This window comes from Arvicola amphibius, chromosome 12, assembly GCF_903992535.2.
Source record: "Arvicola amphibius chromosome 12, mArvAmp1.2, whole genome shotgun sequence".
NCBI classification, from domain to species: domain Eukaryota; kingdom Metazoa; phylum Chordata; class Mammalia; order Rodentia; family Cricetidae; genus Arvicola; species Arvicola amphibius.
In genome coordinates, this window is record NC_052058.2 from 56,632,696 (window position 1) to 56,704,784 (window position 72,089).

Genomic DNA, 72,089 nt, shown 5'->3' on the forward strand with positions numbered 1-72,089 from the left:
CACACACACACACACACTACCACCACCACCACCACCACCACACAAATGCACACACACACACACACACACACACACACACACACACACCACCAGAGTAAAAAAATTAGAATATTCATAGACTTTGAGATGATCTGAAATTTGAAATCAAAGTGTGAAAGATCTGAAGACAGACAGCTTTGTTGTTTAACATACATCTTGATAAAGTCCAGAAGCCATGCTTATTGGTCATCTTAGACAAGATCAGTTCTACACTGCAGGAGGTCAGTATATCTATTTTTAGTATATCTATCTTTAATTCTCTGAGAGGCATTTAACTGTATCCCCTGAGTTATAAAGTATAAGGGTCTTGATTTCATAGGGCATTCAGGAGAACAATAGTGCACACTTCTATTTGGGATGTCCAGGTTAACTCAGTGGCCATTGCTTTCCTTTGCCATCTTGACTTCTTTTACCAGTCAAGAAAACTTTGATTTGATTCAAGTGCTTGCTAGATTTAGGAGACTGCCTCTCCTGGTCCGTGCTTCCATCATAACTGGTTTTCATTTGTTTGTGTTCTTTTATTGGACTGTGCAGTGCACCCTGCTGCCTACTTTCTGAACACAGTTGTATATGTTCTTCATATACAACAGTATAGTCTTTTGGATTTCTCTTTTGGAGTTGTCCAGTTGGTGATGGTACTGATGCTATTGCTATTCTTATATTCATTGTCTAAACAGCTAGGATACATGATTATAATAGTCAGAATCTAAAAAAATTAAAGTGGCATTATCTTAATAAGACACTGTAGTTAATCTGCAGGCCATGTGAGAATAGGATGCTAATGTTCAAGTTGATGGTGCATTTATTTTGTGTGTTTATATATTACTATTTACAAGAACACATCTGTTATTGTGAACTGCATTTAATGGTTGTTAATATCAGCTAGATTATCAGTATACTGGAAAATGGTTGAAGATAAAGTCTTCCCTCATAATAAGTAACTTATAAAATCAGAAAATAAAACTGTGGGACTTTGATTATATGAGACAAGAGAATGGAATCTAGGTCCTATTTCTAGCCCTGGGTAGACATGCAGCATTTTAACAAAGATCATGCAATTACTATCTAGCAGGAAGATTTATGACAAAGGACAAAGACATACTACAATGTTCTCCCCTAAGGCATAATCCAAATGGGGTATCAATAGGAAAATATTGAGGGCCTTTGGGGTCCAGCCCCAAGGTCCTTTTTGGGGTTCAGATTGGATACTACAAAATCAAAAGAAACTTTTTCTTAGGGAATCTGAGGGTAAATGCATTCTCTCATGCCCTGCTTTTCTGAACAAGTCTCATTATTCTTCTGCCTCTATTTTAATTCTTCCTAGTTTTTTTCTCCTAGCTTCCCTGCCCCTCACCTAAAAACTCTATTTTCTAATAGGAGCCTTGAAGCAATGAAAAAAATTACAAGAGTTGTTTCTCATTTGTTAAAAGCACATTCCTAGGGTAAGCAATAAAGAGCTGAGACATTTACCATGGGAACACAAGGGTTTCAAGGTTTTAGGAGTGAGATCAGACAGTGGGCAGGGGGCAGTGCCCAGCGACAAACTTTGAGAGATAGGTCTATTGTTAGCAAACTTGGCAAGTGAAGTTTTGGCATGCTTTTCTTAGGGTTCTTTGTGTAGTAACCTTGGTTAGACAACTGTGACTCTGATCTTTTACATAGTTGTAAAGTTTTAAGCTTGTGGTTTATTTATAGAAGGCCTTTAAGTTAGTTAGAACTTTCTCGGAGGTAAAAGTAAGCTGATTGTGTGCAGTTAGAGCAAAAGGAACAAGGCAGGCAATTAAGTGTCTACAGTCCTTGTGGGACAAATAGATCTTGTTATGAAGGATGTGTTAGCATATTTCCTACTTATCAAAACTATGCAGATAAATGAGAAGTTATCTTCCTGACAACCCACAGATATATGTGACCATAAGATTGAGATATAATCATAAGATTATATATACACATCATATGAGATTACACACTACAATGCAGGTATTGGGGTGATACCAAGCTGCTTTAGCAAATGGAAGCAACAGTTTCCAGAGCTGATGGTCCTGCAGGCTTTGCCTGGACAGGATTAACCTCCATCAGAGAATCACCCCTCTGGTGGGTTAATATCTGAACACTAGTTGTCACCTGCTGTAACTCTTACTGCCTCTGACATGAAAATACTCCCTTCCCAAAAGCTATCTGTTCTACAAATGCTAAAAAACAGTGCAAAGGCCACCTGGACATGTGGGTTGGCACAGTGGCCTTTCTGGCCATCTTCTACTCTCGTCCTTAGAGTGTTTTCCTTTGTTCTATTCTCTCTCTCGAGCTTAGGAGTTCTTTAACCATTTCTACAATGAGCTCTGCCTATTCTATGCTATTCTCTGTGTGTCTTGTTTTATATCATTTGACAGAAATCATAGAGACAAGAGAACAGAGATAGAGCAGGAGTAAGATCTCAGTGACAATGGGACTAACACAGACCTCAATGACCATTACAGAGAACAGGTAACCTATGTCCACTTAATTGACACTAAAAAGTAGTTTTATTTTCTGTCATTAAAAAAAAAACTGCTTTAAGTGTATTGTAACTTTTCCCTAATGTTGCATACCTATTATTATAAGACTTTCTGGATCCAAGGGAAGAATTCTGTAGAAGTAAAAGTTTCAGTGCCTAAATGAAAAAGAAAAAAACAAGTAAATTGAGATGATTGGTCATCTGGCATTAAAAAGAAGATCTTGTACTTCAAGGGAATTTGTTCCATTTCTTGATAGATGAGTTGTGCTTTGAGAAACAGCCCTGAATTCTTAGTCACCAGTCTTGTATAACTATCCTTACTCATGAAGATTCTGCAATGGAATCCTAGGGGAAAACTTTCTCTGTCCCTTCATTCTGTTCCTCCCTTCGCCTCTCTACAGCCTTCCCTCCCCACCTCACCAGGGCATATGTAAGCCTGGTTTTTCATCCTAGAAAAAAAAAATAAAAAAACATGTTTTCTGGTCCCCAGTTTCACAGCACAGAGGCAGACAGCGAGTGTCATCTGAACAGCCTACGCAAAGATGTCCACTGTCACTGTCAATTTGACTATAAAGAAGACATATGTGGGTTGTGGCTAACTTGCTCATCACCTCCTTCCACACATGAAGATACCTGCATAAAAAGGTGATGACTTTGTGAGCCACCAGACTCTGGAAAATGCACCAATAGAGGCCAACAAAGAAGACAGACATTTTCTCAAATCCAGCTGTCTCCCTCTGAAGTGTTCAAAGGTAAGAGGCAAGAAGGAGGAGGAGGAGGAGGAGAAAGAGGAAGAAGAAGAAGGAGAAAGAGGAAGAAGAAGAAGAAGAAGAAGAAGAAGAAGAAGAAGAAGAAGAAGAAGAAGAAGAAGAAGAAGAAGAAGAAGAAGAAGAAGAAGAAGAAGAAGAAGAAGAATTTGTTAAGGAATTTCTTATTTCTCAAAGATTTCCCAAAGAGTGCGCATCTATGCTTGAACTCCCCTTTACTTTGTTAATGATGACTTAAATATCCTCTCCCTCCACAGGGTCAGACTCTGAGTATCAGTTTGAGCATGGTACATGGTTTGCCTACACTGCTATTACACTTGCTTCACCAGCTCCTTCCACCTTTCCCTCGGTCTATATCTGCTTATTTTACCTGCAGTGATTGCCACCCTTCTCCACTTGTCACCTCCACTCTTGTCACAGGCACATAATTGGCGAGTGACATTACAGCATAACATCTCTCCACCCAGTTGAGTGACAGTTTAAATTTTTCCCAACAGGCTCATTTTCCTAGGGCCATCTCCATCTGACAGGCCTTACCTACCAACACAGAAGCAAGAAGACTAAATGAAGACTTTTGTGAATGATAATTTTCTCTAGGATATATATATATATATATATATATATATATATATATATATATATCCACTAGTCTCACAGAGGAAAATGACTTTGCCCCCATGTCTGTCTATCTGTATGACCCCAATTGCTCACATACAATTATATTCATTAGCAAAACCAAAAGGTTTGGCAAAGTTTCAAATCCTCACACCAGCAGAAAGCAAACCTAAACAGTGTGCTCATACTTTCTTGACTTATACTGCAGCCATACTTCAGTGCGCCATAACCTGTGGGGAGTGAAAAAGAGTCTGGGTCAAGTCGAGAGAAAAGGCCATGTAGCAGGCTCAAGTGTCATAACATCCTCGGTTAGACAGGCTGCCCAGCTAATTCAGTCTGTACACAGCCTTCTGAAAGAGGAAGAGGCTGCTGTGGGAAGGCCTTGGGATACTCTCAGTTTGGTGGTAAAACCAGGGGCAGGAATATCTTGAGCTGTCAGCTGGAACTCTGGGAAATTTTAAAATCTTTTATTTGTGTAAGTTTAGGATTGTTAAAGCCACATTTTATCCATATGTCTTTGATAGTGGCAAGACTTACAAAACCAACCATCCTTGGTGTTATCTAGGATTCCAGCTCTTGGTATTGCCGAATACTGGAGAAAGTCGTTCAATTTACTGCCCGCAATGTTCTCTGAAGCAAACAAGGGTCCTTGCCTCTTTCTTGCTTCACGTTTTTTATTTGTTTAGCTGTGGTTTGCAAATCAAGTTCTGCAGAGCAATGTTCCATGCTCCATAACTAGAATGTTTAGTGCTAACATGTTCCACAGCTATAACAGAATAATGAGAGTTAAATTCCAATTCACAGAGAAAACACGATTACAAAGTGAAGTAGTTAGAGATTCCAGATGCTTTCATAAATGTTTGCAGCTCATCAACCTCCAAGTGAATGATTAGCTCATAATAATAATAAAAACGTGAAATATTAATTAAGATGATTGAAAATTTGCCTTTTAGACTGCTAAAACTGCTACTTACATGGGCAATTTAATCCATTGCTGTCTGACTCCAGGTTTATCGTTCATAAGATGTGTATATAAAAGTGTTTAGCATGGTGGTGGTGGCACAGACCTTTAATCAGGAGGCAGAGGCAATTAGACCTAGGAATTCAAGGACAGTCTTGTCTACAGAGCGAGTCTCAGACAGTTGGACCTACACAGAGAAATGCTGCCTTGAAAAACCAACAAAACAAAATAAAAACAGTACTTAACATTGAATAGTTTTATTGAATAATATAATCTGTGTAAATACTGTAGTAGTAATTTACACGTTACACACTCAAAAAGTACATCATTTTAAACAGTAGAGATACTTCAAGGCATAAGGCAAGAGAAAGAAATAAAAGGGATCCAAATAGAACAGAGTCAAATTATCTGTTTGCAGACAAAAACAATCCTGTGCTTAGGCTCTAAAGACTCCATTAGGACACTCTTAGATCTGAGAAACACACTCATCGAAGTATCAGGATATAAAAATCAGCACATAAAAGTCAGTAGTGGGTCAACAAGATGGCTTAGCTTGTAAAAGTGCTTACCACCAAGACTAATCACCTAAATTTGATTCCTATTCTCATAGAGAGGAAGGAAAGAATTAGCTCCTGACCTCCACATGTGTCCTGGAATGGCTCAGTAAGTTAATAATAAATATATGAACAAACAAGTAAATGGTAATTCTTTTTTTTTTTTTTTTGATTTTTTGAGACAGGGTTTCTCTGTGGCTTTGGAGCCTGTCCTGGAACTAGCTCTTGTAGACCAGGCTGGCCTCGAACTCACAGAGATCCACCTGCCTCTCTGCCTCCCGAGTGCTGGGATTAAAGGCGCGTGCCACCACTGCCCGGCTAAATGGTAATTCTTAAAAGCAGGTAGCTTTCTACATACCATTAACGATGTGCTGTGAGAGAGATCATGGGGTAAGAAGTCTCACACATGATAGCCACAAAGTAAAACAAGCAAGGAAAGAAAAACCTTCAAGAAGAAATCTGATGAAGGAGGTAAAGGATCTCTACAAAGAAAGATGTCAACATAGAAAGACTTACCACGTTTATGAAGCAGAAGAATTAACATTGTGGAATGACTATCCCCCACCAAAATTCCAACAGCATGCTTCATGGAAATAGAAAAATAAAAGTTCACGTGGATGCACAAAAAAACTCCAAAGGAGAAAAGCACTCTTGAGCAAAAAAAAAAAAAAAAAAAAAAGCTAACCAATTAACCAACCAACAAATAAACAAATAAAACCAGTGTTGGAGATATTATAATACCTGATTTCAAATTATACTGCCAATCTGTATAACAAAAGCATTATGGTATTGATAGAAAAAAAGCAGATGCAGTGGTTTGAATGCAATTGGCCCCCTTGAGCTTATAGGGAGTGGCACTATTAGGAGGTCTGACCTTGTTGAAGTAGGTGTGACCTTGTTGGAGTGTGTGTGTCACTGTGGGGGAGGTCTCTGAGGTCTCCTATGCTCAAGCTATGCCTAGTTCAGACCACTTCCTGTTGCCTGCCATGTCTGCCTACATGACACCATGTTTCAGCATCATAATAATGGAGTAACCCTCTGAAAATGTAATCCACCCCAATTAAAAGTTTTTCCTTTATAAGAGTTACAGTGGTCATGGTGTTTCTTCATAGCAATAGAAACTCTAACTAGACATCAGACGTGAATCATTTAGCAATCTGATTTTCAACAAAGGGGTCAAAAATCTGTGCTGGGAAAAAAAAAAAGCAGACTCTTCCACAAATGGTACAGGGAAACTAGCTATCCACTTAGAGAAGAACAAAATTAGATCCCTGTCTCTTACTCACACAAAAATGTATCAAAGACTTAATGCAACGCCCAAAGTCTTGGACTGAGAGCCAGTTGTGGGCAGCAACCCAATGCTGGGCATGTGGGAGGAGGAGTCTTTCTGCCCTGCCTGGGCAAGTGAATCAGTTCTCATGAGCAGGCTGAGAAATAAAGGTAACTATGACCATTTCTCCACACCCCACTGAGCTGTTGAGGGGCACGTGGCTATGATAAAGTGTGGTATCAGTGCCATGCTTGTTGTTGGTATTAACTCCATGTTCTTACTTGCCATTTTGATGGCCTCTGTAAAGCCCAAGTTTCTTCAGCTTTGATCTCTAAGGAGTTTGTAAGCAAGTGTTCACTGCACACTGAGTGTGCAGGAGCTTTGAAAGTTGGCTATAAATGAAGAAAAAAATACATGCGATGGTTCTATCTTTAAAGACATCATAACCTAGCCACACAGAAGATGTTGGTGCAAATTAATCAAATTTTGGGAAAATACAGAACAATGTAAAGAATTTGGGACCAATCAGGGAAAACTATTGTCTGAATTCATACAGATATAAAGGGACACAGACTGCATACATACACTGTTGTTAATAGATGTTAAATAAAGAAAAACACTCATTCCTTATTGGGTCATTACTGTGTTGAGACTGAAAAGGAATGATAAAATAAAATGAAACAAATAAAATGTCTAGATTTAAGTCAATGCAAAAATCCTTTGTAGAAAAAGGCGGAAACGTTGACAAGCCTAAGAGGAAACACTTTAAATTTGACTACAAGATTAGCTAAGAAAACTCCGAGAGTTTTCACTGGATTGCTTCAGAGAAGGACAGCGATGGACTGATACCAACTCAATGAGACATTCACACGTGCAACTCTATCACTCAAATTAGGAGGAGGAATTGGATAAATTAACCAATTTGTTTCTGCAGGTCAAAATTTTCAATTGCAATGATTTCCTATAGTCCAAGCTCAAATTTTTAAGTAGTTTCCTTCTGAGAAAAATCGTTGCAGCTCTCTCTGAAGAGAATCTCTTCCATCACAAAATACACGTTCCTGAAAGAGTGGCTTCGTTTGTTCTTAAGGAGACCATAACGGAAACAGTGATTATGACTGCTGAGATTTCACATCTGCTGTGATGAATGTCCTCGGTTTCCAACCTGAAGCGTGCACAAGATCCTCACTACTTGCCAATCCCTGGTTGCTGTTCTCCCTACACCTCGTTACGTGTTTTGCAATGTGCAGTTCAGTCTGGCTTTACCATTCACTCCGATTCAAGGGCTATGTGTAGTAGCAGTCAGCTCCTTGGTTTCTGGCCTGCTCAGATGAACTACACGATCCTAATGGCAATTTCATGTTACTTCTTGGCATATATATCCAAACATATTAGTGTCCTGGAACAAGCTAGAAGGAAAGGGAGAGACCATGAGAGGAGTCACTGTGACACTCTGAACTCATATCCGACAACACTTTCCATTTCTTTCTACTGTGTGTAGTAGAGCAGTTTCCTATAACTAATTGGAGCTTTGACTTTAGGTGTCAGTGTGATTTGGGACAAATATCCGGGGATATATTCTTCAGCTGAATACATCAGAGAGACAAATACGAATTGTTTACCTTATCCAAAGTCTCTCTCTTTCTCTCTCTCTCTCTCTCTCTCTCTCTCTCTCTCTCTCTCTCTCTCTCTCTCTCTCTCTCTCTCTCCTTTCTTGGAATAACAAAATTTTTATGACTTGTAATCCTAATTAGGGGTAAGCTGTTTGCATTTTAAAATACCAGTAATGCTTTTTTTCATAATATTTGCATTGGGTTGTAACAATTATATCATAAGTCAAGGCTTAGAAGGCAGGTCGAGGTGAAAATCAGCCGGCAGAAGCAAGTGAGCTTTGTGGTAACCACATCCCAGCAATGACCTAAGGACAGAAAACACAATGGCATCTGTGGGTCGCATGCTGGGTGTCATAAGAGGTCCTTCTTGCTGTGATACTTTTAAACTATTCTCATGAACAATATTTTGAGAAACTAAGCTATAGTCCTTGTCTTCTAAGGATACCACAGGAGGCATAGGAACTGAATAAAAGTTGAAGTTTTGCCTCCAACAGCTTCAAGGAGTCTTTGAAAAATTCTCTTCATAGTGATTCAGGTTAGATACAATTAGTGCCGTATGAAAGTGGAGAACTCTAGGGCTATTTAAGGGGCATGATACTCAAATCATAGCAAAAACACTACACCCAGTAATTCAATATAAACAAGAAAAATATTGTATATGAGTATGGACATATAAAGGAAGCTGGAAAAGACTCATGAATATTTTTGAGTCATGTAAATAAATTTCATTAGGACATCTGATGGGCAAAATGCAGTTTTAATGAGGACATAATGTTTGCAATCAGGAATCCAACATTTTAAATATGATAACACCAGGGATGAGGTAATGTAAGCTAAGCTAAGACTGGCTTTGTCTCACTCCTAGTAGCCTAACTAATGTGTTTAAATCCTCTGATTAAATAACTCAGTTACATCATCTGTATCCTTATTGTTCTGATATGTGTGGCTTGATGGAAGAAGTCAGCCATGGCTGGATTGATGGAGCCAGCAGAAACCAGAGAGGGTGGTAGCCTTTTCATATTAGAAGAGGTGCTATGGATTTTCTAGTCAGTGTTCCCAACCAATTGTGTCTTAACTGAGGTAGTCTGTAGAATTCCTGATGGAGGGAATTTAGAAGGGTTAATAGTTTTGGGGAAAGTGATATTGCTTGTTTAAAGGCATTAGGGAGCTTTGGTTTTAGTTCCCAGTGGCTTGAGTTCGAGTCTTGCTCCATTGTCATAAAGCTTTGTAAATCTGAGCACCAGAATTTCCAGGTATCTTGTTTGTAAAGTAGGTTGACAACAGACACCACAGAAGTCTGTGGAAGAATCATATGACTGCTGTGTCTGGGTTCATTGCTAATAATCATATACAGAAACCAAACTGGCTTTTGGAGATGGGGAGAGTTTGCACTAAACTCTTCAATTTTAATTTAATTTAATTTAATTTTTGATTTTTCAAGACAGGATTTCTCTATGTAACAGCTCTGGTTGTCCTGGAACCTCACTCTGTGGATCAGACTGGCCTTAAACTCACAGATATCCCCCTGCCTCTGCTTTCCAAGTGCTGGGATTAACGGAATATGCCACCACTGACTGGCCAAACTCTCAATTTGAATGCATATTTGGCAAACGAGTAAAGTCACCAGTGAACAGAACATATGTTTTCACACAACTCAGTAAAATTCATCTACTGCCAGCTCTTCAAGTCCTTCCCTGAGCCCCACTTTCTCTGTTTACTTTCCTCAGTTTCTGAGTTTTCTATTTAAATATTATCTTTTACTGCCCTTGATTTCCCATTTGCTCTGCCTAAATTGTGAGCTGTTTGAGAGTCAAAAGTCTCATCTCATTATCTCCCTACTGCAGTTAATATTGCAATGTCCTCCCAAGATGAGTTTAATAAACATTATTGATCAGTGGACTGAAGCTTTTCCAGTCAATAGAAGCACTGCATGGTGGCTGATGTATTGGACTGCATTGAGTTGCTGGGTGCTATACTGATAAATGCAATGGTATCAGTGTTGGATATCATTCATTCAGGAAATGTACACTGAGAAATTGCTTTGTGAAATTAGGTGCATCTATGAACTCTTTACGGTTTTTATTATTATCTTTCATGACATCGTCAGATTTTGGGTTATACAAAACAGTGCTGGAATGTCTTCTTCAGCTGAGAACTTCTTTCTGTTTTTCACTCATACAATACATCCCAATCTCAGCTTTCCCTTCCTCCATTCCTCATACTCCCCTACTACCTCCCCTTCCCCCCAGATAAACTCCTTCTCTGTTCCCCTTCAGAAAAGAACAAGCCTCCCAGGGATATCAACCGAACATGGTGTAACAAGTTATAATAAAGCCAGGCACTAAACCCTCATATCAAGGCTGCATGAGGCAACCCTGTAGGAGGAAAAGTTTCCTAAGAGCAGGTGAGACAGAGATAACCCCCCTTCCACTGTTAGGAGTCCCACAAAGACACCAAGCTACACAACCATAACATATATGCAGAGGATATAGCTCAGACCCTTACAGGCTCCAAGATTGTCACTTCTGTCTCTGTGAGCCTCTGTGAGTCCTGCTTAGTTGATTCTATGGGCCATGTTCTCCTAGTGTCCTTGACTCCTCTGGCTCCTACAATCCTTCCTCACTCTCTTCTGCAGGGTTCTCTGAACTCCACCTAATGTTTGGCCATGGGTCTCAGCATCTCTTCCCATCAGTTGCTGGATCACAGGTGGGAACTTCTAAGGAGAAATGGCAAGGCGAGCTAGGTCAGCAAGCCCGATAACTTGAGTGTGATTCTTACAACCTGCGTGGTGGAAGAAGAGACCCAACTCCAATAAGTCTATAGCACACCATGGCATGTACATACATACATGCACACAGACACACAGATATACACACTAACACTGTAAAACAAATAAATACAAAAATAAAATGCTAAGTGCCTTAACATTCTGGAATACATTGAGCCTAAAGTCTGATGAAGGGCTTGAATTTTATCTGAAAGTCTGCTGTTCTTGGCAACACTTCAAAATATTTTTTTTCCTGCCTACCCAGTATTATATTGGGGGATACTATTAGTTCAGTGGGTATTAAGGAGCACTTATTGGGAACTATGTAGACTATCAGGGGTACAAAGGTAAGTCTGACAGGGTATTTCTCCGCAATAAACTCACCATCTGGTGATTAGATTTGAAAGACATTAGCAAGAATGAAGATAGAAGGCTAGACAGAAAGCTGTTGCCATTGTCTGGGGCACAGAGGTGATGGTCCTTACTTGTTATTTTCCATGATGCCGTAGGTGCTCATTGCTAATTCTTTAAATACTTTTTAGTTAATGAGTATCCACTATATTCTGTGCACTGACAAACAAAGAGACTGTCTAATCCCTTTCCAAACAGGAGAACAAAGAGGTGTGACAAGAGCTAGGAAGCTGATATAGCCAGGTGTCCGGCAGCACAGGTGAGGGACTGTGAATTTGCCTCAGGAACCAGGAAGTACAGCCCCGAGAATAATGCCGGAAAGGTGTGAGTGGCGAGGCAGCCAGGCATGCAGAACAAATAGCACATGGTTCTTTCTCCAGCATGTGGCTAGATTTCTTGCAGACGAGAATCGAGGCGCCTGGGCTGCAATGGCAGACAGTGGAAGGCTCCACCGAAGGAATTCCTCAGCAGGTGAGGATGGTAACTCCTGACACCGCAGCACAGGAACACACACAGATACATACAGGATGTACTCCAGAGGGCTCCATGACAAGGCAGGCTTCAGCTCCAGTGAGGAGGTTAAGCACGAGTCTCGAAAAGACGGAAGACGAGTGGCTACTTGTTTTCCTTTGAATCCTGTGATAAAAGTTATAAGAGTTCAGGTGATATCAATGCTTGGGAACATGAGGATGGAAACAACGGTGTAAGGTACAGACTAGAAGAATATAAATAAAGAGAATGAGAAATACTAGATTAGTAAAGTAGTTATACCCTAGAGCCCAATCAGCTAGGTGACTCATTCCTCAACAGGATTGTGTGTGTGTGTGTGTGTGTGTGTGTGCCCAGAGAAGAACTACTAGCTCTCAAGTTTTAAATGAACTTTGAAGCTGAATTGAGTCTACTGAGTGTGCACCTTCTCTAAGCAGAAAGCTTCACAGAGCCCACACTGCAAAGATGAACAGGCCATGAGTCTGCGTGGAGGGCCCCGGAGTCAAGGAAAGGCAATTATTGTCTTGGTTGTCACGGTCGTTCTGCTTGCTTGGGTTATACCCAGTTTCTCAGAAATCCTTTTGGGAGACAAACCATCAGAGCATTGCCACCGAAGAAGTTGAATTGTCTGGGCGTTGCTGTGCTAGGCAAGGTCTGTGTGAATGTGAGAAAATGGGACAGCGTCCCTAGGACTTGCAGGCCATCCAGGTGGCTCTGCAGACCGTCAGCAGCTTCCTCCAGATGACTGCACCACACCAGCTCCTTTTGTTCAGGGGCAACATTTACAATATTACAATAAACAAGTCAGCCATTTCCTCCTGTTGTGCATTTGGCAATAGAAGCACAAAGCAGATGAGACAGTACTTCTCTTTCCTCCCAGAGGAAACCCTCAACTCCAAGTTGGTGCAGCAGAAACAGTTGAACTTTGGGGAACTAAAAGGCTTGAGTTCAAGTCCATGCCTACTGGCATGTGAGCTCGGGCAGTTTACCTCCTGCTTCAAGGAGCTGAGTCCATTTCTAAAGTGGCAGTATGCCTACCTGTCTGCAGAGGCTGTATTAGACAGAGTAGGCTATTTCCCTTCTTTAGGTTAGGCATACAAGTTATTCTGCCAAAAATTTAAAGTAATAAAATTAACTTAACCTGTCTGGAATCTGTTATAACTACTAAATACAAGGGATAGGTCAAGGGCACAAGTACCTACTATGCATGTGGTTTTTTTTTCCCCGCCACTCACTGAACCACCAGATAGGGACTTGATGGGTTATGTTGTCATGTAGGAGGAAGGATCGCTTATTGGTTCCCAGCCACCCGGCTAGCTTAGATCTGAAATAATTACACAGAAACTGTATTAACTAAAACACTGCTTGTCCTAATAGCTCTAACTTCTTATTGGCTAACTCTTACATCTTAATTTAACCCATTTCTAACAATCTGTATATCACCACAAGGTCATGGCCTACCAGCAAAATTTCAGCATATCTATCTCCGGTGGCGGATGCATGGTGTTCCCTGACTCTGCCCTTCTTTCTCCCAGCATTCAGTCCAGTCCTCTCCTCCTACCTAAATTCTGCTTTAGCAACAGGCCAAGGCAGTTCCTTTATTTATTAATGGTAATGACAGCACACAGAGGGGACTCCCACATCATTGTCATGCTCAGATCCTAGAACCACTTATTTATTTGTTTGTTTGTTTGTTTGTTTGTTCGTTCATTCATTCATTCATTCATTCATTTATAAAACAGGGTCTAGGTGCACAACCTACACTGGCTTCAAACTTATAATCCTCTTGTCTCGGCCTCCTGGGTGTGAGATTACAAATGTGTGTTCTCACCTGACATCCTAAATCTGTCACTGTGTTTTTGACCAAGTCATTTCCCTCACTCGTCTCCCACCTGAGAGCTGGAGTCGGGAATCGGGAGGTTCTCCTCGTGAGTGGAAGAGTACCCTCCCTTCCCTAGCTTGCTCAAGCAGCTCAGCTACTGGTACAGCCAATCAGACCCTTCTTCCTTCACCTGTGGTACTGTGTTACCATTTGTTCGCCAGGCTGGGGAGATCCACCCACCTCGGAAACAGCACACGGTCCCCTGTGTTTCATGCCTGTGCACTTGACGGCCCACAGCCTTCTGTCATTCATTAACGTTCCTGGGTTTTAGTTCTTGTCTCCTTGTTGAGATTTTTTTAAAAAAAAAAAAAAATCTCAACGAGAAAAGAAAAAGCGTGCGATGTGCTTTTTGTATTCTTTCGGTTGGAGCCTGAAACATGGACTGGATCAGTGATGTCTTGCTGCTGTTTGCCACATGAAGACACATCCACGTTCGGTTATCAGCTTACAACTAACAATGGGGTCGGGCTGGGAATGGCTGAGTCCACAGTTTCTCTGTCTTTCTTTTCCGCTTTTTTCTGGCCCCTTCTGCAAGGCACTGTGAATTTTCTCAAGGTTTACTCCTTCCTCTTGCGGGGAGAATTAAGAACCCGCCTGCCCCTGGTGAATTCCTGTGCAGATTTTCTCCAGCACAGGCTGTACTGTTTATACCGAGAGGCTTCAGCTTCCTCCTGGAAGCTGTGAGCAGAACCAATCCGCATGACGTGTTCTCTTGTGGCAGGGAACAGACAGGTGTGACACGGGCATGTTTGGCTTCCAAGAACATCTTTCTGTGGGGTACGGGCTAATGAGCTCACCCGTAAGCCTGCCAACGAAAGAGGCCCACAGACACAAAAAAATAATGGGTTGATTAATGTGGCTTTTGTACTGGCTGAAATCTTCAGCCATGAAGCACATCTCAGATGTGGAATGAAGCCAATGCTTAGGAGAGGGGTAACATGCGGTTTTGAGCCAGAGATCCCTCCGAGAACACGGACACCCAACCAAGCACTTCACTCTTTAGATGTGTGAAATCAAGGGACCGTTTCCTTGGAGTCCGCAGAATTAACTTAATTCACATGTAGGCCATACCTAGCAGCTCTGGGCATACAGTATATGCATAGCAATGGTGCCCATTGAGTGCTGATGATTTCAGGAGGGGGGGGGGGGGCTGTGAGTGGTAATTGTTTCCTTTATTTCTCTTCTGTGGAAGGAAGAAGTTGCTCTATAGCAGTCAGGGGTGATGTACCCTTGTAACCCCAGCCTGAAGGAAGTGGGAGCAGGGGAGTCTCAAGTTCAAGGGCAGCTTGAGGGATGAATGAGATCCTGTCTTGACAAACTACACGAAGTGGAACAAAACAGTAATTATAACACCATGAAGTAAACAAAGGAAAAGACCTGGTCTCTCCACAGCAACAGATGGGACCACCCCGGACCAAACAGGACCAGCCGGGACCATCAGGGACCTGCCTGGACCTGCCTGGACCTGCCGGGACCAGCCGGGACCAGCCGGGACCAGCCCCGACCACTGTACCAGTGTTCCCTTCTCTGTAAGCATCCTCTCCGAGTTCCTCCGTCTCTTCCTCCAGTCTCCAGATACACTTTATTCATACTTCTATGGCGTCATCCCCGTCCCACATCCCATGTGAGCGCACACATGCGGTTAATTTTAGAAGTCTTTTCACATGTGTCAATTATTCCTCAACCTGAGCCCCTTTGTCCTTCTGTCTGCAGTCTATTTGGTGATTACTCAATGAGGTTTGATCTCATTTTCACCAAAGGTTGCTTAGATACTCATTTCAATATGACTTTTCATTCATAAAAGAAAAATGGCACTCAGTTATCTAGAATGGTGACATATGCTTTCCAAGTCTGTGACAAACTGACTGTCATGTTTTCCAACTCACCTATCACTAGTGAATAGCTTTTAAAGTGAGGAAATGAGTAATTATCACTATTTAATGATGTTGGGAAAGAGTGAGAGGTGGGCATTGAACTCCCAGAACTACCGCGCCATCACAATGCCTTACCTCTTAATGAAACCTCAGAACTACCAGATCGCTGCGACACCAGTGTTCAGAGACTGTTCAGGACTCCGATAGGTCTCAGAAAACACTGGAAACAACTGCTTTCTGAACGTTGTCATTCACAGAGGCAACTAGGCTCCTTCTGAGAGTCTAGGCTTGCGTTCCAGAGGAAGAGGCAGGAGGTCACACAAAGTCAGAGTCAAGAGCTAACAGGGCTCAGTGGCCTCTCACAAGCACAATTTAAAGTTAAGCATTTTAATTGGATTTCAGTGTTTCGGATTATTTTGTTTGGTGAAAAGAGCTGGGCGCTGTGGAAGCTACTCTGCCTTTGAGGCTCAGGGGCTATCCCAGGTAAAGAGAGGCGGAGAGAGTAGTCCAAAAGGAGAGCCTAGGGAGGGCCCTCAGGTCTGGAAGAGCTAGGAAAGCTTCCTAAGAGAGCTGAGTCTGTGCTTGAGAATTAAACTTGGGCAAAGCAGAGAGCAGATTTCTAGTCACTGCCTTAGATGCTAGTTTCTCATTGGCCACGTGACAGGCTGAGCATGTGTGCCGCTTTCTCGGGGGAGAGTGAGAAACTGGAAAGAGCAGGTAATTCTGCATAATAAATGACAGCCTACGAGGCGGCCATTTAGATGAAAGGATCTGGTTTTTATAATCTCATTCTTTCCATGAAGCAAACAGATGGTCACCTTTCAGCTGGAACACTGGCCTAGGGCTGAACTGCTTGGCAGCCGGCCGCAGCTTTTGTTTCGTGGGGTTTAGAATGACTTTTATTTTGATGGGAAACCCAATGCTAAGTGTTGGAACTGGGGAAGGAGGAAGGTATAAAGAAAAACAAGGCAGGACAGGAAAGCTACGTTCCAAGGAATGTCATAATTTATGCTTTCAATATTGTATGTATGATGTGCACGCATGCATGCATGCATGTTGGCAGATGTGTAGGCTCACATGCGTGTGGAGGCCTCGAATAGATGTTTTCTGTCTTCCTCAACTGTTGACTACTTCACAGCGGCAGGGTCTCTTGCTGAACCTGGACTGTGTCAATGCCAGCTACCGTAGCCAGCTGGTTTTTTCCAGAAATCCCCTTTCTGCCACCCAAGCGCTGGGGTTAAAGGTAGGCAGCCATACTCGCCTAGTATTTACATGGGTTCTAGAAATCTGAGCCCTTGTCCTCCTACTCATTGGACAGGCACTTTATCCACTGGGTCATGCAGCCCTGTATTTTGCGAAATTTCTCTTCAGCTTTGATCACTGGTGGTCAGTCATTCACGTGCATAACTTTCCAAGCTGAGCAGGCAGGCATGTACTTTGATGACCGAAGCAAGGAGGCCCCAAGACGAGTGGTGTGAATAGCTAGCCAGCACAGTGGCGTCTTCTAAGTGCTTTTAAAAATTGATAGAGTTTCGGTTGGTTTTCAGTCCTTTTTAAATAATTTATTTATGCTTTATTTCATATGCATTGGTGTTTTGCCTGTATGTATGTCTGTGTCAGGCCCTGGAGGTACAGACAGTTGTGAGCTGACATGTGGGCGCTGGAAATTGAACCTGGGTCCTCTGGAAAAGCAGTCAGTGCTCTTAATAGCTGAGCTGTCTTTCTAGCCCCTGGTTTTCAGTTTTTAAGATTACAAAAAAACAAACAAACAAAAAACAAAAACAAAACAAAAAAAACTGTAAGTCTCATGACAATCTTGGCTGTGTGAATAGATTATTATTCTTACAATGACATGAACTCATTCAGGGCAGGGACCTGGCGGTAATGCAGAGGCCATGGAGGAGTGAGGTTTATTGGCTTGTTCCCCATGGCTTACTTAGCCTGCTTTCTTAAAGACTACAGGACCACCAGCCCACAATGGGCTGGGCCCCCTCCCATCAATCACTAATTAAGAAAATGCCCTACAGGCTTGCCTACAGCCTGATCTTACTGAGGCGGTTTCTCAGTTGAGGCTCGCTCAGTTTGGGTCAAGCTGACACAAAACTAACCAGGACACACAGGTTCTGCAAATGGCTCCACTTACTCCTCCTCACTGACTGTGGATTCCAGGAAGATACTCAAGTCCTTAACAGTGTGGCTTCCATAAACAAGTCAGCAGAACTAATTTAATTAAAACACAGAGAGGTTTTATAAAGGAAGACAGATACAGCTGATCTTATGGCCGCCGTGATGTGAATAACTGCTTTAGTTTTTGTAACAAGACCATGGTGTGGGTATTATTATTTCTATGAGTAAAGAAATAGAATCAAGAGAGATAGGTAATTTGGCCAAGATTGTGGTGCTGGGGGAATGACAGAATCTGGGGCGATGTCCATAGTCCACAGTGATTCTACTCCTTCAGTGAGGCAGGCCGGATCTGACTCAGTTTCCTCAGCGTCACCTTTCTGCCTCACTCGCCTGCAATGTCTGTTCCTTCCTTAGTACACGCAGGCCCTGACAAATGGGAATCTTTTGCTCTCCTTTTACCCACCTCGTTTTAAGTGGCAGTATCTTGTGAGATTCCTGGGACAGGGATTCTTTCTTCATTGGACATAGGAAGCCAAGGCTTTAAGGATTTGTCTAGTATTATTATATAGGTCTTTCTGCCAGAGCGTGGGGTAGGACCTCTGTCTTCAACCACAGTGCCAGGCTGCTTTACCCAGAAGAAAATGCCTCAGGAATCCCCTTAGCAATCATTTGTAAAAGAGTGCAGAGGATTCTAAAATTTTAAGAAATATAACCTACAGTGGTTTTCAACCTGTGGGTTGTGACCCCTTGAGGAGTCAAATGACTCTCAGGGTCGCCTAAGACCATTGGAAAATACAGAAATTTACATTACAATTCATAACAGTACCAACATTACAGTTATCAAGTAGCAACAAAAATAATTTTGTGATTGGGAGTCACCACGACATAAGGAACTGTGTTAAAGGGTCACAGCATTAGGAAGGCTGAGAACCACTGACCTAGGTAAATGTCCACATTTTAGACATTTGGCCTAGAAAAGGCAGGGCTCGTGCTCAAGACATGTAGAGAAGGGTAGCAGAAAGAAGGGAGCTAGGACACCAAAAACCTCCTCAGCAGATCTGGGACTCGTTCCTGACTTGGGTACTCAGTCCTTGCTGATCGACAGATAATATAAAATGTAAATGATCCATATCCAACTGAGCTGGTAATATCTTCCTGCCCCAGTCCTTGGCTTGTATACAAAGGGTGGTTTTTCTTTTTGTAGAAGTTTCTTTCCTTCAGTTGGCACGGTCTCCTCATACTGGATCGCCTTCTGTTCTTTCCTTGACTGTGTGTTTCCGTCTCCTGACACTTCCTCCCAGCCACAGGCCTCTGCGCCCCACATCCCATCCTCCCACCAGTTCTCTGTTGCCACCACGGATGTGGGTACCGCATACGCCAGTCAGTACTATTAGTCTCCCTTCCCGCTGGGCTCCACACGTACCCAACTAAGGCTATTTCCTGGTTGTCATCCTGCACCAGGACTGCAATTGCTGAAATATTAATGGCACCCTCTGTGAAAAATAACACCAGGAAACTTCTCATTATAAATTAAAACTGCAGAGAAGCAGCAGCAATGAAATAGAGGAACTCGGCAAAAACACATTATTAAAAAGTTCTTAAGAATCAAGACAGAGGAGGGCATCTTTAGTTCTCTCTTGCCCATCCCAACACTGGGGTCTTGCTGCAGGAAATGTAGCCTCTGCTGGCTGAGAGTCATGATCTCCCCACCTAGCTGGGGCATGTAGCCAAGCGTACCTACCCCCTTGGCGCTGCTGTCCTAGTTGCTTTCCTGAGCCTACCCAGAGAGAGGTTGAGGGAAGGGTAGCAGAGGTAAGAAAAGAATAAGCAAGTGGTGTAGGCAAAGGGAATATGAGCTTCTTATGGCTACAGTTTCATGTGACATACTGGGGTATGGACAACTGGGAGACATCAGGAGGAAAGTAGCTTGATTCAGAGTCTGAGAAACGTGGTCCCATCCTTTGTCCGATCCTCACGTGACATGAGAGCTTGACACCCAGTGTCTTAATTGTCTGATTCCTCCAACCGCATCACATCATGGCCATCATTATGTTCTTCGAGCCTTGTCCCAAACCGCAACGTGAGGCTGTATTTTCAGAATGAGCTAATGAATAACCAAAACGGGAGGGGAGAGGACACAAAATGACCTTTGATATTGATAGTAGTGAATATTGATACTTTTATTTATTTATTTTTTATTGTGAGGAAGAAGGTACAAGTGGCTAAGGAAAGAGATGTCACCACAGAGAGAAAGACAGTGTCATCCCCACAAAATTCACTTCCAAGCTACATGGGAAAAGGGGGGTGTGGATCCTTCAGGACCAGTCCAGATAGGTGCCACCAGCTCTCCTGTGGTTTGTGGGGATACGCCAGCCTTCCTAAGAATACTGGGCATGTCCCAAGCTTCTGATGACCCAAGATCCCTCTTCTCCTGGTCACTCTTGTCTTCCCACATTCCTAGTCGGACTCCCATTCTCTCATCTTCCACTGTTTCTGTCTTGAGACTCTCAAAGGTTCTCCCGGTCCTTGTATTCATTTCCATTTTGGGGTGTGTTGACATATGTCTTTAATGGAAGTTCTTTCAGCCTGACGTCTCAGCTCGGTCCTCAAACCCTCCCACCTCCGCCTTTCACCTCCAAGTCCCCTCTCTCCCGGAGCACATGGATCTTCACTTGAACTTCTATGTACGTGTGACCCCCACGGAAGGAGGGAGTGGGTAGTTCCCTTAAGAAAGAGAGTGCTTCTCCACCCCAGGTGAGATCTCTGGGTGTCACTCCAATGGACTTAACTGTAGAGAATCTTTATCTCAACTCCTCCCTTCTCTCTCCCTCCCTCCAAGCTATCTAAGCTGAATTTGACGCTCAGAACAGCAGCAAGGCATTGGCAGGTGCTCTGGGCTGCAGGCAGCAAGAACGCGGGCGCTGTATATGTGGTATGCAAGGAAGCCATCAGCAGCAACTGGAGAGGGTTGTTATGGAAAGTGTGGAAAGTGAGAAACCAGGCTGAATTGTGGGTTTGTTTATATGTGTAATCATGGTGAGAAAGTCCCAGGCAGCTGACACTGTAGCTCCCATCTCAGGGAAGAGAGCCAAAGAAAGAACTGCAGATGTTCTAACCGATATTAGCTTGTGAGACAGGAACCCCTCAGGACGCCTGGCCCCTCGCCCTTCACCCGGGCCTCTGCAGGCGGCAAATCTAAACACTTGCGAATTCGCAGTCGTAGTCAGTCATCCGGCACATTATGAACTTCCACTGGCGATCCCTGTGGGAGGAGAACCAGACGAATGTCAGTAAGAGCAGAAAGAGTCGCTGTGGGCAAACAGCCTTGACGAGGGGCTCAGGCAGGATCTCAGAGATGCAGGGGTGCCTCACCTTGTTCTTGGAAGACTTTGCGATAATGACTCCAGACAACCAAAGGGTTTGTAAGGTTAGTTGGCCCCTTACTGGCTATAGGCCATAGGGAGGCTCTTATTCATGGCCGGAGGTTAGTTCTCCATGGCTGAATCTCCAAGGTGCCTCCAGGAGTTACAAGTTCATGGCTCAGAGTAAAAGCATTTATTAGCAGGGTCTCCATTTCATTGTGAAGAAACTTCCGCCTAAAAGGCCATCTATTGTCCCACCAACCCTTCCTTTCTATCGAGTCAGTACTCTCCACAACATGGGCTACAGGAGATGCACTGTGTTTCCTCTTTGAAGCCACATGTAAGGTGAGTGGCGACAAGGCCAGACACCTTCCAGTGGGAAAGAGAAAGCCTGCTCTTCTCACCTATTGGAAATGGAATGGCCTATTTAAGGGATGGGATGGATTTGAAAGGGTATAGAACCACTCAGTTTTGAAAAACAGGGTGTGGGTACATGTGTTTGCTGAGCTTAGGACCATGATCTTTTTTTCAACTATTTAATGGAAATGCAGGGACTATCTACGCTGCAGAGCACCCCCGCGGTCTGATACTATTTAACCATGGCAGGCACCGTTGTCGTTGTGAAGCCCCTTGTGCTTCCAATGTGCCCAGCCCTGCATCAGATGCTCTACGACTACGTGTTCCTTCAATAATCCCCACAGTGACTCACTGATTTGTGAAGAAACAGGCTCAGTGAACTAAGACTTGCTTTAAAGGATTACAAGTAATAGGTGTTGCTATCAGATTTCAAGTGTGCTGGCCTCAAATCTTGTTCTTTCTCCTAGAGCACTCCGCTTCCCTTGCCAGGTGACTGTAATGCCACCAGAGGACACAGCTGTCATGCGCTTTGCATAATCCCAGTGAAGTGTAGAACTACTTGCTCCATAGCCAACCAAGCAATTTCTTCCAAACACGGTCTTTTCTCCTCCTCCCCTTTCCATCCTCCAGGTGTCTGATTCGGTGTCTCCTAAACACTACAGCAGGTGGTACCCGCATCCAGCTTCTGAATGAGAAGTGTGTGGGGATGACCATACTATTCTGGGTGGGGAATGGGAGCGGTGAGCTAATAGCCCAAGCCGGCTTCCTAATTCTGAGTCTGTTTTTCCAGCTTTTTCCAGCTTTGTCTCTGCAGAGCCATTGGGGATAGTGTTGTTCTCCAGCACACATCTTTGAGGACCTAGGGGAATGAGCTGTATATGTTCTCGTAAAATCATCCACAGAGGATACAGCTTGCTTTAGAAGATTAATAAGCTGGTGCTGTGTGTGTTTTCTAAGCGAATTCAATTATCATAGCTAACACGTGCACATCTATGCAGGAAGAAGATGAGGAAGATCTTGTGGCCCCACATTTGTGTTATTCTTTTAAGAGGCAGTTAACAGATACTGGGAGAAATTTCGACTTTGTCCTAAAAGAATCAAGGGGTCCAGCCAGGTTCTGTTTTTCCTTCCAGACAGTACCTTTCAACTAGGGTCTCAGGGGCTACCATGGTATATTTGTCAATGGCTTCAAAGAGTTTAAGGTGTAGCAGTGGGTTGGCCTAACACCTAGAGACTCACAGGACAGACACCTGCAACAAAGAATCGTCTCTGCCCAGGGTAGAAACTATTCCAGGAGGAGACTTCTATGAGCTGCACAAGAAAAGGAAGCCCTTGCTCTGAAGGTATCTGTCCAGTGGAGGTGGGGGCGAGCATACCATCCTGAACAGAAAGAAAGAAACGAAAACAGTGGACCTTCAAGCTATTGAATGTTAGCAACTGCAGCAAAATTACACGGGCATGCTCCATGCTCGCCCTTCCTTCCTTCCTTCCTTCCTTCCTTCCTTCCTTCCTTCCTTCCTTCCTTCCTTCCTTCTTTCCTTCCTTTCTTTCTTTCTTTTTTTTAAATCTGGAAGGAGGAGAGATTGATTTTAAAACAATCTAGACATACCATATCTCAGTCTTTGGTGAGTCTATACAATTTATGTGACTAATCATTATTTCCAAGCCAGCAAGAACTGGCCGTTTCAACTGCCAAAAAATACTTCACACCAATTTTGGGTGATATTTGTTCTTTACTGTTTTCATTCCCTGCTATATTATTAACCAGAAAACTCAGAACCAGTTTCCCCTTTAACCTGGGGAATCTTTAGGATCACTGGACACTGGTACTATCTTGTGAACTTTGGCAGACGTTTTACTGTTCAATGACATTAGATTTTCACGCTCTTTGAGTTCTTGGGTCTGTATTTAAATATAGTTGCTGTGCAGCACACCACTCAATTGTTTCTCCTCAGTAGGGTGAGTTTATCCTAAGCCCCATTCCTTTTTGAAACTGTAGATGTTAAGAAATGGGTAACTAAATAAGTTAAAATCCTATCTCTAACAAAAACAAGTTGCATATGAGAACTAAGGTGCTCTCCTGTGGGGAAATAAGAATCTTTTGTTTGTGGAGCCTGGAACATACGATGTGCTTTTCCAAAGCTATTTTGTATTTTTAAAAGTTATAATCCACATTAAATAAGTTAACAGCAGTTAACTGAGATGTAACTGCATTTGAATGCATAGACACAAAAGATAAATGGCATTCAAATTGCTCATAGTCTGTTAGCTAATGAGATTTTGCTGTCAGCTCTATTAGGTTTGCAAAATCCGAGTGGGTGATCTTTCTGGAATTCATTTTTGTGTGATATCATTATCACCTGATTAAAAGTAGTCACATCAACTCTTAAGGTTTGAATTTCTTTATACTTTTTCATGTATTAATAGAAAACCAACCACAAAGTCTACATGAAGATCATGTCTACAGGAATTCTGAATTTTGTTTTCTTATGATTTGGGTGTATTTGAGAGAGGACCACAAAAGAATAATGGGAGAAGTGGGAGTGGGAGTAGGCTGGGGGTGCAGGTTGGTGTTGTTTTTCTCGAGTTACTCAAATCTTCTCTTCATTCAAGAAAGATTCCCACTTCATCATGAAATGACTTACTCCTTTTTTCGTTTCTGGATGTGATTAGTTAGATCACATAGTCCACATGTTAATGTCTGCCACAACATCTGTGTGCTGTAAACAAGTGTCCAATGTAGTCATAGTACTAAGTAGTACCAAGAGGCAAGGGTTGTGGGGGCTGGCTATGTCAAAAAGATGCTGCCCTTGTGACTGCTATTAGTGCTTTCATAAATAGGTTCTGTGCAACTGTCTTTGACCATCTGCTGTATGGGGACACAGTGAAAGGTCCCATCTTTGAAGAAAAGAGTAGTCCTTACCATATATCAGTTTCTTCTTTGATCTCCTATTCCCCAGCCTCTGGGACTGTGAGGAATAGATCTCTGGTTTTATAAATGGTCCAGTCTCAGGTGCTCTGCTCTAGCAGACTGAGCATACCAAGAGAATGGATTTTGTGTGTTCTTCCTTGCCAATCCCCTCCTCTTCTTTTCTCTCTCCTGTCCTATAATTCTAAGCGGGGAGCACACAGCGAGGCACAGGACTAGAAAGGGCCCAACTCTTTCAACTGTTCCAACCTGTTCTTGTTGTGCCAAACACTTTCTGAAGCTCAGTACAGGAATTGCTCAGACCATCAAGGGACGCTAATGTCCATCAAGTTCCGGACTCTGCTGTGGAGTAGGCTGGTATCTGTCCTCCTTGGAAAGGTCACTCTGCCTTGTGAGGCAGATCCTGAGGACTCTCACATCTCACTGGCTCCTGCTACCTAACCAAACCCACAGTTAATCCTTGACTAAGTAGGAAACTAGAGTATGGAGGTCAGCGAGTAAAAATACCCACAGTCAGGATCCTGGCAAGAAGCGGATCCTCACATCTCTAGCCCTGAGCCTGCTGGAAAAGGGGTGGCCCTCCTTGACCTTCCTCACCTTTCCACTGCAGAGAAAGTAGTTGTTGCTCCCCGGATGTAGTAGTCATAGTTATAGGAAATCATGTCCATTTCTTCCCCATAGTGGCCTGGGTATTCCGTTGTCAGCCTGTGTGGAGAGAACAAAGGGTTGGAGCAAACAGAGGGCTCACATGAAGGAGAGGGGGAAGAACTTGGGCAATTGGAACTGGAATTAGATGGTTTCCACCAAGCCCAAATGATAGGCGTCTTCTTCCGTTTCTTATCTGCCTTTCCCTAGCCTTTGTCCTGTGCACTAAACCCATTCAGTAGCAGCAAATATAACATATGCAGAAGGCTCCCAGTTTTTGAAGACATGCTGAATTATCTCTATTCTGTGCAAGTCAGCCTGTTTCACATCGGATCATGCCTGACTCATTATTAGATCATAAAATCAGTTGAACTGATTATGGTTAGCTCTCTAATGCTTTATATTGATTGTCAACCTAAAAGGCTCTAGAGCCACCATGAAGACAAATCTCTGGGCTTGTCTGTAAGGGAATTTTCTAGATTGGGTTAACTGGATAGGGAGACAGCCTAAATGTAGATGGTGCCATCCCATGGGCTGGGCTCTTGAACTAAATGAAATAATGGAAGCAATTCATCTGTTTTTGCTTCCTGACTGGATACAATCTGGAGCTGCCTCTACCTCCAGCTGCCATGACTTCTCTGCCATGATGGATTGTACCCCGGCACTGTGAGCAAAAAATAAGCCTTTCCTTCCTTAAGTAGTTTTTGTCAGAACAATGAGAAAAATAACTGATATACTAGCTTCAAAGAGAGTGCGACAGAAGAGAAAGTGTCGGGTCACATGGTGTATTGCCTGCAATAGAGTCTCTGTGTGAAAACTTTACTCAAATGTACATATGCACTTACTATGTGCAGATATTATGTGACAGTTTAACACACATTTGTTTTGTTTTGTTTTGAAGCAGGGTTTCTCTGTAGCTTTGGAGCTAGAACTAGCTCTTTCACACCAGGCTGGGCTTGAACTCACAGAGATCCACCTGCCTCTGCCTCCCGAGTGCTGGGATTAAAGGCGTATGCCACCACTGCCTGGCCAACACATTTTCTTATCATGACTAATAATAGTAATCATGTTTAAAATAGCCGGCTAAAATGTGAGCTTTGCAAAGATACAGCTCTATCCGAGGCCATTGTTTCTCTGGCAGCTCAAAGAGTTTCTGCTACTTGGCAAATATTTTCTGAATAAATAAATGGCTTTTGGAGAGTAATTTAATTGGTTTCTTGGTCTATTAAAAGTGAAAGTTATCTTGTACATTTTCACTGCAGCTAATGAAAGTATGTGCAATATAATTGCATAAGGCAGGTATGGAGTCATTAAATAATATTCTCCTCCACCACCAACATGGGCGCCTCCACTTCCTTTTCTTATTCTTCCTGTTTCATTCTCAAAGACTGAATCAATTCTGGAACAAATTTAGACTCCTCTGGTTCTCATAAAGAAAAAACAAAAACAAAAACGAAAACAAAGACTGCATGTCTTTTTCTGAGACAGGTCTCGTGTAGCCTACCAGGCCTTGAGCTCACTATGTAGCACCTAAGATAGCTCTCAACTCTTCCCACTTCTGCCTTTACCTCTCAAGGGCCAAGATTACACACACGCACTCCCACTCCTGAATTCCGTCTGTATCCCCAGGGCTGCTCAGGAAGCAGCCCATTTGTGAGTGTCAGTAATCCCATTTGATTTGGGTTTGCCAGGCCATTGTGTAGTGAAGATAGAACTATCTTCCTTTCTGCAGTTAATGGCCTTTCTCTCAAGACTGTAAGGATTTTCACAAGATCCCCGGTTACAAATGGGGAAGGTCTACAAAGAGTGCTTAAATGCGGCAAGACCACAGTCAGCCCAGGGGAAGCGGGACTTAGAAACCTAAACTCTCTCTTCGGGTTCTTCTTAGTCATTCCCTGGCCTGCATGGTTCACTCTCTTCTATGCTTTGTCTTTTTTGAAGACAACATCACTAGGCCTCCTTAGATACCAAACTTACCCGGAATGGTTGCATGTATTTTTACTTGATATTTTATGAAGGGAAAAATTTAAATCTTTTTTTGTGCTTGTAAAGAGACCCTGAACCAACACTTCTTTTGTCTAACAACAACAACAACAACAACAACAACAACAAAAATCTAGCTAAGTGCTCATCAAAGAACCTAATGAGGCCTCATTTGGAGCCCACTGGCTTGTGGTCTGAAGATTCGGGGACAGGTATAGGACAGCCTGCCCAGAGACAGAGGGGGCTGTTGAGAACAGGCAGAATAAAGCAGGATTTTGAGAGTGTTTTCTGTATTTCATAGAACATATTCTAGAACTTTAAAGAGAAGCATTTAGACACAATGCATAAAACTTAATTACCAAGCATTTTTATTTCTGCTCTAGCAATATTGCATTAAGCTCTGCCCAATTACCCAAACTGGTTGGCTCTTGTTTCCATTGACCTTTTGGTCTTTTCTCAGATCGTTTGGATAGTTAAAACATTTCGGATAAAGTAGGAAAGAAAAGCTTGCATTTAAAATAAACACCAATGAGTATTAGGTTCCAGAGGGGCAGACAGCTCCCTGATGCTTTTCTGGTGGGGAGTCATTTCACTTTATAGAGACCAGGTGGGGTCTTCTGTTCAGGTGGGCAGGTTTTCCTAGGAAGCCTCTCTATGGTAGCAGAGTCGGCTGTCCTCCAAATGTCTGGAACTTCCCGGGGAGGGTGAGGTGTGTGCTGGTATGTTTCCATCTTGGTCCCAGTTAGGTTTAGCTTTGATTTTCAGTTGTGTTTTATTTTGTTTTTATCATAAAATCAAAAGACTGAGTTTGCACTTTCTTCCAGAACCTTGGATTAGGAGAATGGTAAAGGAGGCTGGGAACCAAAAATGCGGAAGTAGAAAAGGACCCCGTCATTGGTAGAGTGTGAGCCTTCTAGACACCACTGATAGCAAGAATTTCTGTTTCAATTCAGCCTAGCATTCCATATTTTTAGTTCAATAGATATATGCTCATTTATTTCTTAATGGCATCACACATACACACACAACGCCCTAATGAATAAATACCCTAGTAATAGTTCTTTAAACTTACAGAGCTAGAACTGAGACAAAGTGTTCATACTTTTCAGAAAGTTAAAAGAGGACAAAGGAAACAGGATGATCATGTTTCACTGGACATGGTCTTGGCTTCCTTAAGGGCAGGAGAGAATTCAGTGTGGTTTCAGCTTTCTTATGAATTACTGTGTAGCTTCAGACAGCTTTTCGGCAAAGTCCCTCATAGAGAGTACTGTCTCACATTTCTAGCCCAGATAAAATAATCAATTAATCCTGAGGCTTGGTAAGATAAAGGGGAGGACAATATATTAAAAAAATAAGTTTATTTGAAAAGTACTTCTGAGCAATATATGGGAGCATATTTACTTTCTTTCAGTTAAAAAAATCATTATGTGTAGGTATATGCATGTGTGTGCATGTATACATATGCATGTGTGTGTGCATGTGTGTATCCACATGTGTGCATGCTCATTTCCCCTTTCAGTAAATAGTTATTGCTTACTTTTTGTTCCAAAGCTTGGAGAACATGGTATCTTGAGCTTTGTACAACTTCTTGTGTCAGGTAGGGATGAACAAGATGGAGAGAAATTAAATGATGCCTTAATTATGAGCAGCCAAAAATTAGTTTGAACTGAAGGAAGATTGACACAGGACTTTCTCATCCGTGATAGTTGAACCACTGAAATTGTCAACAGGTGCAAACGGACTCAATTAACCACGTCTAACCACATCACAGGGTGACTGGCAGAGAGATCTCTTTAAAGCATCACTGGTACATGACACCACACACATCTTTTATGAGCTAGTTTTCAAGAGGATAGAGGGGACACTCAACAAGTATAGACTTGATGTGTCAAGACTGGCTTACCTTTTACACTTTGATCAAAGAAGATACCAGTTTCTGACAGGAAGCCACTGGAAACATTCCTAAATATCCCAGTCTATTCATGATCAAGCTGCTTGCATAAGGCCTTCCCAGGCAACAATAAGGAAGGAGGATACTCCAGGGTAGTTGACTTTGTTAGTGCCCTAACGTTCTTAATTCATGCTACATTGGAACTTGTTTGGACTATTTTTGCAAAGGCAGAATGATAAAAAACCCACATGGACTTATGTGTAAAAAACAATAAAAATAAAAAGGCACAACATGGAGAGTCCATGTTCTCCGCAGTCACATAAGTGCCCTTCTTGGTGTAGACAGACTGAAATCTGGGGACTTGGGCTGTGACAAACATCCACTGTGCATGCCTATCCTCTGTGGCATTTGGGGGTTTATATTTCAAACAGTTCAGATATGTATCACCACACAGGGGAAGCATAGTTCCCGGGATGGCTGGGACTTAAATTAGAAGAGGAAAGTCCCTGAACTTTTTTCAAATTGCTGTTTTGGAAGTGAGCCTCCAGCTCGTGCTTCCAGGGCTGGTCGGCAGTCACATTCGTTTTGATTACTGTTGACTGTCGTCATCAGCCATATTATCTCCTGGCTACCCTGGCCTGCACATCAGCAAGGACAGCTTCACCTCCAACTTCTCCCTTCCACTAGCCAAGCCCTTCCCCCTACCATTAGCTGTCGATTGTAGCTTTGCCTAGTGTTTGATCTGTGTTCTTACTTTCTTCCTGTGTTGAGAGGCAGGTAGCTGAGCACTATACAAATAACAAGGGATCTGGAGGTTAGCGAGACCTCTTTGAATCAGGCTCACTCCTTTGAAGAAAATGACAGCTTCTGTGCCTCAGTTTCTCCACGAGCACAGGAAAGATATCAATAGATAGAGCAACAGAATCATTCGCTGTTAGGAGCTTATCCTAACTCTATGAATTGAAGTCATTTCACATCCATTCACCTTCAGTAACCAACTGGTTAAATGAATGAAGAAAGGAAAGTGGCTACTAGAATCCTGTCGATGGAAGTGGGCTTATCTGTAATTGCGAGGTTTGCTTTGTCCTAAGTAGTTCACAGCTTGGGTGAACCGACTCCTAGACAATCAGCCACATCCCTGAAACTTCTGATTTTTTGAAGTCTAAACACAAGGGCTGCATCTCCAATATGCAGGCAGCAAACAGACATCGACATCATAAACAGGGGTCAGTGACTGTGCAGCCACTGTGGCTGATGAAAGGGACAAATGATTTTGCTCAAGCTCAGAGGAACTGTGTCTGCCAGAGGGAGTGCATGCAGTGTGAGGAGCCGGTTGTTAGTGAAGTGGAGGAACCTCCAAACTCAGTGTGACTCATTTAAAAGGTAGCTTTCCGGCTAGTTTTCTTAAGATGTGGGTAGCGCCATCTCTGCAATTATAGCTCCTAGCTTGCTCAGGGGATTCAGTGTGGAAACTTCCCCTTCACCAGGCCTCTGGGAAAGGTGCTACAGGAGACCACTCAAGCAGGGTGGGGTGACAGACTCCCAGATGGAGGGCCTAAGAGGTCATTCCTGAACACCACATCGCAGGAATGGTCTTGCCAACAAACCTCGCCTGGCGTTAATATCTGAACAACAGGCTGTGAGTTAAATGTTCTTTTTGACTGGATCATTCACAGTGAAAGGGGAGAGACAAATGCTCTCCTTGACCGAATCTTGTTGTGGGCTAGAGATGTCCATGGATTCAGTAAAGATGTTCTCTGCTTTATGACCTGGATCCAAGGAGGGGTGGGGCAGTGGTGGAGAACACTCAGTCTGACGGCCATGGCAAGCCAGGCTGAAAGGTGATGTGAAGGTCACTGAAACAGGTGACGGTGTCCAAATAGATCATCCAACAAGCCTACTAAGCAGCCTTAGATCCAAAGAAGAAACATTTAGAGAGAAAAATAGTTGCTCAGTTCAAAACCTTCCATTCCCAGGATGCATGGTCCCCACCCAGTTGGCAGACTGCCTGGGTTGTGACCTGCAGCAGCTGGAGCTGCTTGAGGGCAGGGGATGAGCGCAGAAGGTCTCTGGAGGCTTGTGGCTCCTTTGGTGACATGTGTTTGTTGTTTGCAGACCACTGGGCTACGAATTTGGATGCTCTCATCTAAATAAATATGTGCTACATTTATATATTCAACCAGTCCAGTGGGAACCGATTAGTAATGGCATGTCTGTATCTAAGAGGAATGCGCTTTCTTGCCAGGTTTCAGTGATGCTGCAATATCCAAGGAGACTCTTCTCAGGATGAAATCAGAACAGTACCTTGGTTCCCACCAAACAAATAATCCCACAGACATCTAGGAGTTGGTGTTGATTTGTTATTTTTCTAGGCTAGAATATTTCTGAGTCTCTAAACGTTTGGAAGTACAGAGAAGCCAGACATTCACTTGACAAGCTTCACAGGCATGCTGCAGAGAGCGTTCCAGGGTAGAGGAGAGGCTGGCTATAGTGGAACACGCCCGTAATCCCAGCACTCCCAGAACATTAAGGCAGGAAACGTTTGCTGAACATTTGAGGAAATCATGATTTACAAAGTAAGTTCCAGACCAGTCAGGGAGACATAGAGTTTGCATCAAACACGGACCCAGAGACTGGAGAGATGTCTCAATGTTTAAGAACTCCCACTGTTCCTGAAGAGGACCAAAGTTCAATTCCAAGAGCCCATATGGGGTGACTTACAACCTCCTATAACTCCAGATCTAAGGAATCTAATGGTCTCTGGATTTCATAGGTGCCTGGATATTCAAGTGCACAAGCAAGCAAACACACACACACACACACACACACACACACACACACACACACTTAAATTAAATCTTTGAAACAAATAACAATAAAAACAAGACAAAGTAGGAGGAGCGGTCTATCCCTTCCTGTGTCTAGTTCTGCCGTTTAATTCAAGTCTGTTAAAGTGCTGTGAGAGAAGGTTACAGAGCAGAGATTACCAGCATTTTGCTGTGGGGTGGTAGAACATGGTTGTCAATTCACCATGTGGGGCTATTAAGAGGATCGAGCAGAATAATGACCACAAGAAAGGTTTCTTTTTTTTAATCAACTATTAAAAAGCCACTCTGTCAGCATCAGTCTCACGGTGACGACCTCTTAGGGCTTGCAGGATGTAGCTATTCTTTTGACAGCTTTTATATTAAGAGCCAGGCAGTGTGCTGAGATGCTGGGGAAGTGAGAATTTATGACCTTGGGATTTCATTCAATTTAGAAAGGTATAATATAGCACCATGACTCAGGCAATTTAAAGAGCCCGCTGAAGTGTCTAGACACCCTTCGAACACTGAGTCATACGCTGTCTTCTACGGTGTTTAGCGCATGCTCATCCTGCTACTTCTCTGAGGTCTCCCTGGAAAATGCACCACTTCCATAGGCCACAGGGTGAACTCTCAGCTCTGACACTATGCTGTCTGAGGTAGAGTCAGTCACATTGAAGCCCTCATTTGTGGAGTCTGCTTCTGAACTGACTTGTGATGTTGTTCTCCTTACCCTGTGATTCTGACCAATGGTGATACATCTGGACCTGGGGTGGGGTGAGGGAAAATGAGGAGTTGGGGGTTGGGAATGCAGAGTACAAGATCACTGAAGACCGAGGCTTGGGGATAAATTTTATGAAACCTGAATGTTTATGTCAGTTCAAGAAAAGTTACTCATCTCGCCGGGCGGTGGTGGCGCACGCCTTTAATCCCAGCACTCGGGAGGCAGAGGCAGGCGGATCTCTGAGTTCGAGGCCAGCCTGGTCTACAAGAGCTAGTTCCAGGACAGGCTCTAGAAACTACAGGGAAACCCTGTCTCGAAAAACCAAAAAAAAAAAAAAAAGAAAAGAAAAGTTACTCATCTCATTTTGACCATTGTTAACTATCAAGGCTCTCTGTTCCTATGCATATTTTTATAGTCATTACATTCTTAGTATTATAAGTGACGAGCTACATCTAAGGGGGAGTTGTCTAAAGAGAGACAGGACATGTAATATTTATGGGGAAGCAACCCAGATGACAACTGCAGTCCGGGGCATCATTAGATCAATAGCGGAACTTGGCACACAAGGATTTATCTTTATCAGGCCTTGGCACCCAAGTGAACAGGAGAAGCTTCAAGCACCAGTGTCAAAGTGTTGACACACAATACAGGCCTGAGAAGACAGGGCTTTCGCCTTTGTCCCAGCCGTCTCTTCATTCATTCTTAACCTCTGTGGTCAGTCAGATTTCCTAAAGCCAGGGAGCCCCAGGCATTTGTCTGCTCAATGGCTGAAAGCCTGGGGCCCTAAGCCCATTCCCTCTTGTTCTGTTTGTCCAGGACCCCAGGCAGCAGCCATGACTGTCTGGCCACAGCCACTGCGGGCTCTCACTCATCCTGGCAGAGACCTCAAGCTTTCACTGCAGTGGAACTGTGGCTGTCCCAGATCACTCTTCCTCTTCCTGGGGAAGAACGACTCAATGCAACCCCTGCTCCTCTGCACATCCAACTCCTTTCACGTGTTCTGGTTTCTGCAAGGCACACTAGGCCTTACAAGGTGTTTCTGGATAGTGTCTGCCCCTGAAAGGTCCCTTAGATGGCCTCTCCTGCCGTTGGGAAAGTAGAGGGAACACTACTTTAAAACAGGCCAGCTTTGTGTGATCACAGCCAGTAACAATGACAGGCTCCTGTGATTTCATTGAAGTCTCTCACTATAAAACCGGGGGGTTGGCTAAAGTCTTCATAATTGATCAAATGTGAGAGTCCGGGGCGTGCCTGATGTCACTAGAAGGATGTGGGATCTGGGAAGAGAGGTTGAGTAAAGGGCTTCCTGCATAAGCATGGAGACCTGCATTTCATCTCCATCACCCATATCAAAATCTGAGTGCAGTGGCTTACACTAGTGATCCCAGCACTGGGGAATCCAAGATAGAAGGCAACCTGAGGCCCATTGGTCAGCCAGTCTAGACTAAACACAGTAAGACCCAAGTCCCAGGGAGAGACTCGAAGAAAACAAGGTGATGTCTCCTTACGAGCTATATCCCAGGTAGATGTTCAGCATTCACACGCATGTGCACCTGTGTCTGAACACATGTTCATCCACATGCAAACAAACACACATATACACACAGAAATAAAAGTTCTTTTTAAATGACTTCGCGTGCATTAGCACGGAGATCTCCATGAGCACAGAGCTTATAAGGCAGAAGCGAGAGGGTGGGGATGGAGAATAAAAAAATCTACTTAAGTTAAAAACAACAACAACCTATTTTCTGGAAAAATTCCCTTCCTCTGCGTGTCCTCCAGATCGCTTAACTGCACCCCAGCTGACAGACACTAAGAAACCACTTATGACTGGGAATGCGGTGCAGACCCGGAACACTCGACGAGAATGCTGGAGCCCCAGCATGACAAGAAAGCAAGAAACTTCTGCCCAGGGTTCAATCTCTCTTCTCTCTCTCTCTTTCCTCCCCCACTCTCGTGCACGCACACATACACACACACACACACACACACACACACACACACACACACGAGAGAGAGAGACAGAGAGAGAGAGAGAGAGAGAGAGAGAGAGAGAGACTAAGATCAAAGCACTGTGCTAGACAGACACTGGATACAAAGATCAAAGTTTTTTCTTAAACCAGGTTCTCAAAGTCTAGGTAGAGAGAAGCGTTCAGACGTAAATAGAGTGTAACAGTGTACACTGTGAAGGGTCAGGGCCACCTACATCTGAGCCTCAACTGCCTGAGGATGCCTACCCTCTTAACTACGCAGTGCAAACATTCCTCTGAGTCAAACACTGACACCATCTATGATGTATTTCTTTGGAAACTGAAAAAAAAATAAATAAAAATCTTGTGGATGTGGTAAATACATCACTAGGCTGATGACTATTTTCACTTACTTATTTAGATACATTATTCTCCTTTTGACTGGCTTGGAATGCCTTGCTACAAAGGATGCTCACTGCAGTGTCGGAAGAGCCATTCTCTTGGCAGATAGGAAGGGGGGATCGGTTCATCCCTAGTCTCCCTTGCTGCTTTAGAACCCAAATCCTTTTTGCAGACTGGAACCTGGATTGCCCTTGGCTACCACACCTCTGGGGTGATTACAGTGTAAGGACTCACCACAACCTCAAAGATCTTTCGGGGCTTTGAACTTTAACCTGCATTTCAGGGGTTCTGAGAAGCATGCCCATGGGTGTCCTTGGGGAGTCTGAAGACTCCGGACATTCTTCAGATACTTTTGCATAAACTGGTAAGTATGCTTTCCTTCCAGATCACTAACTGTCATTTTCATCGTTTTTTTTTTTTTTTAATGGAAACACAGTAAACAAACATCACCACCATTCCATCATTTTCAGTGGTGCCCTGAGGTTTTCAGAGAAGCAAACGTGACTTTCCAAAGACAGGGCAGTTTCAGTGGGGCGTGGAGCAGAGACTGCAGTGAACGGTAGCATGGAGGCTGCAGCTAAGGATTCCCCTTCCTTTACCAGCCCTCCTTGGGACCAGTACAGCATGCAGATTTTTAGTCTTCAACTCAGGATCTGCCCCCTGCTGAGTCAGCAGCCCTTGGCACACACCTGCTGGGGTGGGGTAAGAAGTTTGCTGGAGATAGAGGTTTCTGCTCTATCATGCTGCTTCAGACATTGGCTGACTTTGAGCCCTGAGTTCACTGTCATTACGGCAAGAGGAAAACTGCTAAGCTTTTTTTTTGGGGGGGGAGGGTTGGGTGGGTTGTGGGCCTCTAGAGACATCGTGAACCTCTGGTGAAGGTGCGTGGTTGATCGGCAGTTATGATTCACCAGACAAGCTTTAATATATATATGTCAGTTTTAATAAAGGAAAGGAAAGGGAACTTACAAATCCAAGGTTCCAGCGAGGAGGGCAGGAAAACAAAGAGCAGGCAGGCCGCAGGCCCGCAAGATTTTATAAGTCAATATTAGCCTAAGGGGGACACGCCTAAGAGGGACACGCCTAAGAGGGACACGCCTAAGAGGGACACGCCTTTAGACCAAGGGGGACACGCCTTTAGACCAAGGGGGACACGCCTTACAAAACAAGGTTTTGGGCTAGGCTTCCCCTTCATCTCCCCCTTTTGTCTAAATAAGACAGAACCAAACCAAATACAACTATATTCAATAGGAACAAATAATATATATAAAATTACAAACAATATTAAGAAGAAACATATAACAAAAGTTTTACTAAGCATTCTATTTCAAGGAGTCTAAATAATGTAGAGGGTAACTACAATTATCTAATCTTCAACCCCATCAAAGATCTGAGAAGGGAAGTAATATTACTTAAGCAACCAGGAAGTACAAACAAGAAACTTCCAAAATGTGCAACAAATGACAGAGACAACTAACTACCTGGGCAGTCACCCAAAGTTTCGTTTTGCAATGTTGAGGCAACCAACTTTGGCTAAGGCCTAACACAACTGACATAACATTTTTCAAAGGCAAGGAACTTTTTGTAGAACTGTCCAACCCTGTCTTGGCAAGATAAGACAATCCTGTTTTTATCCATTTACGGATACTCTGAAACTCTGTCAGTGGTCGAGGTATGGGCTTTTTCTTTGCCTAAAGGCCACTTCTGCCAAGAAGAAGACAAGCTCCCAGTGGAGTGTCTTTGGTGCTCAACGTTCTTTCGGGAGTAGAGTGGTGTTGCCAGGAGTGATTGTGTCTCATAAGTACCAAACTCTAAGTTAGATTAAAGGCCATGTTCTACAGCTCTTCAAAGAGGTCGAAGATTATACTATCTATACTAAATATAATTTCTATGTATCTAAAAAACCTGAAAAACAACTGTGCAATAAATGAGGACAATATCCCCAAACGTAAACAATGTCATTATACAAATAATATCAGAGGTAGAAAGGTACATTGCAATATGATAAATATCTCAATATAACAATTGTTTTAAACAGAGGTAGAAGCATACTCTCATACAATAGAGGTAGAAGCATACTCACATACAATGTTCAATATACAAGAATCAACACCAATGCAATTTTCTAATAACAATAATTCACAAATACTAATCATCCCATCAAACCAGGTAATTCCCCCCCCCTTTTTTTTTAAACACCCCTGAGTCCATATAATACCTCCCCCATCCCCTCAACCCTATACCATCTACTAAATGATGTCCCTAAACCAGAGGGCAAACTCTGTTGGGAGAGGGGGCGTCGTTCTCTAAGATTGCTTCTAGCTGACATGGGGGCGACGTTCTTCTCAGGGGGTTCCATGAAAGCAAATGATGGTAAAATTCCCAGAATAACATTTGGTCGAGGAAATTGTAACTAGCCTCTGAGTGTTTTGAGGAGGTCCGGCCAGAGTGTTGTCAAAATTGTACACCATTTGAAACTGTCTTGTGTAGTTGGTACCAAAAAAAAAAACCAAAAAAAGGTCTAATTTTAGCGCTATTAAAAACATGACGTCATAGTAACCAGGTGAAATTGATGTTGTGGGGCCCCATCTTCATCCTGGAAACTTCAAAGATTACTGAAGGAAAATTTGTTGTTTGTTACAGGAAAGGTAAACATTATCTACAAAGACATATACAGACATATATATTCGATGGAAGGTATAATAAAGACAGACACAGATATGAGGAAAGGCAAAGAAAGTTTATCAAGTATCATCATCATCATCATCATCATCATTATCATTATTATTATTATTATTACTATTATTATTCTGTCCCATTTCATGGCTCCTGACCTGAGACAGAAACTCTGAGATATCTCTTATAAACAGGCTTGGAATTGAAGAAGGACTGAGCCATAGTCCAACTCCAAAACCAGCTCTATATACATATAAATAAAGGCACAGTATATATGTAAAAAAATGTTTTATACTTACTAAACATATTCGGGTTCTGTGTTGATCCATATTAGGTTGTAACTAGTGTCCATGAATCAGTATTTAAATATCCAGGGTCCCTTAAGTTCTTTGAAGATGAGTGGTTTCCTGTGGAGATAAGAAAAGAACCCTGCCCCCAACCTATATGCTTTTCTTACCATCAGTATGATCATCATCCTTGTGAATGAATTATTTTTCTTTTCCAAGGGGCTTCTTCTCTTCAAACCGAACCTTTATTAATTTTGACGGTATCCACAATTTTTCCTCTCCTGTGGAGACAAGAGCAAAACCCCTTCCCCAACGCAGCACATCTCCTGGCTTCCACTGCGAGGTCAGCACATCCTTGAAATAAACTGGTTGATTTAATTCAGCAGACTTTTCCATTATCCAATGTCTTTCTGCAGCCGTTGTCCCCTTCTCATTAGCGTTGAGAAAATTCAAGGTTAATAAAGCACTATGTAACCTATTTCTAGGGGTATTTTCCACCCCTTTCTGTTTGTTTAACATATCCTTTATAGTTCTATTTGATCTTTCTATGACTGCTTGACCTGTAGGATTGTATGGTATACCTGTAACATGCTTAATATTGTAATAAGCAAAAAACTGTTTCATTTTCCTAGAGACATAAGCTGGACCATTATCTGTCTTTATTTGTGTAGGTATACCCATGATGGCCATAACTTCTAATAAATGAGTGATTACTGAATCAGCTTTTTCTGAGCTTAAAGCAGTTGCCCATTGAAAACCTGAATAAGTGTCAATGGTGTGGTGTACATATTTTAATTTGCCAAATTCTGCAAAGTGAAACACATCCATCTGCCAGATTTCATTCCTTTGAGTGCCCTTTGGATTAGCCCCTGCAGGCAGTGGTGTTTGGTTATAAAAAGAGCAAGTAGGGCATTTCTTTACAATTTCCTTAGCTTGTTGCCATGTAATAGAAAACTCTTTCTTCAAGCCTTTGCTATTGACATGATGTTTTTTATGAAATTCAGAGGCCTGCAGCACACTACCAATCAACAATTGATCAATTTCTGCATTACCTTTTGCTAGAGGACCTGGCAGACCCGTATGAGATCTGATGTGTGTTATATACATAGGGCAAAGCCTGTTCCTGATCATGTCTTGTACCTGGATAAACAATGAGGTTAGTTCTGTATCATCAGGTATAAATTCAGCAGTTTCAATATGTAAGATTACTCTTTCTGCATATTGTGAATCAGTAACTATATTAAGCGGTTCTTTAAAATCCCTTACCACCATAAGAATGGCATATAATTCTGCCTTCTGGACAGAATCATAAGGGCTTTGTTCCACCTTACTCAAATCTTCTGATTTGTAACCTGCTTTCCCTGATTTATTAGCATCAGTATAAAATGTACGTGCTCCAGTTATCGGAGCATCACGGATGATTCGAGGGAGAATCCAAGAAGTTCTCTTTATAAAGTTAAGCCTCTTGCTTTTCGGATAGTTGTTATTGATTTCTCCCAAAAAATTAGCGCAAGCTCTTTGCCATGGTTCGTTATCTTCCCACAACTTTTTTAGTTCATCAGCAGTGAAAGGCACTATAATTTCTGCTGGGTCTATGCCTGCTAGTTGACGAAGTCTCAATTTGCCTTTTATAATTAATTCAGAGACTTTTTCCACATAAGTTTTTATTTTCTTACTTGGTTTATGTGGTAAAAAGATCCATTCTAAGATAATATCATCTCTCTGCATTAAAATTCCTGTAGGAGAAATTTTGGAAGGCAATATGACGAGAATACAACTGAGCTCTGGATTCACCCTGTCCACATGTGTCTCTTGTAATTTCTCTTCAATCATTCTCAGCTCCTTTTCTGCTTCAGCTGTTAATTCTCTGGGACTGTTTAAGTCTTTTTCACCATCCAAGGTTTTATTTAAATGAATTATCATATCAGGTGTTATGCCAACAGCTGGTCGTAAGCTGGAAATGTCTCCTAACAACCTTTGAAAGTCATTGAGAGTCCGTAACCGATCTCTCCTAATTTGTGCTTTTTGTGTCTTAATTTTTTGTAAACCTATTTTATAACCTAGATAATTAACAGAATCTCCTCTCTGAATTTTTTCAGGAGCAATCTGCAATCCCCATTTAGGTAAAAGTATTTTTACTTCTTCAAACAGTCTTTCTAAAGTAGCCATGTTTGAATCAGATAACAGAATATCATCCATGTAATGATAAATTATCGACTTGGGAAATTGCTTGCGTATTATTTGCAATGGTTGATTTACAAAATATTGGCACAGGGTGGGAGAGTTCAACATGCCCTGTGGGAGGACGGTCCACTGGTATCTCCTTGTAGGTTGAGAGTTATTATAAGTAGGCACTGTGAAGGCAAACTTTTCTCTGTCTTTTTCTTGTAAAGGTATAGTGAAGAAACAATCCTTTAAATCAATTACTATGAGAGGCCATCCTTTTGGTAATAAAGATGGCAGAGGAATTCCAGATTGCAGAGAGCCCATAGGTTGAATAACCTTATTGATAGCCCTGAGATCTGTCACCATTCTCCACTTACCAGATTTTTTCTTAACAACAAATACAGGAGAATTCCAAGGGCTGGTAGATTCTTCTATATGTCGAGCATCTAATTGCTCTTGTACCAGCTGTTCTAAAGCCTGCAACTTTTCCTCAGCTAAAGGCCATTGCTTTGTCCATATTGGTTTCTCAGTCAACCATTTTAGAGGCAGTGCTGTTCGTATCTCTGAAGGGCCATCAATTGCTTTGCATTCTTGTACAGCCCGAACAGCCGGTTTCCGCCTTCTGTAATATCTTTTAATATTTCCCTCGGTGATATAGGCTCTAGAAGCAGCAGGAATGTTAATTTGGGTATTCCATTGCTGCAACAGGTCACGGCCCCATAAATTCACTGCAATATTGGCTACATATGGCCTTAATTTTCCTATTTGTCCTTCTGGCCCTATGCATTCAACCCATCTCGTGCTCTGCCTTACTTGAGATAGGGTTCCAATTCCCAGGAACTGAACATTTACATCCTGAAGAGGCCAATACGGATGCCAAGATTCTGGAGTAATGATACTTACATCCGCACCTGTGTCCAGTAGGCCAGTAATAAAAACGCCATTTACACACACTCTTAACTTTGGTCTTTGTTCATTTATAAAAGTCTGCCAAAATACACGTAACTCATCTTTCAGGCCATTTTTGCTTTTAACAGCAGGCATGGGGCTTTCTAATTTTCTTGACGAGGCATGTTCTCGGCAGTAACTGGAAATGACTGGACCACATTCGCCATGGGGGCCTGCGAGAGGCCCCCCATTGAGTTTCCCAGTGGCAACAGGTTGCCTTGTCTATCTCTTGTTGACCTGCACTCATTTGTCCAGTGTCTGCCTTTTCCACATCTCCTACATATACCTGAAGGCTGAGTCCTCCTACGTCTGTTATTTCTAGAAGAGGCATTATTATTATTATTATTATTATTATTATTATTATTATTGTTATTATTATTATTATTATTTCTGAAAATCCGTTGTCTGCAATTCCTTTTAATATGTCCCATCTTGCCACAGTTAAAACATTTGGTAACTTGATGTCTCCTTTTTGCATTAGAAATTGCTTCTTCTACCCATGCTTCAGTGCCATAGTCAAATGATTCAACATTCATTGTATGTAAGACCCATTCGTCCAAGGGCGCTGATCTCATCTTTAAAGGCCCCAGGATCCTTTTACACTCCACATTGGCATTCTCATAAGCCAAAGATTCAATTATTATACGTCTTGCTTCTGGGTCAGATATCCCTATCTGTACAGCTTTAGTTAGCCTTTGTAAAAAATCACTAAAGGGTTCTCTCTGACCCTGTTTAACTCTGATATATGATTCCAGTCTCTGTCCTGGGTCTTGAACCCTGTCCCAAGCCTTTAAAGCTGCTGTAGTACATATGGATAAGGTGTGTTCATCATAATTCGCTTGTTCCAGAGGATCGGAGAAAAGTCCTTCACCTAGAATTTGATCTAGGGAGATCTCAATTCCCTTTGCTCTTTCCTGCTGTTCTAAAAGTTTAGCCTCTTGTCTGAACATGCATTTCCAATTTAATTGTGACCCACTCTCTAGAACAGCTGATACTAATTGTACCCAATCATGGGGCGTTGCCTTATTGCTTATAGACCAAGTTTTGAGCATCTCTCTAACAAAGGACGAATGTAGCCCAAAGTTCATAATAGCTTGTTTAATTTCTTTGAGATCATTCATACGGACGGGTTCCCATGTATATTCCTTGATGACTTTAGGGTTTTTGGAACCAGTCACCTTTTCTGACGTTACTATTGGAAAGGCAGGTAGAACTTTATGGAAATTATCCCGGAGAGTTTTACTCATTGACGGAGTTAAATTTCGCCTTTGTACCGTTTGCTCCTGTTCTATAATTTCCTCAATCTTTTCTAATCTGCTTACTATTGCCTTCTGTAAGGCCTGGATCTCCTGTCCAGAATTATGCTCCAAGGCCTTCATGGAGGATTCCAAAACATGAAGTTTGTCCAGTAGAGTTAGTATCTCATCCTTGGATAGAATTTTCATGGCATGAATTGTGCCTTCTTGTATTGACAATCTGTCAGCCAATCTGTCATATCCTTTAGACAAAATCCGATTTTCACATTCAGCAGTTTTAATTCTCTCTGATAATGTTTCAGACAGGGACTGAAGTTTACGATCCAAATCAGCTGTTCTCTCCTCCGCAGCAATGAGTCTCTCCTTAATATCAGACTGTAGTTTTTCTAAATTTTGCTCATTTGACCGAGTCATATCAGACAAAGCCTTATTCCCTTCCTTGAGACCTTCAAACTCTTTCTTGGTGTCAGTCTGAATTGTTTTTGCAAATACCTCGACCGACTTAAAGTTGTTACTCAAAACAGTTGTGCCCTTTCTTAAGCATTCAACCTCTGACCTAAGAATCCTGGTTTCATTCTGTAAGGACTTTATCATTTTTCTATTTTCAAACCATGTAAGGGAGAAACCAAATACGAGAAAAATTGCAAGCCCTATAAACATCCAAGTTATGGGAATATCATATGTATCCTGTAATATTTCTACCATAGTACAATTAAATAGACTGCAGAAGCTTTCAACGGTGATATGGTCAGACATTTTTTTTTTTTTTTTTTTTTAATCAAAAGAAATTTTACCTGAAATGACCGTTCCCTGCCAGTAGGTCGCTAGGGCAATAACCACTCGGCCAAACCGAGTCTGCAGTACCAGCGGAGCTCGAATGTTGGGACTCCGGCAGTAACCGCTAGTCTCCGGCAGGTCAGGGCCCAGGCCGAACTCAGCCGGGACTGGTGCTGCCTGAGGGGTTAGCGAGCTCGGACTGAGTCACCCGCGCGCACACACACACGTCCTTTGCTCCGTACAAGCGGGGCTCGGACAGGCTAGTCTGGGAAACTGCTCTGAAGCAATCAAGAGCCCAAGGCCGAATCCCTGCCACGCAGTGTGGGAACTGGAGCTGAAGGCTCCCAAATGCCCTAGTTGGACGCCAAATGAAGGTGCGTGGTTGATCGGCAGTTATGATTCACCAGACAAGCTTTAATATATATATGTCAGTTTTAATAAAGGAAAGGAAAGGGAACTTACAAATCCAAGGTTCCAGCGAGGAGGGCAGGAAAACAAAGAGCAGGCAGGCCGCAGGCCCGCAAGATTTTATAAGTCAATATTAGCCTAAGGGGGACACGCCTAAGAGGGACACGCCTAAGAGGGACACGCCTAAGAGGGACACGCCTTTAGACCAAGGGGGACACGCCTTTAGACCAAGGGGGACACGCCTTACAAAACAAGGTTTTGGGCTAGGCTTCCCCTTCACTCTGGGGCATCTGTGGAGTAGCATTGCATTGCAGAGCTCAAATAGATCCTTGGGCTGTCCTCCCAAGCATCTGACTACAGAGAGACAAATCACTTGCGTGAATCGAGCTTCAAATGTTGAAGGTTTAAATGCCTGAATTGTTTGAGGACCAAAGAATTTGGGCTGAGTTCTGTTATTAACACCAGGTGTCAGTTAGTGGGGTAAGCACATGTATATGTGCTCTCCTAGACAATTGGAAGGCAAGGTCAGGAAACACCTGGCTTCAGTTCAGGGAGAGAGAAGGACATAGGACATCACAGACTGTGGCTGCCAGGTGACTCAGGAAACCCCAGCATCACCTTGTTGTTGTTGCTATTGCTGTTTTGCTTTCTGTCTCTAACTCTCTATCAGACTGTGCTCCATGAGAGACTTGGTTACTCCTGGAGGTGCTGCAGGAATATGGGTCCCAAACAGACCTCAATGTGTGGTGAAGTTATCATGGCAGAAGGAAAAGGCATGGGCAGGAGTCAGCAGCCTTCAGCTGTCGGGCAATTGGCCAGTCACTGCCTTCCTGGATTGTTCTTTCTTACGGTAAAAGAGGGGTACGAGAACGTTGGGTTGGATAACCTTTTCCAGTACAAGAGTATTCCTTAGCCATTCATTCTCTTACATATATTCATTCTAGCTGCTGCTTCTCAAGCTGGTTTGTGACACCTTGGACTTATTTGAAAGACTAGATCATCATAGGCTCCCACCACCCCCAGGAGCTATGAGGGATGAGGTTGAGCTCCCAGACTCACCAGCAGGAATATGGACATCTCTTGCTATAGCGACAGCAGTAAAATTGCCACTCCCGATCCAGCACTGACTCGAAGTATCGGCTCTGGAATCCGGCCACCAGTCCGTTGTTGGAACAAGTCTGGTACCTGAAGAGAAGAGAACATCAGGGGAATGATAGATGCAGACCCCTTCCTCAGACCCTCCTGACACAGTGACACCCTCTCTGTCTGATCCACATCCCTACAAGTTGTTCTGTTTGATGCAAAGGACAGATGTAGAGTAGAAACTACATGCTCATCATTAAAGCTCAAATGACTCAGCAACTTTCAGTGGAAGGAAGTTTGGGAGACTTGGCGCCTGATGACTCTCCATAAATATACAGTTAGATGAAAAGATATTTATGAATTTTACAAATCAGGATGCTATAAGCCGTTTTACTTGAATTTAAACTAGAAAGCTGACACAGAACTAAGATGAATTGTTGAGCTCCAAATAAACATTTCACTGTCTCCCAGCACAGCATACAAAGTACAGATAGATACAGTGACTCTCCGGGGGAACCTAATGGGAAGTCTAGGATCATAGTTAGCATTCTCCCTGTATATCCAGAAATCTTTCTACTGCCTTATAAGTGGGTCTCTGACCCCTCCCCCTCTAGAACCTACAGAGGTGCCAGAGACATGGAAAAAAATCCCCACAGAAAATCCACAGACCGAGTTCAAACTGTCTCCAAGAGCCCCTTTCCTGCCCTATCAGTCCTGATTCCTCCAGTACAGTTAGCCCTCCACTCTGGTCCTTAGCTAGAGAAAAGTTTTACCTTCTTCTGCCTACGTGGCTGCTCTTGGTAACAACCCCTCTCATCTTTAAGGCATCTCCCTTAGTGAAGAACAGTAAGGTTCTTCCCCCTTCATCCCATCTCCAGCACCTCTTCCCATCCTTTCCCCTAATCACACACTGCCTGAAGGTTGGGCACTTTCTGCTGGGATGATGATTACCTTTTCCTCCTGGCTGCAGAGCTTCCTCGCCTTATGCAGGGAAAGCTTTTGTAGTTTTTGGTAAATTTCCACATGCTTTTTTTTTTGTTATTCTAACTGATTACCAGCAAAAGAGTAGGGGTTGGTTTAGTGCATGGTTCCGAAGGTGCGGAAGTCCTAGAGCCTGGTGCTAGCATGTGGTGAAGACCTACTTACTGCATTGGAACATGGTGAAGGGCATCACAGGTCACGACAGAGCAATGTGCCAGTTTGGGTCTTTCTTTCCCTGCTTATGAAGCAACTAATTCCATCATGGGTCCTTACCTGTTTCCTATTACCTTTCAAAGGACATACATTCAAACATCATCCGCACATGAATTCAAGGATCAAGCTTACTTGATCTTTATGAACTTTAGTGAACATACTCAAATCATAGTACAAGCCCCTCCAAATCAGGTCTTCAGCTACTTCCGTGTCCTTCAGTTTTCTAGGCACCTGGACCATCAATCTATCCCTTCTCATGTGAAACAGGAGATAGTGGCCAGTGGTACATAGTACAAAGGCTGGTAGATTAACCTTGTTTTCCAAACAAAACTAAGTTTCTAGGAAATATGAAAAGGGGGTAATGAGTGCCCTATGAAGACTACTGGGGGGGACCTTGGTGAACTGTAACACTGGGCCATCTAAGTGACATGTTCTTTTTCATCGCTGGACATTAACTCATACATCTGTACTTTTCATTCATTTATCATTTATGTGTGCATTTATGCACATGTATATTCAAACATACACTTTTATCCATTCATCCATTCAACAATTTATTACTGCTCCATTTTAACCAGGGTACACTGTGATGAGAAAGAAATTGATGGGTAGGTAGGATGTTTGCTCAACCATGTTTCTCAAGAGTGGCAAGAAGTTCAGGGTAGAGGACTCAGCTCTATAAGATCAATAGTGAAACCCAATATGTAAGTTGAGACAGATGGCTTTTGACTATCAGGCCCTTTATACCTCAAGAGTGTAGTCACTTTGGCCTTCTACGTGTGCCATGGATTACTGCTGTCATAGTGTGAGGGAAAAGCAACATTATGTGTCTTCTAGGTGGCTCTAGCCACCTCAGCTCCTTATCAGTATAGGTATATGGGTATGAGGAAACCAATATAAGCTCTAAGAGTCATGGTCAAACCCTAAGGTCTTCAAAGAGAGAAGACAGAGCACACTGGCACTCCATGTGATTTCCTGTTTTGTCATCATTAAGCAACCACCTTCCTCCAAAACAGAACCTTTTACTCCCCATCTGAGGTGTGGTTTTATCCACTGCTGTGTTTTGTGTACTCAGATCCCTACAAGGAAGAGTTCCCACAGTGGTGGGTTTTAAAAATTCACCTCTGTGTCTCTGCTGACAGCAAGCCCATGACCTTGTGAGAAGCGTGCCACCTGAAACAATGCTTCCCTGTGAAGAGAAATTGCACCCTACATGCTTCTAGCCCCCAGAACATTTGGAGAAAGGTAGCCAAACAATGGTGCTCCTCCCCAACTTCAGTTAGATCATCTTCATAGTTTGGGAGTGTGAACCTGTTGTGAGTTTGATGGTGTGGAATTGTTCCTTCCAGAACTGGACCTTGGTCAGGTTATGTACTCATGAAGATGGGCATGACAGAGCGAACCATAGGTTGTGCTTCTGGACTGGTGCTCCATTGTTAGCTGAGCCATGCAGATCAGTTGTCAAGCCATCTAATGACCTAGATTTTCCCTCTGTAAAATGGGCATAATCATAGCATATACTTGTACTTCTCTGAAAACCAAAATAAGACAATGCACAGGGAATTCCGAGGATGCTGGTGTTTGAATGCTTTGTAAATCACTTAGTGTTTGCTTTGGTATAATCTACACGGTGAGTTGGAGTCTACTTTGTGAGAGCCGCTCCCTGTGGAGGGTCCACGAAGCATCACACACATTCTCTGAGTTGTTGTGCCCCTAGGACAGATCTCACTGAGATTGGATGCCTTGGCCACTCTATACAGACCTTGTGGGAAAAGGTCATTTAATTTTTATTTTGTATCCCATGTAATGCCTGAGGTTTGAACAGTAAATGTTTGACCAGCTATCTCCTGATATGAGGGGCAGACTTAACTCCTGATGGGTTATCATTTGAGTCTTTGAAAGGCTCTGAAACTCCCTCTAACTAGTTTCTATGGAAATTGGAGCAATGGTTCATTTGCCTGTTTCTATCTTCTTTTTCAGGAACAGCCTTGTTGGGGAATGAAGGTTCAAAATGGGTATCATTTTATGTAATTCTCACACATTGTTTATACTCTCAGTCACCTTTCCAGTAGCTTCTTATAAAGCAAAGCTTATGTCAACACTTGGCACAGCTGCAGAATTGCAGGCCCAGGTACAAGGCAGACGAGAAGAGGTGAAGGCAACTGACAAGGCTGAGAGAGGGAGCTGGAAGGTTCTGTATTGTTCGACGTATTCCAACTCAAGCAAGAAAAAGAAACAGTGGTGCAATGGCATGGCAAGACTCTGGTGCCCTTCTCCGCACAGGCTTGTTGCTTTTGAATGGTCTGCAGAATACAGCATCAGCTCCAAGGCTCTAGCTTTCCTGCTGAGCTGTGACATTGACCCCAAGTCCTCAGTAGACTTCAAAGAAATGCTCCCCTGGCACAGGACGGCCTGATATCCTACTTCAGAGACCATCCTCTCATTCTTTTTCATGATCCCTCTGAGAATCAATTTCAGCTTCAAAAACAAGAGCAATATCAGTTGTGCTCTGCCTGAGACTGAGAGTTTTCTGGAAGGGAAGCCGTGAGGCTATTACTCTTTCTGTAACAGCAACATTTACAGATGTGTTTGTAGGAAAATGGCCTTTCTGGAAATGATTTATCTCAAGACCATCACCTTAGTAGCAAAGACAGAATATTTTCCCTTATGTCTGCAATGGTAAAACAGAAATCATGGAATCGGCAGGTGGGGAGTATCTTTCCCACTTAACCTGAACATGCTCTATTGTATTGAACGTCATTTACATCACAGTGAGGACTCAGTGAAGTGTACCTAAATGAGCGTGGCCAAGCTAGTAACTAAGTAGAAAAGGATCTATAGCTTGAGCTTGTTTTATACCAAAACTTTCAGGCATGCTCCTTCCAAGGACATTCAAAACAAGCCAACACAGCAGTTATTGTCCTTCTGCTTCTGTCAGTACCTCAGCCAGACTTTCTGTTATTATCCAGTCTGGGATGGTCAGAGAGGAAGAACGACAGGAGTGAGAAGTGGGAGGCGGGAGGGCATCTTTTCTTTGCTGTTCTTTAAGTTCTCTCTGGAGTTTTTGTTTCTCCTTTGGTCTCCGCCAGCCCTGTTCAAAAGCATAGAAAGCCCAGTATCTCAGTGCATTGGAAATGGGATTAATTTGGATATAGAAGGAAAGGCCACAGTACCATGTTGGTCAGTGCTGCTCAAAATACTTTTAATTTAATAGTCCAGTCGTGTTGGTCTTGCCCCTCTTCATCAATGCACATGTATTTTACGGGCTGTTAACTGTCTCCAGCCCCATGGTCGGGATGCACTAAGAGCAGTAGACACCAGTGGCCAGCTCCCTGCATCGTAGGGACCCTGTGATACATCCTTCTCATTTTCCCAAATCCGTTTCCATTCCTCAAAGTGGATAATTATAACACAGAACCAAGCTTTAGATTTTAATTTTGTTTTTCCTGGAATAGTTCTTTGGTTATCACTTGCTGTTTAAAACACAGTCCACAGAACTTTAGAGCGTCCATTAAATCTTTCAAAAAGTGCTCATTAAAAGTCTTCTCTGTACGCAGTGCAGTCTGGTCTCCTCCTTAGAGCACTGGTATTGACAGGCAGATGCTCTGATGGTGGAGACAGTGCAAACAAGAAGCAGAGTTGGACCAATGATGGAAGAGCAGAGAAATGGAAAACTGGACAGGGGTGGCAAGGTCATGACATGGTAAAGTAATGATAAGGTAATGGGTAGGGACAAAAACTTAGGAGGCTGGAGAGATGGCTCAGTGATTAAGAGCACTGACTCTTCTTCCAGAGGACCTGGGTTCAATCCCAGCATCCACACGATGACTTATTACTATCTGTAACTCCATATATGCCTGTGAAACACCAATCAATGCACATAAAAAATAAAAATAAAATAAATTATTAAAAAAACTTAGATGGAGGATAAGGCTGCTTAATACTAAAAACTTTGGCTTTCTGGACTTTCTTAACCTATAATCCTTGGAGCCTCCTTGAGAAATGGTTAGAGCTGAACCCCTCAAGGAGACATGCACAGCCTCAGAGAGAGGCTACCAGAGACTAAGAGGCAGTTCCAGCCTCCGATCCCTAGTCAGTGTCACACTTGTAATTCAGATGATGTTTCCTTTCCTTGTGATGTATTGACGCAACCATCACACGTTTCATTTAAAATCGTCTACATCCAACTGCCTCCCAGTGTAGCAATGCTTTTTGAAGGCAAATACCATACCCCTCATCATCAATGGTGGGGCCCTGGTCTTTGTAGATAATGCCCAGCTGTACATAGTCTGCTCTTCCTGCTGCTCCTAGATATGAGTTCTGCTGTCTGCCTCCATGTGTAAGGCCTGCTAAATTTAGTCTACCGGGTATGAAGCATAAATAACCTGTCAGATGGAAAGATCCATTATAGAAAAGCACTCAGAAGAGACCACTCAAAGGGCCTCTGAAGAGATCCGCATTATTTCATGAGATGTTCTTATACCCTGAAAGTTTCTATGCAAGAACAGCAAATGGAATTAGCTGTGGGGGTTCATGATCGTCAGTTATCAGAATACTTTTTAACCTGTTGGTCTAATGCCCCCTCAATAGCTATTAAACTGTGATGAGTATTCAAGATGCTTAAAGCTGTGCATTTACTATTCCTATGGTCTAATGAATAACACGCTATGAAAGCCACATGTCCTGCCCCCCCTGCTTTGTAACTTACCAACTGTGTGTGATTTGTCTCAGTGAGTCTTGGTTTCCACTGAGTGTTCCCAATACTGTTCAATACTGTTGTGGAGACCAAACAAGACTGGACTGTTAGTAATTCAAGGACACAGATTTATGTTACTAATCTTCATATTCTCACAGTCTGGCAAAGTTCATAACAACCACTAAATGGGCAAACAAATGCACAAATGGTAAAGGCTGCAAGCTCCAACACCACACAAATTAGGGCATGGGTCATCCAACTTTCGCTTAGTGTGGTGATGTCATTGGCTTTTCAGTTGCTTGACTCTGAGCTTTTATTTCTAATCAGTGGTGTAAGGAGATGGTTCTACATTCTCTTCACACCCCTTCCAGCCTTGGGATTCTTGGAGACTGTTACATTCTGTTTGACTCTGAATTTCCCATCAAGCAAGTCAAGCCCGAATTCTTATTTTTTAACTTTTCACTTTGAAATAAGTTTAGATTTAAAGATGGTATAAGATTCACGTCTGTCCTTCATTAAGCTTCCCCGGAGCAACCTCACATAACTCGAGCATGTTTCTAAATACTAAGAGATGATATAAGTTGAATCCTAAACTCTAGAAATTACTATGATTTCATCAGTTTTCCCATTAATGTCATTTTATTGGCCTAAGATATTCAAGCCACGATATTATGTAACACTTAGTCCTTATGCCTTTAAAACAAAGAGTTTACTATAAAATATTTTAGTTTACTGAAACAAAATTATAGGAGAATATAAATCTAATAATGAGTTCATCTTGTAAAAGCAGTGCGTGTCAACCATGCTCTATACATGTTTTAGAGATTCTTGGGGAACCTTTAAAGACCACCCTGCATGTTAGTGGATACAATGAGCCAAAACAAAATGCTGGACACTGTCTTATAAATTTGGAAATACCAGAAATCAAAGACATAAGCAAAATGGTTTACCCTGGAGAAAATCTTCATTGAGGGTAGTGGAGGTACTATCTGGGATTCAGGCTACCTCAAGCACCAACTAGAAAGATTTGATCTTTCAGTGTGTATTTATTGGAGGTCTGCTATATGCTAGCATTATTCCAGGTACTGGGAACACAGAAGTGAATAAGACAAAATTCATAAGTTCACAAAACTTATTTTTAATGAGGGAAACAAATAATATGGAAATACAGATCTAGCAGTAAGTATATTCGGGAAAACACATACTGAGGGTATAGAGGATGAAGGGCATTGGTTTAAATGGAAGTGAGCACTGTGTGTTTGAAATACTAAGCACCATGAGCCGGAATGATTGCTCGGCTCTGCCCAGCATAGCACATTGCAGATTGTGGAAACCAAAGTTCCTAACTTACACCGATGCTGACATAGCCCTGTGGAATAGTTGTCCTTCCTCCTCCCTTCACTTATGTGGATTGTCATTGATTAATTAATTCGAAAATTCAGCTCTGATAAAACAGATGCTTTAAAAATGTCCCTGCAGATTCTCTGAAGCACGGGGAGCAGACATGGCACGCTATAATACAACACTCTTCCTCCACATACGGACTTCACATAAACCTGGAATAAGTGCCCAGAATAAGTTTCGTCAAATTCCATAGTCACTAAATTGCTATTGACTGCCCTTACGCAGGATGTTAAAGCCTTAGATGTTTGTTATTGATGCAGATTTAGTTTTGAATTCCCGTCTTCTTCTCCTAGAAGCATCGTGCCTTTTGCTTCTCCTCTCACTCTTGCAGGAGGAGGTGAACACCTAAGGGACAACACAGCTGCGGGGTGAACCCTAGCTCAGAGGACCTCCCACCCCTGGACAACTCAAGTTCACTACGGCTTCCAGCTTCATCTCGCTCCACACGAGACTTGGCCATCCTATAGTACACACTATCCAAAGTCAAAGGAACCCCCTGAGAACACCCCGATACTCCCACCCCCAAGTAAATGTAGTCATAGAGGACAAGGTAAGGCCACCTGGAAATTTCACTGGTAGAAACAGACACCCTGCTTTGGAATGCCCTATTAGACGCTTTCTGCATAGACACCATAAGTAGCCGCACTCAGCTCTGAGAGCAGCGCCCTGTAAAGATGGCTTCCCATTAGCAAGTTCTCTTCTGCAGATCCTGTGTCTTGTCAAGTTTGTGTTTATCCCTCTTAAAATAAACCTGAAAGCTAATTTACTTACACAAGACAGCCAAATTGCAGAAAACTCACTGACAACGCCTCCCCAGAACAGAGTAACAGCCTGTAGGCAGCAGGGGGTGGGGTAGGGAGACATGTAATTGCTCCCCAGCCTGTGAGCAATTTCTTTCCTTCCAAATTTTTCACTGAGACTGGAGTCTGATCATAAAGTCATGATCGTCTCGGAGAAAGTGCCTGGGGCGTAATTGGTACCAGTTCTGGGGCATCTGGAACATGTGGTGAAGAAGCTGTTTTGCACAGTCCTGACTTTCTAATCCTGTGATTGGTGGAGATGGGGAGAAAAAGACAACAGAGGGTGGAAGAAGAAAAATGGAGATCTTAGAGTCCAAACATCAAAAATACACAGGAAGAGGAGGGGAGAGACACCTTGCCTGTCAACCTCACATTGGTCCCCCATAGACAAAAACAAAACAAAACAAACAAAATTAGTTCTTTTGTTTATTTTGTTTGTTTGTTTTTGCCTCTCTTCGAATAGTTTGGTGGGTCATGGTAAAGCAACCGCAAATGGCCACCTTTCAAACTAGACAGCATTTAGCTTCTCTCCTTAGTTGGGTGAACACAGAGGTCAAGGGACTGCAAGCACAAGGCAAGCACACTCAGAAGTGAGCAGCTGCTTGGTGGAACCTGTCTGGGGGTTCATCCTCCAAAGGAAGTAGCAGAGAGACACCTGAGGGGCTAAAGTCACACTGCTTTTTGTCATTAGCATCAGAACCAAAACCCCAGCCCTGACTTAGAGCAGGCCTCTCCTGTTTTGAATTGAGCAGTAGTCCCTAAGCACTATTCTTCTGTGCTCTTAACAACTGGGTTAGAAAGAGAATCCATTTACACGATGGTCCCCTGGGGTGGGTGGCTTGGACAGCCATTTGCAACTAGGTCATTTCCACCCTTGAAGCCAAGCAATGAGCCGGGCTGCTAAGAGACACTGGTATCTGTCCTCAAGACAAGCTTGGTCTCTGAGGCATTTCTGTGTCTGAAGGGGTTTTGGATCATTAAATCTGTTTGACAGAGACAGAGAGGCTACATGGGGATGACCTAACAAGGCCTGTCCAAGTGGCCTTGGTCTGCACCTGCTCCTGTAATTGCTGTCTCTTGGAGCTGGCTGGTCCTCTCCTCAGGAGCTGAAAACAAACTGACACCTTCCTCACCAGGGCTGGGCCTCTGCTGGGGTCTTGGAGATCTCACCTTCTCCCAGGATGACAAACTAGCTTGCATGTGGTTCTGGGCCCCAGGCTCTGCTGACAAGAGTCTACCTGAGGTGGAGGCAGCAGGCTCAGGATATGGTCTTTAAAGCCGAGACTTCCTGGATCCAAGGCTTGTCTTTCTAGATGAGGAAAACCACCTTATCTCTCGAACAGAGTTTGGATACCTACAGCATGATTTATAGGCTCGTTTTAAGCATTAAATGAGATAATTGTGTTAAGTTTGGTATGATGAGTGGTCAAAGCTGTCAATAAATGAGACTGTTTCTACAGACGCCCTCTTCTGTCCAGCTGCTTCACTAAGCTGAGCCATTTTCTTCAGGACGGGTGGTGGTAATTGTCACTACTACGGTTTTACATTGACCCCTTCCAGTCCTCCACTCCACCAGCGCCTTGCAGGAGCCCCACTCATGGTTGTCTTGCTGGGCAGACAGCATATGTGGCAGCCTTCTTCATATGTGGCTACCTCTTCCCTCAGTCTGACTCTCTCAGGGTCAATCTCCACCCTCTCCCCAAGCCTAAAGTTAGGGCTGTATTCAGACAGCTGTGAGAGACTGGTCTAGCCATCACTGGCTCTTGAAACCAGTTTCTCATCAAATACCAGGGCTGGGACTGTCACATGAGAAGCACAAGCTGGGACCAATTCTCCTCCATTGATTAGGACCTAATCTTCCATTGATTAGGGTAAATGGCAGGAGAGCACCTCTAAAAACCTTTGGTAAACTGTATCCTGGCAATAGAGGCCACTTTAAATTGTGAGAGGAGAGGAGAGAATAGGAGGAGCGGGATAGAGAGGCACACGGAGAAATCTTAGTACTAAAACTTCACAGCTCTGTTTCCACAAAACAGCAGAGAGCTGTTTGACTTTACTCCCCTCTGCTTCTATGTCTCAGACCTTTCTGCCCAATCACTTGCCCTGAATCAATATTTCTTAGACTCTTGTGTGCTGAGGACCCAGCTGCTTACCTCCCTTACTCTTCTGGAGTAAATGTTTTCGGAAAACAATAAACCATTACCAAATGGAAACATCACTCCAATGTCACAGTGATGCTCACTTACTATAAACTCCTTGAGAAATTCAATTTTTTTTTTTAGTTTGATAACTATTCTGCAGACGCACACCTGACCCGCAGGTCACACTAAACCCAAGGATGGCCTTTGAAGGAGTATAATCACAGAGGAGTCCATCTGCCATGGACATATCCCACTCATATTTTCACCTCACAATGTCATCTACATTGTACCAGCCCTGCCCACGAGAGCATGCAACAGTAAGTTTAGGCTATGCCTGGGCATAGAGCAATGCTAACCCTCGAGGACCAAATTTCTCCCTGGAGTACAAGCACTGACGTCCCATCCCAAGGGCACTGGCTGCTCCTTACCATTCCATACCAGCTCTGTTGATCTCCTCCCACCAGCACTCCGTGGGCTCCCCGAGGCTTTGGGGTGTGGGCATGCAGGCATAGTTCCACTGTCGATCAGAGCCTTCCTTCTTGCTAAAGATGCTCCTCACAGCTACCACCACTTGGCCGTGGGGGCACTGGTAGCTGAAGCCTTGCCGGTTCAGATTCACCCAGCCATCATCACTATAGTCGTGGTACTGCTGGTATGGGTACCCGTAGTCCCCGTACTGGCCCCAGGCTGTTGTCACCAGAGGCAGAAGCACCCACAGAAGAGTGAGGTCCATGCCGCCTGACTTTTGGCAAAAAAAAGTCACCCTAAGCTGTAGGGGCTGACTTTTATACAGCCGCCGCTGACATGTGGCTCCCAGATGTGGGCGAACTGCATCCAACTGCAGTGTGTCATTGCTCAAGTGAGAAATTGGCCTCGCTTGCATCCAGCTCATTTTAAGGTGGAATTCTAGGAATATACGAGGAACATGTAAATCAAGAAAACTCCCTGGGGAATCACCTCACCAAGAGGATCCAGGCCAGCTGCTCCAGTCTTCTCAAGAAACACCTAGGAAGGACCTCTCAGCAGTGTGTATCCCCCTTCCACCCCGCTCCCCTCCTCACTAACCAACCCTGCCTGATCTCCAGCATAGCCGTCTAGAATCGTAGTAATATCGAAGTAGTGGTTTCAAAATATAAACAATGGCAAGTTAAAGGGACACAACTGTTTTGATTCCTGCAAACCTGTGTGCCTGGTTTCCATCAAGTTCTTAGCTGAACGTCTTTGAATTTGAGGTTGAAGCGGTTATATCAGTTTTCAGGTCTGTGGTTAGAAGTCCTAACTTTATGCTGGAAAGGTTGTGGGGTAAAGGGAACACTTCTGCATTGCTGGTGGGAATGCAAGCTGGTACAACCCCTTTGGATGTCAGTGTGGTGATTTCTCAGAAAATTAGGAAACAACCCTCCTCAAGACCCAGCAATACCACTTTTGGGTATATATCCAAAGGATGCTCAATCGTGCCACAAGGACATGTGCTCAACTATGTTCATAGCAGCATTGTTTGTCATAGCCAGAGCCTGGAAACAGCCTAAATGCCCCCCAACCGAAGAATGAATATGAAAAATGTGGTACATTTACACAATGGAGTGCTACACAGTAGAGAAAAATAATGACATTTTGAAATTTGCAGGAAAATGGATGGAGCTAGAAAACATCATATTGAGTGAGGTAACCCAGACCCAGAAAGACAACTATCACATGCACTCACTCATAAGTGATTTTTAAACATAAAGCAAAGAAAACCAACCCACAAATCACAATCCCTGAAAACCTAGACAACAATGAGGACACTAAGAGAGAATACATAGATCTAATCTACATGGGAAGTAGAAAAAGACAAGATCTTCTGAGTAAATTGGGAGCATGGGGACGTTGGGGGAGGGTTTAAGGGGAGGGGAGAGGCAGGGATGGGAGCAGAGAAAAATGTAGAGCTCAATCAAAATCAATAAAAAAAAAGAAGTCCTAACTTGCAGACAGGAGTACTAATGGTCCACGCAGAGAGCAGCTGGGCACCGTCTCTGTACTTGAGCATCTGAGCTGCTGGAGTTGATCTTTTTAGCTCTAGCTCCAGCATTTTAAATCATTTGGGCATGTCTTTTTAAATTTTTATCTGAATTTACTTTTTATTGACAATAGATAAAATACATTTATTTTGATTATGGTTTCCCCTCCCAGATCCACCCCACTTCCCCTTCCACCCATACCTACACCGTTTATTTCTCTCTCTCTCTCTCTCTCTCTCTCTCTCTCTCTCTCTCTCTCTCTCTCTCTCACACACACACACACACACACACACACACACACACATTAGGATATAAATAAGAACCTAAAAAATAAAAAAAATAAAATAAAGTTAAATAAAATGAAAACAAGCAAACCAGAATAGGACAAAACAGACAAACATAAGAAAAAGAGCTGAAGGAGAAGCTTGAGAAACGCATACCGATGCAGACACATACACACACACGTTCCCACACAGAGAAATCTCATGTGGCCGTTTCTTAGGTGCACAGCAGTGCCCGCTATTCACATAGCTTTCATTGCACATTCTGCAATCACAATGACCAATGATATCTGAAAATTCCAAAAATCTTAAAATATAGTTCTGCCCTAGACATGAAGGATTGTAGCCTTGCAGGGGACCCAGGTGCTATACTGAAAAACAAGTTTTCCAAATGGTTTGTGTTTACACTCATCCAGGAGAAGACTGAGTCTCCCTCTCTCAGCAGCCATTAATTGCCTGTAGGTCTTCAGCCAGGGGAGGGGAACTTGTGAGACGTCCGCCATTCACGTTGGCATGTCATCTGGTCTTACCCATTGTACAAGTCTTGTTTAGGTGACAGTATTGTTGATATCTCATGGGTGCAGCTTCCCCATCAAATACAGAAATCACCGTCTCACAGCGGATGTCTTAGTGTTCTGGTCCTTGGAATCTTTTCACTTCCTCTTCCATGATGCTCCCTGAGCCTTCAGTGTAAGGGTTGTGTTATAAGTGTGTCAGTTGTGTTGTAAGTGTGTCACATCCAATTGTCCTCTGCATCTCGTCCAGTTGTGGATTTTTATAATGGTCTGTCGGCTTCATTTAGGTGTGTGTTTGAGGGCTATGCTTAACAAATATTTCTCAAAAGAGATGCACAGCCCAGAAAATATCATGCTATAAATCTCACCCTGTTCTAGCTATAGAACATTTACTGATGACATTCATGCTAGACTGAAGATAAGGTAGCCTTAAATGAGAAAGGAAAACATGCATGAGAATAAACACACACACACACACACACACACACACACACACAGTATATTAAGTATTAACTTGCTCTCATTCATGGTCACTAAATAAAGGGGAAGGAGTGGGTACGTTAGCCTTGGTTTTATTCTCGGTCCATTTTCTTTACACTTCTATACATAACTGACTTCGAATGGCCTCTCTGACTTCTAATGCACTGTCACAGTGATCCTAAGTCCTGTCAACACTTAGGAATTACTTGAGAAGATTTATAAAATTGCTGTGGTCTGAGTCATTCTTAAACCAATAGAATTAGAAGCTTATGAGCAAGACCCAGTGGACACCATCCTTTAAGGCCCTCCCACATGGCTCTCCTGTGCAGCAAGGATTGAGGAGTCTTTGTCATCTTGATTCGTGTGAGCAGTGCCCAGCATTCTACCCATAAAGAGCTCAGAGACAGCACAGATCACAGCAAACGCTCTTCCTCCTCACCCAGCATTTGTGTTTCAACAGTTTCCAGGTCTTATTTGCACCCTCTCCAACCCAGTTACAGCAATGTCGAATCCTATCTGACCCGGCTTAGTCATCCTGACTCCAGAGCCCAGGCTTACCACTGTTGGACCGTATCTTCTTCTGGAAACAGAAGGAAACCAAAACATTTTCCCTTAGAACACTGACATTTATTGGACTGAAGAATATTCAAACACAGAGAAACTTTCTGCCTTTCTCCCTTCTGCCTTATGACAGGACATTAATCATTCTTTACAGACGACAGTTTATCAGCTCCGAGCCAGGAGCCAGCGGGAACTGCGGACAAGCCTTGCTTCATTGAATTCTTCCATATATTTGATCCCCACAGTTTCCCTGTGTTTAGTCATTCTCTTATGTCTTGTCTCTACCCCAAGATTTATTACACTTATTTGCAAAGTATAAAAGCATCTTGGTTTGGACAGTATTTTTGGACTTTACGGTCTTGTGGAAATTTCCCACAGACACAAAGTTAGTAAAACTGGCATGCCTCGTCTCTTGTTAAGCTGACTTAAGTTAATTTATAATCATAACTAAAGGTCCTAGGTAGGGAAGAGCTGAGGTGAGGAAAGAGAGGTGAGGTCTCTCCCCCTCACACTCCTAATGACTCAGGATGCTCTGAAGAGATATAGACAAGGGACATCCAAAACACTACACAAGTCTTTTCTCTGGCTCCTCTTGCTTCTTTTTATTTATTTCTTGTTTATCAATAGCTTTATGGAGATCTAATCTCTAAACCACCACTTAAGGTATATCATTCAATGGCCATAAATATATAGTCAAAGAGTTTCATAACCATTTTGACAATCAGTTGGAGGCCATTTTGATCATTCATCAAAAAAATCTGGACCCATTCATGATCACTATTTCTCCTCAGCCCTTCAAGCCTATGGCAACAGATAATCTCCTCCTATTTCTGTGATTTTTTTTTTTTATTTTGGAAATTTAAGTAAAATCATTCCAAATGTGATTTTTTTCAGGACTGAGTTTTTTTTTCATCTCTTAAGTTTTGAAGGTTCACTCAAGTATGGGATGTGTTTGTGCTTCCTTCGTTATTCTGCTGTGTGGACATAAGAGCTTTGCTTGCCCATTCATAAGGGCAACAGACATTGGGCTGTTTCCATTTGTTGACGCTTATGCTGAGCGAACGGCAACTCCATATTTAACCTGATGAGGAACGACCAGAAAGTCTTCCAAAGCAGCTGCATCGTTTTACCTTCCTGACAGCAACAGAGGAGGGTTCCAGTTTCTCCACATCCCCGCCAGCACTTGTCATTGCCTGAGCTATAAAAGCTGTGGAAACGCACCGACACTTTGGTAATACAGTTTTTGGAACCTGAATTCACTCTGATCTGGCAGTTGCTTTTCGCATGATCCATTGCTCTTTTGTTGTAGGACTCAACATTTGAGCATTTGGGCTTAGTCCAAACAGCTACCAGGGAGGTGAAAACTGAGCACAGTGGAGGCGACGTGAGAATCGGGAGCGCTGATACTGAATTAAGAGGAAGGTAGATGGCTATGTACTTGTCACCTACTTTCCATGTGACAGAACAATTACTCTTCCAACAGTCAGAAGATAACCATTTTGTGGCTGAGAAAAACAAAGTTAAAAAAACAATGGTAACTTGCCTCCATTTTTACAGGTAGAACATTGCACAGAGAGACTTGAATGAATCAGTTTGGTTCTCTTACTGAGGAGATTAGATCACCCCAGGTGCTTTGAGAGTCACAGTAGCACCACGGACACTGCCCAGAGCCCCAAAGAGATTGGGTCCCAGAATTGTCAGAGCTGGAGCCCCATGAGAAAGCCTAATGACCTTGCATCAGGTTTTCTTCACGTTGGCACTACTGATGCTTTAGATCAGATGAATCTTTGCTGTGGAGCTGCTGCAACATGTTGTGGGACTTTGTCGTTAAGATTTCCGTAGCATTCCTATTGCCTTCACAACCAGAAGTTGTTTCCAAACGTTGTCAAAAGTCTCCTGGGGTATAAAATCATCTCTTTGTTTTATCATTTGTAAGATGGGAGATAGTCATAGTGTTTGCCTGTCACCATGAGACTGTTCTGAGAGGGGACAACTACAGTAATCCAAAATCAACCAAAACGTAAGATTGTGCAGCCCAGGCCCTGTGGGTAGATCTACCAATCATTCCTGCACAGGGTACAGTGCTGGAAAGGGGGCAGAAAGATCGTAAGAGACAGAGAAGCAGGGAGTTTGCAGTGATATCGTGTCTCCTAGACTGTGAGAGGTGACATTGGTAAAATCGTGACAGTGTGACTGCCCACATGTGAGATGAACAAGGACAACAACAGCAGACATGCAGAGTGGACAGAGGAAAGCCCACGAGGCCTGTATAAAGTCCTACCGGCAACCAAGGAGCGGGGAGAGTGGGAGAAATGGTCTTCCTCGGGGAAGAGCACACTGATTGGTTATCCAGCCCTGAAAACATACGTACAAATAACATTATCCAGACCAAGCAGGTTATATGTAGGAATACATATATGCATATACATATTGCATGTAACAACAATTTTGAAAAGCAGTGATAAATTTGAAGAGAGCGAGGCAGTTTATATGGGAGGGTTTGGAGGGCGGAAGGGAAGGGTGAAATTGTGTAGTTTAGTATAATCTCAAAAAGAAAATAAAAAAGATTGCTCTGAGAACCTTATTAAATCATGGTCTTTCTAAGACTTCGTCAACTGTATAGCTTGATAGAAATGAAAGCTGGCATTATGACTTCCGAGAAATACTAGACACTGGGGTTAAGGGCATCATCAAGCAAATCAGGGTACCAAGCAGCCCTAGGGTTCTGCAGTGCAGCTGGGCATCCTTACGCAGAGAAGTAACTGCAGGGTGAGTGTGACCTCCCAGAGTAATCTTCTAGAGACAGCTGTCAGGAAAACAAGGACTGAGAATGGAAGGAGAGTATGGCAGTGAGGAACTCAGGAGGCCCTGGAGTAGCAGGGAGGTGGAGACGCCATTTTCTTGGAGGAGCGGAAGCAAGACTATCCAAGAGTGTGGGAACAAATGGTGAAGACAAATCAGGTGAGCTGAGATGCCTGGAGCAGGAAGTCCCTGTGACTTGCTGCTTAATAAGATGGCTGGGGTCTGTGGGGATGAGTAGAGGCCAGCGATGTACAGATGTGTGGAGGTCATTGCTTTAGGAACTGTAGTGTTTCCAACGGAAGACCAGAGATCAGAATGCCTGGTACAACCTGAAGCTCAGGATGACGAGAATGTGCTGACAGAATGTCCCGTGGGGAGATCTAGATTCAAAAGTGGGGAGAGCAGGGAGGGAGGCTGTTCAACCAGAAAGCACTCATGCAATGTCATTCCGTGACAAATTTCCTAAAATTCATCAAGTCATCTTTAAAATAGCTTAAATTTAAAAATGGTTAAAATTATAACAATATCTTATATTTGTGTATGTATGTATGTATGTACGTACACATATACATACAATCTAGCAGGCACCAGAGAACAAAGAAATATGAAATATTTATTATCTTCTGGAGTTTAAAATGATCGCAGTACATATATGTGTTCATAGACACAAAATCTACCTTTGATTGTTTCCATTTAGTCAACTTATAAGCACAGGCTTTGAGAGGGGCAGTGATGTCCACACATGAAGAACAATGGGTGAAGAGGTTCGCACACACAGACCCACGTCCCTAGTCCAGGCTGAGATCTCAGAACCCTCTCCCAGTTTTGGTTGTCAATCCCAACGAATTAGATAAGTTTCTCAGAGAATGTGACATTTCGTTACTAGGTGAGTATCTCCTTAGGGGATTCATCTTAATTTTGGAAGAGGCAGTCCCTATATTTACCAACTTCTACCCTCTGATTATTCGACAGGTAAGGTGGTGGGGGCCAGGAGTTAGTGGAAAAAGGGCTCACCCCAAGGAAGGCGAGTGTCTCCATTGAGTCAACAGGATTGTCTCCTTCCCGTTTCTAGTGGACTCTGATCACACCTGGCTTACCCTTCAACTAAAACTCACGGTCATGACCTTTTAAGTAAGACGGGTGAGCATTCTTCCATTGTGCTAGCTCCTCTCTTCCCCGTCTCGTCAGTACTGTACTTCCCATCAGTGGGTTTAAAATATTGTACGTGATCACCAGAGAATCTTCCTGTCTTTGCCGGTTCTACATCAATTACGTGCTCACTCAAAACAATTAAGTCTAGCTGGGCAGTGGTAGCCCACACCTTAAATCCCAGCACTCAGGGAGGCAGAGGCAAGTGGATCTCTGTGAGTTTGAGGCCAGCCTGGTCTACAGAGTGAGTCCCAGGACAGCCAGGGCTGTTAACAGAGAAACCCTGTCTTGAAAAAAAAAACAAAAACAAAACAGTAAAAATAAAAGAATTAAAGTCACAGAGCCCTTCACATGCCTTACTCTACAGTTAGATTACTAGGTCAGTCCTACTGAAATGAAATCCTCCAGCTGGGGCCTGTTAAATATCCTAAAGTCTAAGGAGCACAGGCCGATGTGTGTGTTTGCTTCCTGAGAGTGTTTCTGATCTCCCCAGGGCAAGGCAGACAGGAACGCTCCTCTGCCTGTGTCCCTGCTGTTGGTCAAAGTACAGACATTCCCATGGCTTTCAGGAGCAGGCCACCTGTCTCCTGCTCACAGGCCACCCACGCAGACAGTGACAGAGCAGAACTGAGAACTGTGGCAGAGGCAGTGGCCCAGCCTGCCGCCTGCTGTCTCTGTCAACAGCCTGAAGCTCAGCACCCTGCACATTCATGAGTCCTATTTTCTAACCCAGCTCCTTTGAATGCTGCAATATTAACACCTACCAAATAATTTCGCTCCACACCAGGAGGCTGCCTTCACCTAAGCTGAATCAAGAAAGACATTTTTACTGCTTTGCCGTAGAAATTTCAGCACTCCCCCATTTGTGTGTGTCTACATGTACATATGCACTCACACATACATGCCTATACTTTACTATTATCAGAGAAAAATTGAAGGCCACAATCCATGTAGAGTGCTCAGAACAAAGCCAGTCACTAAAACAGAAATGAACACTCCATCTTTTCTTTGCTTTCTAGATTTATTCCCTTTCCTGGACTGTGCCCCAGGAGGCTTTTCTGTGTTGTTTTTTATGCTCTAATGTCTTCTGGCTCCTGGGTGGGCCTGCACCATCAGGAGCTTCCTCAAATAGAAACTCAGGAGTTCGGGAGTCATTCTGCGATTCTCCTGGCTCTCGCTGCACTGAGCCCTGATTAGCAATGACTAGGAATCTCTTCCTTCAGCTTTGGGTGTGGTCCACAGGCCTACCCTCCACGATGAGTGCTTCTACCGGGTTCCCACAGCCCTGCTTTCTCACCCTGCCACATACAGACTAAAGGAGTGCTTATGGTTACAGCTGAATTTGCAGTGTTCAGCTTAAAACTCAGTTCTTATAGCATCTGTTCAAATCCAAGCTGTTGCAATCTTTTCCCTCCAAGAAGCCAAAGGTAAAATGCTTTCCTGAAAATTCACAGAGAATCCATATGCTTCATCCTTGTCTTAGTTATGGTTCTATTGCTGTGAGGAGACACCATAACCAAGGATACTTACAAATGAATACAAGTACTTGGGGCCTGGCTTACAGCTTCAGTGGGTGAGCTCATGACCATCATGGCAGGGAGCTGGACTGCAGGCAGGAGCAGCACTGGAGCAGCTGAGAACTTATAGCCCTTATCCACAAGTTGTAGGCAGAGAAGTGTAGTGGGGAGACTGGTCCTTTTGAAATCTCAAAGCCCACCCAGTGACACAGCTCCTTCAACAGGCGTGTGCTCCTAATCCTTCCCCAAACAATCCACCAAGATCAAGCATTCAAACATATGAGACTATGGGGCCATTCTTATTCAAACCACCACAGTCCTAAAACTTTTGGTCAGGCTTCCCTGCTAGGCCATGTTTCCTTGTGCCTGGAGATCTTCCCAAACCACACTGTGCCTACCTGCCTATTCTGTTAGTGTGCCTGACTGTTATACACACGTCTAAACCCACTTTATTGAACGTCACTCCCTTAATTCTTCAAGAAACATGTTGCTCCGACTTTACAACTGAGACCATTGATGCTTAAAGGGAAGTCTGTATAAGGTCACCCAGCTGGGGGACAGGGTCTGTTCTGAAGTGTTTTAGTACACAAAACTTGGGCTCTCAAAATGAATCATCTCTAGATGATTGGGAATCATTCTAGAAACTCATGCTGCATCTTCTCAGCTCCCTGTCACAGACTCCTGCAGATCCTGGGAAATGAGAGCAATGATGAACTTTTCTGTTCTCTAAACAAAAAGTTTAGAATATGTATAGATATGTAGGGAAATAGATATATACATATATCTTCCCTCTGTCCCCAAGACATTCCCTACCTTTAGCTGTGTCCTCAGGGAAGTCTTCCTAACTTGCTTGATTCAGACAATCCATCAGCTTCCCCTCTGCACAAACCTCCCTCAGAGCCTTTCTCACAATTGCAATGTTCTACCTATTTATTAAGTCATGTGATAACATCTGATAGCTTTCACTAGGTTATAAGTTCCAAGGAGGCCAATGCTGCGTCTTTCAGGCTAGCGTACTGTTCCTAGAACACTGCTGACATTCAATGAATATCAGTTGTCCACAGGCCTGTGAGGTCATATGAACCCTTGATACCTTTAGGAGCAAGGAATTAATTCTATCTGATGTCTATCAAGATGTGAAATTCAGAATAGGAAGTAACTCTGGAAGCAAGAACTTTCTGACTTACCATTTATTAGCAAGTGACTCTAGACTATCTGAACAGATACTGCCCACTGAGCAAGACAGTACACCATTTGAAAGAGGGGTATATACTTTTTGTGTGCACAACTGTATTCCCAGAATTTAATTCATATATCGGCACTTCTTGCATGGATGAGTGGACAGGCCAGTCTAGGTGAAGGAAAGACATGCCCTCCTCCTCTTTCCTCAATCCATATCTGCCTCCCCTCCTGGATGCTTTTAGGAGTCACTGAAGCAAGGCTTGACATAATGTGGCCTTCTGGCTAATGACATTACAGAAAAATTATCAGCGGTGGAGCACACCATGTGGTGATATAAAAAAATGAGACGGCTTCAGGGAAAACATTTCAGTTCATGGGGTGAAGACTACAAAGGGCCAACCCCTGTTGACCAGAACTTCTAGCCAGTGGCTTCGTATAGAGAAAAGTCTCAACTGGACAGAAATGCAAACCCTACCTTTTAAAAAGTGTGCGTGTGTGCATGTGCACGAGTGGACAGAGGCAACCATAACTTACTTAGATGGTTTATATGTCAAAGTACCTCTTTCGCAAAGGCATGGTATGTCTGAAGGCTCATGTCAGCCAGACATCCAAAATTAGGTGGTTCATAATGCACAACTCTGAACAGTTAACATGGTACTTTATTCTGATAAGTTCACTAATTATAAACATAGTTTTAGAATTTTTTATTTGGGAGTTTGGTTCACCAGAAGCGCCAGTTGTCCTTGTTGTCACTAGCGTGGAACATTCTGTGGCACTTAAGTCATTGCAGCCAATAACATTGATGGCTTTTTGAGGTCTGGTGCAGTGAGCTTAGTTAGATAGCATCGTCTCCGAATTTACGTTGACTTAGAAACTCAGAATATGACCTTATTTGGAATAAAGATCTTTGCCAATATGTTTGATTAACAACCTCTGAGGAAATGTCATTTAGGTCACTGATTAGCATTCTTACAGAAAGAGAGATGAAACACAGAGACACAAAGCAGAGGATGGTAAGGAGTCTGAGGCAGAGATTGGAGAGATGAGTCAAAGATTGCCAAGAGCGAGAAATATCAAGGAAAGAATTTTCCCCGGAGTCTCTGGAGAGAGAAAATGATCCCCATTGCCTGGGACATCACACTCATATTCTCCAGAATGGAAAAAAAGTAAATTTCAGTTGTTTTAAGCCAAGAGGTTTAAGCTCAAGAAAACTACTTCAGCTTGATACTAGAAGGTTCGACTGTTGTGGCAACACAGTCGGCAGACTGACCCTTGCCTACCTTCTCGGTCTCCCTCCACCACCTCTCCTGATTCTCCCACATCCTCTCCCACATCCTGCTGTGCCTCAGCTTCCTGAGCTAAGAAATCACACAACCTGACAAAGTGATGGGCAGCAGGCTTGGGGGAGGAGAGGACCTCACTTCAAGGAGGGTAAAGGATGGAAGTAAGTGCACGAGTGGGCTCTGAAGACACTTGGAAAACCTCCCAGAAAATTCCAGACTTCCTGCTGAGTATGGCTTCATGTTTCATCTCTGTACTCACCTCCAGCCATGGGGGTTAGAAATCCCTAAGAGAATATTGACACTTAGTTCTTGCCGCAGACTTAGCCAGGTTAGCTAATGTCACTGTGTTTCAGATTTCCCCCTTTGTAAAATGGTGAAATCAACCATTTCTACTTCATGCAATTGCTGTGAGAAATTAAATCAGCCAATATATGCAAACCGCTCCAAAGGTGACTTGCACATTATAAGTTACAAATAATGTTAATGTCATTTTTACATAATACATAAAAAACTAAGTTATGATATTAAATGAGGATGAGAATTCCCCCAATGACTCTTCATCTATCTGGAAAAACCTAACAATTTCATGAATATCTTACCTTAAAAAGATTGGAATAAGAGAGAGAGAAAGAAGCACATGCAAAAAGTTATTAGTGAAACAGGACCAAAAAGAGTCAATATTATTTTGACAGGTTCAAAGTACTTCTGTGAAATCCCAGAAAGAGGGGGAAAAAAGTTTCCAGTTTTCTTTCTACAAGGTCAAATGAACGTTTGACATAATCCAGTGATCAAATCCATTGATAGTGGCCAATACCTGGGTATAACATGAGGTGCTGTTTGCATAGCTGTGTGCTCTATCCCATACCGCTTTCCTCCTGCTGCTCATGATCACATCCAGTCCTCCGAATGATCCAGGCCTCCGTACAGTAAGCTGGGTTACATGTGGCATCTTGTGCTGGGAAATGCAATAGAGTTCCTGACCAGCAAGGGCTGGCATTGCTCGGTGGTCAATCAGAAAGGAACCAAGCACTATAGCCATAGTGGATCCCCCAATCCCCTGGGATGGAGATGTTATGTAAGCATTAATGATGACTGCAAGGGAAGACAGAACGGCTAGTACGGGAAGGATCTCTAGGGGCTGCCGTGGGAAGTCAGGATGGCTACAGTGACTTTGCAGGCTTCCCTTCATTACAGGCTTTATCTTGGTGTTTTGAGTCAGTTCCCCAGATATGTGTCACATTGTGGGGGTTCACAGATGGGAGCCTGTTCCACCTTGACTAAAGCTCAGAGAGTTTGAGCTTATTTTTACTCTTTCAAAGTTGTTGACAACAGATGTGACTACAAACCAGAGATCCTGATCTGGGGTGGGGTTAATTGGTACTGTGGGTATAGAGGTGGATCTGCTCCACCTGGGCCAAAGGGCGGAGAATTCAAGACTATTTCTTACATCATATTAATGGAGTCTGTTTCCTCACTCCTCCCCTTTTGGGGTGAAGTATATAAGCATGTGAAAAATAACATGGGTGGCTCAGGATTCATTGAATTTCCCTTCCGGTGCTGTTCTGCGTTTCTGCCCTTTATGTCTCTCATATCTCTGTTCCTCTTGCTTAATAATTCTAACCCTTATGCTCCTTCCCTGAAATGTGTGAGCTCATTGAGGCTGGACCCTGACAGATGTTGTCCCAATGTGTGGCTTGCGACATCACATTGATGAATAGTGTGACGGATAGGAACTTTTCTTCTGGAAAGCGTATTCTTAAAGTGCACTGTGAGATTGGTTTTAAGATGGGAAAGTACCCCAAGTGTTAGGAGATGAGCTTCTGTATCTCCTTGGTTCTATTTTTTCTGAGTAGGGTGATCTGCAGGACCTGCATGCTTAGCTGTCACTAATGTCTAAAGTGATTTACACAATCCGCCTCCACTTCCCCAAAAAGTTGTAAGTCACCAAACATCCCTGAGCTTGGTTTCTCGTCCTTTAACATTCATCAGTTCTGGGATTGAAATGTGTGTGTGCCAGTGTGAAGAGACCAGGGGAGAGTCCCAGGTGTCCTACTCTGTCACCCTCCCGGTCCCTGCTCCTTTGAGGCAGTCTCTCACGTACCTAAAACTAGGCTGGCAGTCACCACAGCAGCCCTCCTGTCTCTGAGGAAATGCATGGCAGTCCAGGTCATTCTGGCATTTCATTTAGGTTCCAGGGATGCAAATTTAGGTCCTCAAGCTTGCAAAGCGAGTACTCTTTCCTTCTGAACCACCTCACCAGGTCTCTGTCTCAGAAACTTTAAAGTGGCATAAGCCATTGGTTAGGAAAAAGGATAAGTTACTGAGAGATGTCAGGAGACTTCCCTGAGTCTAGGAAGGGATTCAGACACATGGATTGCTTTTTGGAACATGAAACCTGTCATCATTCTTCTCTGGCTTGTGCTTCAACTTTCCACGGCACAGAAAACTCTTATCATCCTCATCCTAACTCACGGGTAGGTTTCAGCTTAGATGCCCAGCCCACTCCCCAGGTGACCTTGCTGATACCGCAGCAATACCCTTGTACATTCTTGTTTCGGGTGTCCCTGTTAAATGACTTCCAAAGCTTTCCTGTGCTGTTTCTTTTCTAGAAGCACACTTTACACCGTAATCGCCCTAGAAGTAGTCACACTGGTGTTCACTGTTCTGCCCACTTGGAGAACTCTATCTGCCTCTTAATGGATGAAGGCGTAAGTCACAAAACAATCCCATACCAGTTTGGAATTATGATTAATAAAAGGGTTATTTATTTAAGGGGAAAAACTTACAGATAACTGTCCTAGACAACACCCCTCGGTGAGACCAGGAACAGAGTCTAGCAGCTGAAAGTGGGAGCCTGAAGCAAGAGAGCAAGCACACAGTCACCCCTGCTTTTTAAAGCAAAAGAGACCATGCCCAAGTGGGCTGGTATTTTAAAGGCTTTTGGCTGAAGGAATGGAAGGAGCTCCCACAGCAATTCATTGTTGCTATTATAGAACTGAAACCCCAAGCAGTTTTCAGCCATCCACATGTTTACATTACCTGCAAGCAACAGTTTGACATTCATGACTATCAGCTGGTTCTTCCAGTTGCACAATGTTATAGAAAGATGTTCTGTAAATTATAGCATGATTGGGCTACTTAGTAGATATTTGAGCATCACACTATGATCAGCTGAGGACCATGTTATTTTCATTTTTATATAATGCAAAATAAAGTACAGTTTGGAACGTACATTTTATTAGAACCATGAAATTCTCTCCTGATTCTTTTGTAGAGCCCAAAATTCTGCTAAAAGTAGGATAGAAGGGCCTAATATAGTCAAGAAATATTGTTTATTAACCCTGAAAATCAATAGCTATTATTTTAGGGCTGTTTCTTTGTCATTCTCTCAAGAAGTGTCCTATAAAAATCCTAGCTATGGCAAGGTATTTCCTGAAATGGTCCTAGTTTTCCTTCATGAGAGAATGATAAAATATACTTTTTAAAATTTTTTAATTGATTTTATTGAGCTATACATTTTTCTCTGCTCTCCTCCTTTCCCTCCCTTCCTCTTCTACTCTCTCCCATGGTCCCCAGGCTCCCAATTTACTCAGAAGATCTTGTCTTTTTCTACTTCCCATGTACATTAGATTGATGTATGTCTCTCTTAGGGTCTTCATTGTTGTCTAGGTTCTCTGAGATGGTGAATTGGAGGCTGGTTTTCTTTGCTTTATGTCTAAAAGTCATCTATAAGTGAGTACATGCGATATTTGTCTTTCTGGGTCTGGGTTACCTCACTCACTGTGATGTTTTCTAGATTCATCCATTTGCCTGCAAATTTCAAAATGTAATGTAGTACTCCATTGTGCAAATATACCACATTTTCCTTATCCATTCTTCAATCAAGGGGCATGTAGGTTGTTTCCAGGTTCTGGCTATGACAAAAAAATTCTGCTATGAACATAGTTGAGCACATGTCCTTGTGGTACCATTGAGCATCCTTTCTTTGAGTATATACCCAAAAGTGATATTGCTGAGTCTTGAAATAGGTTGTTTCCTAATTTTCTGAGAAATTGCCATACTGTACCAAAGGGACTGTACCAGTTTGCACTCCCACCAGCAATGCAGGAATATTCCCTTTACCCTACATCCTCTCTAGCATAAGCTGTCATCAGCAGTTTAATCTTGGCCATTCTTACAAGTGTAAGATGGAATCTCAGAGTTGTTTTTATTTGAATTTCTCTGATAGCTAAGGATGTTGAGTGTTTCATTGTCTTTCAGACATTTTAGATTCCTCTGTTGAGAGTTCTCTGCTTAGGTATGTACCCCATTTTTATTGGTTTATTTGTTCTTTCAATGACCAGTTTCTTGAGTTCTTTGTATATTTTGGAGATCAGCACTCTGCCCAATGTGGCGTTGGTGAAGATCCCTTTCCATTCAGTAGGCTGCCATTATGTCTTATTGACTGTGTCCTTTTCTTTAGAGAAGTTTTTCAGTTTCAGGAGGTTCCATTTATTAATTGTTTCTCTCAGTGTCTATGTTACTGGGGTTATATTTAGGAAGTAACCTCCGGTGCCAATGTGTTCAAGTGCACTTCCTACTTTCTCTTCTATAAGGTTTAGTGTGGCTGGCTTTATGTTGAGGTCTTTGACCACTTGGACTTGAGTTTTGTACATGGGGATAGATATGGATCTATTTTCATTTTTCTACATGTTGATAACCAGTTATGATAGCACTATTTGCTGAATGTGCTTTCTTTTTTCCTTTGTCCTTTTTTTGCTTCTTTGTCAAAAATCAGATATTTATAGGTGTGTTGATTGATATCTGGGTCTTCAATTCAGTTCCATTGGTCCCCTTTTCTGTTTTTATACCAATACTGTTTTCAGTACTGTAGTTCTGTAGTAGAGTTTAAATTCAGGGATTGTGATGCCTCAAGAAATTCCTTTATTGCACAGGATTGTTTTGACTATCCTGGCTTTTTTGCTTTTCCATATAAAGCTGAGTATTGTTCTTTTGAGGTCTGTGAAGAATTTTTCTGGAATTTTGATGGGCATTGCATTAAATCTCTAGGTAAAATTGCCATTTTTACTATGTTACTTCTACCTACCCACGAGCATGGGAGATCATCCCATTTTCTGGTGTCTTCTTCAATTTCTTTCTTCAAAGATATAAAGTTCTTGTCATCTAGGTCTTCTACATGTTTGGTTAGAGTTACTCCAAGATATTTTATGCTATTTATGGCTATTGTGAAGGGTGATGTTTCTCTGATTTCTTTCTCATCCCATTTATCATCTGTGTAAAGGAGGGCTACTGATTTTTTGTATTAATCTTGTATCTTGCAACATTACTGAAGGTATTTATGAGTTATAGACATTCTTTGGTAGAATTTTTGGGGTCCCTTATGTAAATCATCATATCATCAGCAAATAGCGAGAGTTTGACTTCTTCTTTTCCAATTTCTATCCCTTGATCTCCTTTTGTTGTTTTATTACTCTAGCTAGAACCTCAAGTACCATATTGAATACATATGGAGAGAGTGCACAACCTTGTCTTGTTCCTGATTTCAGTGGGATTGCTTTG

The 72,089-nt window shown here is 42.9% G+C and overlaps 1 protein-coding gene across 1 annotated transcript; it reads right to left on the reverse strand.

Moving 5' to 3' along the window:
- Positions 1–20,019: 20,019 nt before the first annotated feature.
- Positions 20,020–55,493, reverse strand: Dpt (dermatopontin). The gene is made up of 4 exons (XM_038349963.1): positions 55,189–55,493; positions 44,502–44,627; positions 25,103–25,210; positions 20,020–21,119 (listed from the first exon to the last, which is right to left on the reverse strand). Exons 1-4 carry the CDS (start codon positions 55,491–55,493, stop codon positions 21,053–21,055), a joined length of 606 nt encoding a protein of 201 aa, XP_038205891.1. The 3' UTR covers positions 20,020–21,052.
- Positions 55,494–72,089: the final 16,596 nt, after the last annotated feature.

Coding starts and splice junctions, on each gene's coding strand:
- Dpt (XM_038349963.1), bottom strand. CDS start 55,493: ATGGACCTCACTCTTCTGTGGGTGCTTCTGCCTCTGGTGACAACAGCC. Junction 25,211..44,501: donor AGATGTCCATATTCCTGCTG/GTGAGTCTGGGA, acceptor CTCTCCACACAG/GCTGACAACGGAATACCCAG. Junction 21,120..25,102: donor ACTTTCTCTGCAGTGGAAAG/GTGAGGAAGGTC, acceptor CTCCTCCCACAG/GGATCGCCAGTGGAAGTTCA.